The sequence below is a fragment of the Lotus japonicus genome, chromosome 2 (genome assembly GCF_012489685.1).
Source record: "Lotus japonicus ecotype B-129 chromosome 2, LjGifu_v1.2".
Taxonomy (NCBI): Eukaryota; Viridiplantae; Streptophyta; class Magnoliopsida; order Fabales; family Fabaceae; genus Lotus; species Lotus japonicus.
The window spans coordinates 82,482,921-82,543,868 of NC_080042.1; the positions used below are offsets into that span (position 1 = coordinate 82,482,921).

General features: G+C 34.9%; 6 protein-coding genes and 2 long non-coding RNA genes across 12 annotated transcripts in view; 3 read left to right on the forward strand and 5 right to left on the reverse strand.

The window, feature by feature from the left end:
• The window catches only part of LOC130740291 (uncharacterized), a 2,779-nt gene extending 1,863 nt beyond the window's left edge, over positions 1 to 916 (reverse strand). For 2 of the 4 annotated variants that reach the window (XR_009020092.1, XR_009020094.1), the window contains exons 1-3: positions 760 to 916; positions 488 to 621; positions 344 to 399 (exon numbers count right to left, since the gene is read on the reverse strand). This is a non-coding gene — a long non-coding RNA (uncharacterized LOC130740291). Of the gene's footprint in view, positions 1 to 343; positions 400 to 482; positions 622 to 759 lie in introns of all 4 variants that reach the window. The other 2 variants (XR_009020095.1, XR_009020093.1) reach the window with 2 other exon arrangements.
• Positions 917 to 4,793: 3,877 nt separating this feature from the next.
• LOC130740292 (long-chain-alcohol oxidase FAO4A-like) lies at positions 4,794 to 11,103 on the forward strand. Its single transcript, XM_057592838.1, has 3 exons — positions 4,794 to 5,272; positions 5,948 to 6,220; positions 9,143 to 11,103. Exons 1-3 carry the CDS (start codon positions 4,964 to 4,966, stop codon positions 10,970 to 10,972), a joined length of 2,412 nt encoding a protein of 803 aa, XP_057448821.1. The 5' UTR covers positions 4,794 to 4,963; the 3' UTR covers positions 10,973 to 11,103.
• A 2,089-nt stretch (positions 11,104 to 13,192) lies between these two features.
• LOC130740293 (protein MODIFYING WALL LIGNIN-1-like) lies at positions 13,193 to 15,556 on the forward strand. Its single transcript, XM_057592839.1, has 3 exons — positions 13,193 to 13,744; positions 13,854 to 14,056; positions 14,759 to 15,556. The coding sequence occupies exons 1-3, from the start codon at positions 13,631 to 13,633 to the stop codon at positions 14,988 to 14,990; spliced, it is 549 nt and encodes a 182-aa protein (XP_057448822.1). The 5' UTR covers positions 13,193 to 13,630; the 3' UTR covers positions 14,991 to 15,556.
• Positions 15,557 to 15,871: 315 nt separating this feature from the next.
• Positions 15,872 to 18,978, reverse strand: LOC130737126 (decapping 5-like protein). Its single transcript, XM_057588894.1, has 7 exons — positions 18,910 to 18,978; positions 18,773 to 18,847; positions 17,989 to 18,666; positions 17,774 to 17,884; positions 16,531 to 16,713; positions 16,346 to 16,456; positions 15,872 to 16,250 (listed from the first exon to the last, which is right to left on the reverse strand). The coding sequence occupies exons 1-7, from the start codon at positions 18,976 to 18,978 to the stop codon at positions 16,110 to 16,112; spliced, it is 1,368 nt and encodes a 455-aa protein (XP_057444877.1). The 3' UTR covers positions 15,872 to 16,109.
• A 446-nt stretch (positions 18,979 to 19,424) lies between these two features.
• LOC130737127 (decapping 5-like protein) lies at positions 19,425 to 20,679 on the reverse strand. Its single transcript, XM_057588895.1, has 2 exons — positions 20,250 to 20,679; positions 19,425 to 19,552 (listed from the first exon to the last, which is right to left on the reverse strand). The coding sequence occupies exons 1-2, from the start codon at positions 20,416 to 20,418 to the stop codon at positions 19,425 to 19,427; spliced, it is 297 nt and encodes a 98-aa protein (XP_057444878.1). The 5' UTR covers positions 20,419 to 20,679.
• An 8,927-nt stretch (positions 20,680 to 29,606) lies between these two features.
• Positions 29,607 to 32,361, reverse strand: LOC130740294 (abscisic acid 8'-hydroxylase CYP707A2-like). The gene is made up of 7 exons (XM_057592840.1): positions 32,091 to 32,361; positions 31,687 to 32,002; positions 31,061 to 31,447; positions 30,760 to 30,925; positions 30,521 to 30,627; positions 30,154 to 30,272; positions 29,607 to 30,058 (listed from the first exon to the last, which is right to left on the reverse strand). Exons 1-7 carry the CDS (start codon positions 32,285 to 32,287, stop codon positions 29,965 to 29,967), a joined length of 1,386 nt encoding a protein of 461 aa, XP_057448823.1. The 5' UTR covers positions 32,288 to 32,361; the 3' UTR covers positions 29,607 to 29,964.
• A 21,567-nt stretch (positions 32,362 to 53,928) lies between these two features.
• Positions 53,929 to 56,803, reverse strand: LOC130740296 (uncharacterized). 2 transcript variants are annotated; one of them, XR_009020096.1, is made up of 4 exons: positions 56,613 to 56,803; positions 56,332 to 56,399; positions 55,600 to 55,631; positions 53,929 to 54,374 (listed from the first exon to the last, which is right to left on the reverse strand). It is a non-coding gene; the product is annotated as an uncharacterized LOC130740296 (long non-coding RNA). The 2 variants fall into 2 exon arrangements; XR_009020097.1 differs by lacking the exon at positions 53,929 to 54,374 and adding an exon at positions 54,391 to 55,160.
• A 15-nt stretch (positions 56,804 to 56,818) lies between these two features.
• On the forward strand, positions 56,819 to 60,541 carry LOC130740295 (uncharacterized). Its single transcript, XM_057592841.1, has 4 exons — positions 56,819 to 57,226; positions 57,806 to 58,793; positions 58,876 to 59,632; positions 59,726 to 60,541. Exons 2-4 carry the CDS (start codon positions 57,809 to 57,811, stop codon positions 59,745 to 59,747), a joined length of 1,764 nt encoding a protein of 587 aa, XP_057448824.1. The 5' UTR covers positions 56,819 to 57,226; positions 57,806 to 57,808; the 3' UTR covers positions 59,748 to 60,541.
• The last annotated feature ends 407 nt before the right edge of the window (positions 60,542 to 60,948 follow it).

The window sequence follows — 60,948 nt, forward strand, 5'->3', positions numbered from 1 at the left end:
GCACAAGATGCAGAGCATATGGTTTTGGGGGTTCATATGGAGCGGAGGGGATTCAATGATCCAGCCATAACAAACAGCAACAAACACAACAAAAGTAAAATTGTGTAAATGAGTTTGGCTACTACAACCAGTGAAACTATAGCATAAACAGGTTGGGGAAAAACACCAAAACAATGGCAGTATTTATAGAGGGATTGGGATGAAAACCTTAATATAAAAAAATGAAAACCCATAACTCTACCAGTAGAACGTCATTCGCATAGGGATAGGTTAACTATTTGTACAATGGATTAAATCATGAATTTTAGTGGAGGCATGGGGGATTAAAGGGAGGAGTACGAACCTGTTCATCTGACGATGAACCCTCTCACATGATCTGTGCTTCTGCTTCTTGTACTTCTGAGCAAATTTTGAGAATTTGATTAAATTCACTTAAATTCAATTGAATGTCAGAATCAAACTTGCTTGACAACTATGCATACCAAACCTGTTGTACTCAGCTGACATTGAAACAATCAACTGACAAAGTAAAGTACATATATGAGTTCTGATACACATGATCTGCTGACAATAAATTGAACAATTTCCTGAATAATCTATTATCTTCTTTCTGATTTTCACCTAACACAGAAATGATTGAAGAAACATGGGTCATGGTGACGAAATTTGACACAAAATTGTGCTCAACAGTAAAACCTAACATTTCGTATTCCTGCTTTGCTTCCTTCTGCAACCTAACCACTGGAACAGAGGACGTACCTGAAAGAATGACGAACGAAGACCATGGGTACCCACTTCGCATTCATCCACGACAGAGACAGGGCCTGCAGGGAAACACTCCTCTCCTTCATCCCATACTTCTTCAAAGCCATAAGTGACATAAGCCAAACAGAGAAGTTCGAGTAGAATAGAGGAGAAAAAAAGTCTCACAGATGAAGGGCCAAGATTAAAGAGTGAAAATGGAGAGAGAGTCAAATAAACGGTCAGGATTGGAAGTTCTTTTAGGAATAGTGAATTCATGAGTCTCTTTTAAAGTGTAGTAGATTTCCCTCATTTTTTTTTATAATATCTTACGTTTTAATATTTTTTATTCATGTCTCTATTGGACTGTGATCAAATACTAATGAGTCTCTAAAAAAACAAATGAGTGTGAATGATTATCATTATTTTTTTCTAGCACTTTTTAAGATGACAAACACACTTGCTCCTATTATTTTTTTACTTACGGTTTCAAAAAACTTATAAGTTAGTTAGTATCCATTATACTTAAACTAGTTATAGTTATATATGTCTTCTAATTTTATAAAATTTTATTATGTATCTTCCATATATAGTGTTTGTGAATTTTTTCTTCTTATAAATCATACTGCATGTTTGATACACAGTAGAAGGAAGTCATGATAAGACAAAATTATAGTAAATAGAAATAATTAATTTCACTTAAATTTTGCTTTTGTTCACAATGATTTTTTGTTCAACGTATCAAAACACCGTTCAATCTCGGTCCCCCCCATATCAAAATGCTGGCTACGCCAGGAAAATCATAATCTTACACGAAGTCATGGATAAGTCTCATTAAGTCAAGATGGTAAGGACAAACAATGAATCAATGTTTTTAATTAAAGGAGCGAAAAATTAAAGTGGGCATTTTTTAAAGAAACAACCTACAATAATGATTTGTAGTGACCTAAACATATAATCAATGAATTATTAGACATGAGACACATAACAAATAACTCTTAAATCTCTTATTTAAATTTTTTTTTTCAGAGGAATTTTTAAGATTAAAAAAAATTCGAAATTATCTGTCATATTCATTCTCTTCTTCCCGATCCACACATCATCTGGATCCGGAGGACACGTTTGTTAATGAAGAGTTAATGGAAATGACGTTATAATTAAATTAAGACAGTTAAGTTTGGCTTCCAAAAGATATATATATATATATATATATATATATATATATATATAGAGGAGCAATCAACACCAAGCAACATTAATTGATCAGAACCAAGATCGTGATGTTAATAAGCTGGCCACAAGAACCATAACTATATACTGTTCTTCCAAAATATGAGGTATAGCTAGCTAGTGGATGCTCAGCTCTTGATCTTATGCAGCGGTGCACAATTAAGAATGGATTATTGGTGCGGTTGTGTGCTGTTGAGTGTTGACATGGCCATTGTATATGTAAAGACATTCTCAAGTCGGTATGAGATCAGATCAATATATAAAAAAAAATAAGTTAATAAAATGAGTAATCTTTATATAAAAGAATGATCAAGCTTGTATTTATAAATGTTGTTAAAGTCATACTCAAGACATTGAGTCTTAATGAAGTCTTTATGTAAGACTTTTGAAATAATAGTCGCTCGTAGGCGACCTTCTATTTTATAAATGTGATGACTTAAGCGTATGTTCAACTAACTGTTGAATGAGATGAGACTCACTTATGGTTGTTTCGGGCTCTAGACTGACTAACATTGTATTTACTTAGTTGTGGAATTTTTGGACTACCTCGGGCGACACTAGGCCTATAGTTGTAGTCTTTTGGGCCAACCGGAGCTAATCACCTAATTTTTATATATAACACCTATATTAGTACAATTATTTGACTTATAAAAAAATGTAAATTACCCAAGGGTTGTTTAAGTCACTCAAAATTAAATAAGTTGAGTAAAATCACATAATTAGTTTTAGATGATTCAATAGTAATTGAACATATGCATCATAAATTAAAATTTTCTAATTAAGATGCATGTCAAACTACTATTATCACTTCAACTAAACTAGCTAGGGTAATTTTATTTTAGTGATTTAAACATCCCCTATTCCCAATTCAGATGGTGGACATCAGAATCCACAATGACTTTTCTCACTAATTTCTTGAGAATCACTCGTTCTCTCTTTTCTGTAAACGGCTAAACAGGCCAGGGTGGTTGGGTTAGCTAGCAATAATGTTATTTACACACCTCTCATTTGAGGTGGAAGAGGTGGAATGAGGAGAGAGATAAGAAGAAAAGAAAAAGTAAGGGATAGAAAGTATAAGATGTGATAGATGATAAGATTAGAGAGATAGAAACAAAAAGAGGTAGAAATGAAGTGTTTAAAAAATGAGGTGTGTATATATCATTACCCGTTAGCTAGAACCGGGCGCAACGGAACCAATAATGATTCATGGTCCATATGTGCATGTCTACGTGCAACAAGACATCATCAGACAAATTGGATTCACGTGTGCTCGATCTCTCCTCTTCATTGTTGGGTTTTTACTTTTTAGGTTCAACCATAAAAATCAATTATTTTACAAATATTAAATTAAACTTTCAAGTAATTAAAACTGTTATATAAATGAAGTTCATAGTCAGATTAATTTGGAATGAACTCTACCACCTTTGGATTCACCCATACCACGACAAAAGAAAAAGATTCAATGATATTATTATTGAGAAATAGAGGCTGAATCAAAATCAAAAGACATGGCATGCACCGGAACTTTAATGTTGGCAGGTAGGATAGTTAATATGTACCGTTATTTGTTGCATTTATTTCAAAACTTTATTATTATTTTTCCTTCACTTTTCTTATTAAGATTTATGTTTATGCTTGGCTGTCATCGCCACTACGTGTTCCGCTCTCTCAACTCCTTAAGTATACCTCATTTTTCAATTAACTAGATTAGTGTATTTGTTCAACACTTCATCATCGTTTAAGTAATTTATTAGAAATTTAATTGAGTTTAATGGATATGCACTGACAGTGTAAAATAGTTTTACACAGTCATCCAATCAAAGCATGTCACATAGGAGAGATAATTACATTTGACTTTAACTTTAATTAAAAGAATAAGATATTTTCTGATTTGGCGGAATTCAATTGGATGTCTGTGTAAAACTATTTTACACTGTCAGTGCATATCCATTAAACTCAATTTAATTTTTAATTATTGTCAATGAAAATAATTTTTTGATCAAACTCTTACTACTTAGTGTGCTGACTGTGAGGTAAAAAATAATAACCCAACTAATTTTTGATACTTTGATAATTAGTCACTCACTTACTTCTATTTATAAAAATTCTAACGGTTTTTTTTTATAAGCAAAAATATAAAAATTCTAACGGTACATACTTTGATATTTTCTTTGATATTTTTATCGTTAAATAAAATCTCAGGTTACTTTCATGCAACGACTTATCTTCTTCTCAACCGCATGAATTTTGTTGATAGTAAAGTTGTATTAAAAATATTATAAAGTGTGTTAATATTCAATTTTACTCTTAATTTGGGGTAGTTTATTATAAGAAATTTTCATTATTTTTACTGATAATTAATTATAAAGGTGTTGCTTAATTGTATATCATTATTTTATTTTATATTCCCAAATATTTATATAAGTAAATATACCTTTAATTTTCTATAAAAACATTTGAAAATAAAAAAATGTAATTAAAATGAAAGTATATTCTAACTAATAAAAAACAATTCTCTGAAATCATATGATGGTATATTTCTTAAAGTGTTTTTATACATTGATACCAACTTTCTTCGTCATCTTATTTTCACCCATTTTAATTAATTTTCTTCATCTATAAATCTTCATTCTTCTGGAGGGCCGGCGCCTCTTCTTTTAATCTTTATTAATCGGGAATTTTCACAAACATAATTATGGAATCAACCATGAGATTTCTTAAAATGGTGTCTCTAGGAACTCTTTAAGTGTCTCTTTAATAGCCACCATATATGCACATTTTCTTATACAGCTAGACACTTACTCTTTCTCGACTTGTTTTCCAATTTCATGAATAAAATAAAATTATTCAACAGCCATTTATTTCATGCTTCCTATAAAAAGAAACACCTTGTGGTGGTTCTCTCTCAAACGGGCATCATCTAAACTCCATAGGGTTTGGCACCAAATTCACATATATCCTACCTTTGAAGTACAAGAACAAATTTAAAACCATGGAGGAAAACGGTGTCATGAGAAATGGGAGCTCTAGAAAGGGTAGCTTTAGGTTGGGATTGGGAAAGAAAGATCACACTGTGATTGAGCTTGGTAGCATTGACACACAAAGACTTCTTCTAAATGGTGGAGAGATGAAGGAGAAATACCAAACTCCCACAAACTCTCTCTCTTCCAGGCAGATGAAATCTCTCACTGCTCTTTGTGACACCATCTTACCTTCTCTTGACGACTTTGTTGATGTCTCTGATGATTCCGTCGCCAACTTTTACCGAATTTCAGCTTCCATGGCAGGAACACCTGAGCGTGTATGGCTTGCTTGCTTGCTAACTTCAATCTCCTTCATTTTTCCCTTCAAAATTTCTCATATTATAATTATATCCTAGCTAAAGCCCTCATTTGATTGCTTTTATCAAGTCTCTTCATCATATGTGTGTGTTTTTCTTCACTTATGCATGCAAATTTTTTAAAGAAAAATTCATAGAAAAAATTATTTTCTTGTCACAATTAAAATACACAATAAAGTATTGTAAGTATCAAAGTTTTTTTTATAAACCAAAATATTATTCCAATATTGTACTAAGTAGCAGAGTGACTTTGTTGCCATGATTACTAAGATTTCAGTGCTTTTCACTTCTATTTGTCCTTAAAATGCCTTTTAAAAAAACCATCTGAAATATATATTTCTTGGTTCAAAAATGGTGGTGGCTATATAATTTTGTCATGTTATCTAATGATAGCAACTTGAGAGGAGTATGTGCTGTATGGCAGACTACAATTTTATAAAATCTTAATATATTTGCTCATAATTAATGTAAAATAAATAATTGGCATGGTTAAAAGTTACTTTTGTGAGTTCCAAACAAAATTACTTTTGTGGAGGGAAATTCTTTCTGTTGCTTTTAATTACTAAGCCAATTAATAAGGCATAGATTATAATATATATAAATGTTTAGGATTCTTAATTTGTGATAAATGTACAGGTTGGAGGTGTGATATGTGAGAGATTGCATCACCCTATGACAGGGTTGCTGAAGCTGGTGTTATGGCTGCTGTCAACTTGGTATGGGACATTGATTTTTTGTGGCATTTTCTGCCTCTCATTCCAGTTCCCTTTCATCCATAGTTTCCCTGAACTCTCTCTCGAGAAACGCCAACGGATTATGCAGTTTTGGTCCCTCAATAACTATATTCGTGAGTTTAAAATGTTCTTCAAGACCGTCAAGCTTCTCACTCTCCTAGTCTTCTTCTCTCAGGTACTAAACTACTACTGTTTCAGATACAACTTTTGTTTTATCATAATCAATTCTAAATTAAATTCAGAAATTACGATAGAGATAAGTTAACATGAAGATAAATTAACTGTGGACATATTTTGTAGTCATCACCAACTTTTCTAATTATAACTCTAGTGCCTACTTTTTTCACCTTTCCATTTTTAGCCAACTTTCTCAAACGTGTAATTGTCACTTCTTGGTAAAATATGTTACTATTTCTCACGTTTAAAATTTTTACATGATGAGATACTACTAGTAAATGAGTAGTATATTTAATTTATTCTAGTACTTTATTGATAAGAAAAATTAAAATGTCACTAGCGTACAGTTGAAGATTTTTTTTCTGTTTGAGAAGTGCATGAAAGGTAATAACTATATAACATTAATTTTTCTAGTTGATTTGTGGCATTCATAAAAGCAAAAGACGTTGATACTGTTAATTTAGTTCTGGTGCAAGTTAAAAGTAGATTGGAATAGTCAAAAGTGATATAATCGATTGCATTGCATGTAGTTGAGAGGTTGGTGATGGTCGATGCTATCCATTTCCAAATTATGAGCGTTGTGTGTTACATCAAGGTCAAGTGTTCTCATACGTGCTCACATGCACCTTAATTTTGGACGTGACACTTTCCACCAAATCACTAGTTGTTACTTTCCACCAAATCACTAGTTGTTATAAACTTTACTACTTCATTTACCAAGTTTTTTCTGGGTGGTATGGTATACCTTCTTTAAAGGCAGTGTTTTGCTTGCTGTACCCTACTCCACAAGGAACCCAGATAAAAATTAATGGGTCAAAGCAATTTGTACGTTGAAATATATTTATTATAAAAAAAGTTACGATCTTTACTTTTTTTCTTTAAAAAAAATCTAAGTTCTACCAAATTAATATTTTGTTATAGAATTTAACAAAATACCTTATTTAATTATCGAATGATTGATTTAAGTGGTGCATGTCTCTTATGTTTGTAATAAAAAGACCCCCAACAAAAGAATTAGTCCCACCAAAATGTCGATCTTTCGGACTCAATTAATATACTGAACTAGCTAGCCAAGTATTTTCACAACTGAGGTATTGTTGAATGTATGCCCATCTCAATACCCAAAATAATTACAATATATAACAACATATGTCTTTTTAATAAATTAGATTAGTGAAATATTAATACAAGCATAATGTCACTATAAAACTAATTGGTGGGATAATGAGACTGATAAATGTTGTGTTTATGTTATTGTGTATGTGAAGCTGAGTGTAGGGTCATATGAAGAACTTACCAACTAGTGGTATCTTGAGCAGTCACCACAAAGTGGCCCATATGAGGAAAAGGAACGTATATCTATATTACGTGTTTGGGTCACACACATATTATTAATCATAATGGGCCCTTGTTGTTCCGCCATTTATTGTGTGTAAAAACCTTCTGTGGTACCAATTACCAAATTTAACTAAGATTTGTATCTTTGACCCAAAAAAAAAACTAAGATATGGATCCAAAGCTTTCTGCTCTGGAAACTATCCCAACTACTTTTACTCCAATTTTACCCTACATAGGTGCAGCCACCTTTCATAAACACTAACATCTGTGTTTCAATGAGTACATTCAATTTTTCAGTCCTTTGCTTCTTGTTTCATGAGTTAATTAAAGGACCGTGTCACTTTCTCAATCAATACAACGTTTATATATAACAGAACACAACTGAGCCATGGAAAGTTAGCTGGCTAGTGTCCATTATTTAAGTGCTTCTACCTAACTCCTTTTGATGTCCAAATCCATACAGTATTGAGTATACACACGTTTTAATTACAACAATAGATCACTACAGTACAGTTTCTTTAGTTAACTTACCAAAGTTTAGAGGGTAGCGTAAGTATCATAATCACTAATAGTGATTACTTATTTTGAAAAACTCAATTAATGTAAAGAAAAGATAGATGCAAAATATTCATGATCCATCCCCAATTCACTAGGTTCCTATGTGATTGGTGCAAGGGCTGTGGCTTCATAATTTTTTTGTCGCCAAAAAAAGGGTTTCAAATTTTTTAGCAAGATTGTCACCCTCTTGGTTTGGATCTTTTTTTGAAAGGCTTGGTTTGGATCTTACAGACTAGGAGCTTGGCCCAAACTTTATGCAACCAAATTGTTCAGTAGTCCAAACTTATAATCATACCCACAAAACACCTCCCCCCCCCCCCCCAAAAAAAAAGAGTGTATAAATTTTATTACATTGTCAACCAATTAAATTTTAAGAATGTGTTGCATCAACTAAGTAAATTAAATAAGAAAGTGATTTTTCCATATTATTAAAATCTGATTGGTTGATTGCGTAAAAATCTTTTGTATAGTCCACGCATAGAAATTATTAAGAAAAAACCACAGCAACTACCAGCTATTTACTAATAGGAGTAAGTAGGAGATATTCTTCAGTGACTTTGTCTTCCTTAACTTCCAACAATCTCATAAAGAATTATAGTTGGAGAGTTTAGGGTTGAACATAAATAGATGAACAATATCAAAAAAACATAGTCGAAAATAATAAATGGATGATCCGTGAACCAATTCATACCCTTAAATTAATAGTCCTACTTCCAACATATAATGATGATTTTTATTCATATTACTTTAAACTATATATTGTAAAGCATTCTTTAATTTTGATTCCTTACTTTTATTATTCTGTTACTTAATTACATTTTATGTTTAAATTTATATACTGTTGGTCAGAATCGAATTCAATGAAATGGTCTATGGGGTACAAGTGAAGTCTTACACCTTTAGTTGAATGGACATGAAATTAATAGTTGAATGAAATGGTCTATGTGAATCACTGTACTAAATCCACAACATTTTCTGGTTGCTTGGAACCTTGTACTCACCATGGAAAGACACTTAATTTCAGCTAGATGAATCAGAAGATAACTGTTCATGGAAGGCAATTGGATACTGTGGACCTGATCCAGAATTCAAGGCTCAGTTAAAGAACCATTTTTTACAAGGAGGTCAAGAGAACAATAAGGAAGAGGATGATGCAGAACAGGTCATAGGGCCTCTTTACAAAGGTCTAGTCCACCTGAACAACCCAAGAGATATCACTGCAGATGCTCTCAGACAATTCGGATTCCCGGTATCTGTCATTCGCCGGAAGCCGAAAGCCTCCCCTAACATATCTTCTCCCTCTTTAGTCATCCAATGTGATGCAGTGGTGGTTGGTTCCGGCTCAGGAGGTGGTCTGATAGCTGGAATTCTTGCAAAAGCTGGTTACAAAGTGCTGGTTTTGGAGAAAGGAGGCTACACTGCTCGGAACAATCTTTCGCTTCTTGAAGCACCGAGCATGGATCAAATGTACCTCTCTGGTGGTTTGGTTGCAACTGATGACATGAGGGTATTCATACTAGCAGGGTCCACTGTTGGTGGAGGCTCTGCAATCAACTGGTCTGCATGCATCAAAACCCCTCAGCATGTCTGCAAGGAGTGGTGTGATAAAAATGGTCTAGAATTGTTTGAAAGTGAGTTGTACAAAGAAGCCTTGGATGCTGTCTGTGATAAAATGGGAGTTCAGTCTGAGATTCAAGATGAAGGATTCAATAACGCGGTCCTGAGAAGAGGGTGTCAAGAAATGGGGTACCCTGTGAGTAACATTCCTAGGAACTCTGGACCAGATCACTACTGTGGATGGTGCAGTTTGGGGTGTAAGAATGGAGGAAAGAAGGGTACCACAGAAACATGGTTGGTGGACTTGGTGAAATCCGGCAATGGAGCGATTCTTCCCGGTTGCGAGGCAATTAAAGTCCTGCACAGGAAAAAGAAAGGAAGTGATAGAAAGGTTGCAAGTGGAGTGGCTTTTGAATATGAATACAAAGGAGCTAAAGACATTTGTGTGGTGGAGTCCAAGGTCACAATTGTAGCATGTGGGGCACTCAGGACACCAACATTGCTTAAACAAAGTGGCTTGAAGAATAGTAACATAGGGAAAAACTTGCATCTCCATCCAGTGACAATGGCCTGGGGCTACTTCCCAGACGCGCCTGAACCTGAGGTGTGGCCGGAGGCATATAAGAAGAGCTACGAAGGAGGGATAATGACAGCAATGTCTCCTGTTGTTGCGGAGTTTGAAGATTCTGGATACGGTGCGGTGATCCAGACACCTGCATTGCATCCTGGGATGTTCTCAATTGTCATGCCATGGGTTTCTGGAGCCGATATCAAAGAACGAATGCGGAAGTTTTCTAGAACAGCTCATGTATTTGCATTGGCAAGGGATCTGGGATCAGGGACAGTGCATTCGCGAAGCCACATCAGTTATCAGATGGAAAATGCAGATGAAGAGCATTTACAGAATGGAATTGACAAGGTGCTGAGAATTCTGGCAGCGGCTGGAGCTGAAGAGATTGGAACTCATCATAACAAGGGAAAGAGCTTGAATGTAAAGCAAGCAAGTGTTCATGAACTTGAGAAATTTATCAAAGAGGAAAGTGCAAGGTCACTGACAGACCTTAAAACACCATTGTGCTCGGCGCATCAGATGGGGAGCTGCCGGATGGGTTCTAATCCGAAGAATTCAGTGGTGAATCAGACTGGGGAGACATGGGAAGTGGAGGACCTTTACTTGGCAGATTCAAGTGTTTTCCCCACAGCTTTGGGTGTGAATCCAATGATCACTGTTCAAGCAATTGCTTACTGCACAGCACAATCTGTTCTTCAAGCTCTTAAAAGGAAAAGAAGTAGATGACCAACAAAAAAAAGTATTCTTTTGCTGCTTTTGTAGCTCCAATGGTACTGCAGTGCATTGAGCAGAACATCATGTTCAAATAAAAATTTATTCAAAAAAGAAGAAAAAAAGTGAAAATTAAATAATTTTAAGAGAGGTGTTCAATAATTCATAGAGTAGCAGTATTCTAGTTTTTTCCCCTAAGCCATAACAGTATTCTAGTTGACAATCTCCTTGAGTATCCTTTTCATGAATGGAAAGGTGATCTAGAATTCTAGATGATCTTAATGTCCTCACATAAACTGGATATATTTTGGACTCCCATATATAAGAAAATGTAACCATGAATGACAAGGTCAAAAAGGGATTTAGGTTATCTATGACAATAATAACTCTATCAATCATATCATTTATTTATAGCAGAGCCTAATGCTTTTTGTCTAAAGTGTTTACTAAAACATGGAACAACTTATCATCTATGTGCAGGGAAAGCAAACTCTTCTCAAGATTGTCTACTTTATAGCATGATTGGATAACTTCATTTTCCTTAAAATTGACACCGAGCGGCTACTCATAAAAGTTTATCCCCATAATTAATTTTGTCTTTAGAATCAATAGTAGAAGAGTCTTGAAACATGCACTTAACCTTCATGAAATTTACAAATTCTAAAAGTGATACTATAAGCCAGTGAATTAAGTGTATTTGGGTAATAGTTGAGCTAAAGTGAACGACTTTCATTTCAAATCATAATAGTTTCGTTCACTTTTTGACTGTCCAAAGATATGCTACATACATCATGAAAATGAAAATTTTGATTTTAAGGAATAATACATCTTGACTATGCGAGATTCGCTCATAATCTGCAGACACAGGCAGGACAGGAGGCTTGAATCTGTCATCATCAAGACAAGATACATGCTCATTTTTCTACAGTTCACAAGATCCAGTAAAGATGCCTCAGAGGCTCAGATTAACATTAGTTTTTCATTCATATCCAGCTAGACCGAAAACATGTCAATATGTCATCATTGTGCAACCCAGAATTGTTGCACAAGAAAACCATCAACAGTCAGAAAAAAGGGTTAAGAACATTTTCAAATACAAATCTATGATCTTCAACACCAATAACCTAGCAAATTATAATTAAAAATTTAAAAAGGTAGTTAGTCACCAACCAGTAGTAATGAGATTATGAGACTGTTGCTTTTACCTTAAAAACCACAATAAACAAACAAGGTCAGCTATCCTAACTGGGCAGCACTAACAGAAAAAAGCATCCCTATCAGTTTTTGGTGATTGGTAATTGGTGATAGTTGAGGGTCCACTATCATTGAAATATAATATAGCTCTCAAAATTTGAATGGCATTAACACAAGAGAACATTTTGAGAAGGTGCAGGAAGAAGGGAAGCACAGAGTGAATGACCCAGATGAACCAGGAAGAAAAAAAAGCCATAAATTAATATTCTTCAAGCACCCATTTGCGAGCATTGAACTTTGAAGTTCACAAAAGTGAAGAAAGCTACAATTTTTAAACATGGTGATTCCACCAGCACACTGAATTGGGAATTAGGTTTCAACTATTAAACAAATCTGAGTCAATGGAACTTACAACGTGAAGAAGATGCTTCTTCCCACCCAAGGAATCGAATCAGAGCCATTCAAAGAGTGAATCTTTGAGGAAACGTCAGAGAAAAACCCTCAAATCAGAAAAGGGAAATGCCTATTGCAATTTCAATTTCAATTACCAAAGGTAACACCTTTGACACACTTTTTTTTCTTTCTAATTTTCCAATTTGTGTCAATGTGGCCCTACACAACTCACTTCAACTTGCATTGTGGTTTAAACGTGGGAATATAGTAATGGAATAGACTTTTCCTTTCTTGTGAGAAGTGGCATAAGCAACCAACACACAAAGTTCAAAAGTTTTTAAGGACTGTTTACTTCCTTTCACCCAGAATGTTATGTGTTTGATTCTGGCTGCTTAAAATCAATATTGATGAACGATTTATAAATACCTATGTAAGTGACATATGGTTTAAAAGACATGCTCTGATATGTGATGATGATTGGAGCCGAATTAATTTCAATTTTTATTCATATGAAAAAAAAGAAGTGGCATAAGCATAAATAGAACCTTCACCGCTTGAACCGAAAGAATAGAAGAAGCCTATCTGTAAAGGTAGGCATGTAATTATATACACTTATTAATACAGACAAAAGAGAGAAAATGAGAAGCCTCCTTCACAGTTCACACCATTATCATTGTTAAAAATTGACCATTCTAGACAGATAACTGTTTTCTTTATGTTAAATTATATATTATTTTATGTTGTGTTTTGGTACCAATTTGGAGATATTCTCATTCTAGGGGGGGTGTCTATCTCTATCTGCAGCAAGCGGTTGACCAGTTCCATACCAAATGGAGAAGTTTTAGCTGTTTTTTAATTTTTTTCCAACACAAGGTTCAATTAGGAATGGTATCTCCTTCAGAACAATGATTGACATATATGGAAGGAGGTGCCAACTACCACAAAGGAAGGAATTCAAAGTAGAGGGAGATGGACAACACCTTCAAGTAACCAAGTCATCTTTCTGTTTCTTGAGTAGCTTCCAAGGCTTGTTGTTCCCTATTCTCTCTTCTCGAGTCTCTTGACAGAAACAAGTACCACCCCACCATGGAAAGTCCTGCTAGATACAAATTTTCAGTGATCTTATCCATCATAATCTCTCTTTTGCTTGGCTTAGTTTCCTTCATCTTGTGTATAGTCTCTGAGTTTAAGAGGAACAAGGTAGATTTCATAATGAGTAACCCTTGAATTTATTAAATCTTTCAAGATGGGAGTATTTGCCTTTTTCTGAAACCTGCCAGTGCTGATGCTTAATTTGTTTGTTTTGCAGAAGGAAGATCTTAGATGGAATGGGAAACTATGCTATTTGCCATCAAGCCAAGCATTTGGATTGGGAATTGCAGCTCTGGTTAGCTTCTTTGTGGCCCAGGTCATTGTCAATTCCATATTATTCAAGAATTCTTGCTCAGGAGGGAAAAGAAATGCACAGCACAAGATACCTACTGTTGCTAGGCTTCTGCTTTTGATCTCTTGGTAGGTTAACCTTTTGCTTATCTGTTGTTAGTTGTCGTTACTTCATATTCAACAGTTTCAGAACTAGGAAATAAAACAGATGGATTTCTTAATTATTTGCTGGTACATTATCATAAGTTATTTGTTAGAATTGACATATTTGTTCAAAATAACAAGTGCAACCAAGTTCTAGAAAGTGGACATTCCACCATCCAATCTAGTTGTCTAGCCCAACTTTCTTTCTTCTGGTTTGTATTGATTTTGACAAGGAATTAAAGACTATGAGTATCTTTGGTAATCTGTCATATGTCAAAATTAATTTTGGAGAGGAGCTTCTGTTAGTAGCTTTTTACCATAATTGGTTATAAGGAAAGAGAAGTTATCCAAACGGTGTCAACCCGCTTCATGCTACCACTTGCGGTAAGAGGTCTAATCACTATTACCGGACGGTAGTGGATACTCTTGGCTCACCCAAAATATGTGACACTGTCTGCCAAGTGGCTTGCCACTATTGGCACAGGTTGGCTGGTTGAATAATTTTTAGGAGGGATTTAAGTTTAACATGGATTGGCTGATCTGTCTAAAATTATAGAAATAGTCTGTCCTTCAAGTTCAAACACCTACAAACATTTATCCCTTTAAGTAAAATATTAAAACTTGAGATCAAAGTTTTGCCTTATAAATATACTAAATTCTAAAATTGGTGTTGTTCATGCTTGGCAGGGTTGGCTTTGGAGTTGCTGTGATTTTATTAATTACAGCCACAAGCATGAACAGAAGGCAGCCCTATGGGCTGGGGTGGTTGAATGGTGAGTGCTATCTAGTCAAAGAGGGGACTTACGCTGGCTCAGCCATATTGATCCTAGTTACAATAAGTTCAGTAATTGGTTCAGCTTTGTTGACAATAAAGACCAACCAAGCAGACCAGGGTCGCAAAATACACACTATGGGGTGAAAGAAAGTGAAACAATAGAGAAGTAGAGATTAACACATAGAAATTATACAGTTACATGCAAACAGAGACAGTCTTTTGATACAAACCATGAAGAAGGTACAAAATGGATTGAAGACCTTCAACTACACCTACAAAGAAGCCTTACAAGTTGCAGAGGGAAAGATCTAAGGCCTTCAACCTCAGAACAACAAGAGGCTTCCAAAGGAATAATAATTTTTTAAGAGTTTGTTAAGTAAAAGAAGGTGCAATTTGCAAAGGAATAACTTTATTTTTCAACTCACACGAAACAACAACAGTGACTTTATATGAGGTAGCAACTGCCTCATATAGGAACCTGTTTTGGTTCCCACCTGTTTAGATTAATAATTTTTTTGTATATTTCTTTATCAACTGTCCAGTTGCATTCATTGTTTTATTTAATTTTAAACACCAAGAGTCGCAGGCCACGCAAGGAATGATAATTTTGCCAAAAAATAAGACAGTCTAGGAACTAGGCCAGATCATATGTCTTTTGAAATGATGCCTGGGCCCTAGTCAGCATAATAAAAATCAATTCTCAATCTCAACTAGACTGCTAGTGTTTCGTTTGTATTTTTTCTTCTTCTGCTTTTCGTTTTCATTATTAAACTACAACCTTATTCTTATTTATTTCCTGTTGTCTCAATGTCAACTTCATCCCCAAAGTATTACAGAAGAGTCATCACCATGGGATGTATCAGCAAAGACAATATCAGCAATTAAAAGCCATCATCAGCATCAATCCATGAAGTATGAATCTGTACGCCTCACTAGATAAAAATTAGAACCAGAAAAATATAATAATCTTTTTGAAGAAAACTACCATTCATTATAGGAGTAAGGAGTTCCTATGGCTACTGATTTCTATATAGACTTACAGATTACTTGAAAGTAGATTTCAAACACCAGCCATGAACTAAAAAAACAAATGAAACTGGTGGTAATTCGTTAAGTATGGCATTCTACCATCCAGATATGAAAGTTCTAGGAACAAGTTAACATTATTGACATTTAGCATAAAGGCAAAAGACTATACAGAAAAGATAGGCAAAATTTGCGGAGAGCTTCGAGAATGGAGGACATCAGAAAATATGGGTACCATTAGAAAGGAAAATTCGGACCACGCCCTCTCCCAGCATAGCCATGACCCCTTCCCCAATTATATGAGCCACGGAAATTCTCACCCCTACCAGCACCATAGCCACCATAAGCAATAGGCCTCTGTTGAAAATTGCCAAAAGTCTGAAAAAGAAACAGATAAAGAACACATCAATCTACATTATAGTTTCTGGATAACTTCATATTCAGCAAAGTCAATTCTTCATGTGTTTGCAAACCTCAGTATCCAATTTCATTCTCTCGGATAAACGATGTTGCCCATTCCTAGATCCCCGAGTCATAGAGTTACAAGAAATTGTATCAAAAAAGTCATCTTTCTTGTATGCAGACTGCAAGGAAAAGTAAGAATAGAAGTTCATTTCAAGTTCAAACGAAACTTGCTTTACACTACCAAAAACCCTACCTTGGGGTTTGGTATCATCCCATGATCACATTCTCTATTACAGACGTTGAGAGGAGGTTCATTACCCTCCACTCCCTCTATTTTTGTGGCTGCCTTTCCTAGAGAACCCCATACTTCATCCTTTTTGAACTTTTCATTCATGGCCTCAAAATCGAACTCTTCAGTGAACTGTGGAGCTGAGTACTGAGGTAGCAAAAATCAACAATGCTGGGGTTAGAATATACAGAAAAAATTCTTTCAATATCTTAATCATATCTTAGATAACTCAAATATCTTCATCCTTTTTTTGTATTCTTTCATTATTTAGTTAGGATGATGATTCTAGTATTAATCTAAATAAAGATTAGTGTTTTGTCTTCTGCAATTACATCCATTATATCATCATATGAATACAATTTGTCAATTTTAGCATTCTTTTTCCTCTTTCTATACTTAAACAACAAAATCTTGTAATCCCAATGTGGTCTCCCATCTTCCATGACCTGTTCCATCACTACATGTCATGCCACTGAGTTCCATAAACTTTGGACTTCTATTGTACCAATGCTATTATTTCCATGATTCTTTTCTTCTCATCAATCAAACATGAATTTCGGCCACCTTTTGTCTCTCAAGTTCATTACTGATAAATTGCTCCCAGTTCTCCAACCTGTCGTATAGTGTTTGGTCGAGTGGTGGTCATAAAAGCAATACATTTATTGATAGCTACACTTCATAGCTTCTTGCTAGAAACTTGTTGCTTCAAGATGCAATTTTGGAAACAAGAAATATCCTTCTATACATTATTAGAAAAAACATGCCTCACAAATCAATCCCACTCCTGCTTAAATAGTAAAATTTAACTTGTCAAAACTTCTGAAAATGGTATCCTTGAGTAAATTATTAGTTTTATGACCAGTGAACAACGATAAAGTTTCATAAAATTTTACAAGCACATCCCAGTAGGCAAACCATGTCTGTTAATTAGGTATATTTGAGTCAGAAATGAAATTTTAAAACGCAGGATTGCAGGTTTAATGATAAGAATAACCTTATCTCTTAAAGACGCAATCCACTTCCTGTAAGTTCTTCATTTCAATCCTAACAACTTTATATACAAAGATTTGCAAGAAATCATGAATTCAAAACCAGACAAGCAATAAGTAGCCCTAAAATAATATAATGGATTCCCTTATCCTGCTTCACCCTACCCCACCTGCACCACGAATAAATAAAACTAAAAGGGACAAGTTAGTATACTAACCTTATGAACTGAAGTTGGTAGCGAAAGTAATGGTGCTTGAGATGCTGGAGAAGGAATCAGTACAGAGGAACCAGAGGATGCCGGAGAAGGTATCGGTACAGAGGATGCATATCATTCCGATTACGGTTCAAATTCTGTGTTAAAGAATATAAATGTTCCCTAGGATGTGCAAATTGATCTGGAGTTATCAAAAATGAAGGTGTTGGCAAGGGAACTGAAGTAGAATCTACAAATGGAAAAGCAGGATGGTGGACAGAATGTTGAGGATAAATTGGCCTTGGGTCAGGAAAAACTTGTCCATGTATTTGATCTTCAATAGAATTTATGTCTCGGAGAGGTGAGGAATGCGAAGGCATTTTTGGTCCATCAAAATTCCCGGACGTAGAATTCGGGATAGGTGTCTTAGTAGAAAAAAGGGATGGAATATCAAGAGAATCAGAAATTTGTGAAGAGGTCGAAGCAGGAGAACGAGTCGGATTTAAAAGGGAAGAAGGCATTGTGGAAGATATAGGTAGACCATATTCTGACAAAGTTGTCCATCCCACTTTTGTAGGTGCCTGAGTTTCTGAAGTTTGTGTGCGACTCTGCGTAGGTAAGGGTGATATCACTAATGGAGGTTGAAGATAACTAGATTGTAGCAGAGAATGGGAGCTATGGTTTGATGTCTCACTGTGTCCTGGCCTATACATTTCTGTAGAAAAAGATGGATGACTAGCAACTTGAGAAGCAGTAAATTGGTTAGAAGGGCCCAGCTGAGTCACAGATTGATGAGAAGGCAACCCAACAGGAAGGGCTTTACTAGACATAGCAGGACTATCTTGCCTTTGAATTGATTCTGTCATTCTCCCACCAACTGAGGCAACTGGAGAACTTAGCATCCCAAAATGTTGTGACTGGGAAGGAAAAAGGTCAAATGGTTTAAAACAAAAAGCAAATTGATTGATAAGTCGAAGCATTCAAAATATGATTTTTTTGGGAGTTGTCCTTAAATAAAGGCACCTGAATAATAGCTGGATCGTTAAATATCTGCTCTTCTGCTTTGGTAGATGTGGAGGGAGACTTGATCTGCAAGTTCTGAAATGGTAAAATCCATAAGGACATGCACAGCATAGATAAAACACATTTAGCACACATACAGCACAAGTTTTCATGACCAAGACAGCATGGGGCTTCACACATTTACATATCCACCCTACAAATTTCATTTTTTAGAGGTGACATAAGTCGGAAACTTCAGATTACTGTTTCATGAAGCATAGTCTATTTGGCTTTGCTCAGTTATTGTAGACATTCAGATTAGGTTTGATTATTCTTCAGTTCTCGAAACTCCGCTCCATATAAAACTTAGGCTTCAACCACTGTGGTAGAAACTATAACCTAGCAAAACTTGAAAGAGATACTCCACTTTGTATAGAACTTAAGCTTAGAAAAACCTGAAAGTGAGATTTGACCCATCAATAGATCAAACCTTCAGTCACTCATAAATTATAATGGATATTTTAGAACCCCAAAACCAAGATGGTTTTCAGCAGCACAACAACATCAACCAAGCCTAATTGCACTAGATGGAGTGAGATACTTCACACTCACAGTAATAGATCAGAAATATTCCACTATATGCTAATTTCTATAAAAAGCAATAGATTGCAAATCAGCTAAACAATAACACTATGATTACCTTAATATCATTTCCTCTGAAAAGAATGTATTCATAAACTTTATCACTTGGAGGAACTTGTGGACCATCTTTTCTTCTCCCCTCAGTTCCATAGGATCTAACTGCAATTTCATATACATAAGGATTTTTAAATTAAAGAAACATTTGCTTGAAAAAATTACAGCTTTCAGGAGAATGATAAGGTTAGAATTGCCACATGATAAATCCACCTTAATGTTACAAACCAATTAGCTCACTAACTAATATCAGTTTTAATTCCATGCATAAATAAGACTTAAGTATATATTCTTCATCCCAAACAAGGATACTCATACCCATAGTATAGATAATGCCTGCTAAATCAAGCATACAATCAGATATCACTAGTTTATAACTACACGGGCCTGCCAACTATCATCTATTTTGGTTGCAAAATCCTGCTATATGCACAAATGACTAATTGCTCATGTGACCATGAGATGTGCATCTGTTATCATGATTTGTAATATTTGTAAAATTGATATAGAATTAACATGATTGTGATGCTGCATTTCTGTCCTAGAACAACAATAGTTACTCTCACTATTTCCATCCAGTTAATTCGTCAATCGCCATCCACCATCATCATTAGGGTACATAGCTAGTGCTAATAAGTAATAACCAAACCAAATCCTATTCAAATTCCAAATTCCAAACAGTATCAGTCTCTGGATTCGTTTCATCCGAAATAACATTATTTGTTTCACTCTAATCAAATGACATTGTGATCAGAAAACGAAGCAGTAAATCATGAGAAATATAGAAAACGCGGTAGAATACCGTTGTTCAAGGCGATGGTGGAATTGTGAATGTTGAGAGAAGAGAGAACGCCCTCGTAGCGAACATCGCACTTGGAAATCAAGCTAATGAAGGAACCAATGTAGGAGGATTCAATGGAATTCGACGACATCGGAGTTGAAGGATCTCTCGTTCCAGATTCACTCGCCATGTTGATCAGATGTTACGTTCTAACATTAGGGTTTGCTTTTCTCGCTCGCTTAAATGCTCATTTTTGTGATTGTGTTGCGTTTCCTACTTGCACGCCAAGGCATCGCATGGCCTCTTCATATGTCCCATTTCTCCTTGTGTCACCATAATGTTGTTGTTGATGTGCTCGATTCGAACAAAATTATCTCTTATGAAGGATACTTGTACTAGATAAAAAAAAATTGTAACCCTAGCTTAAGATGATGTGTTTTTTGATGAAGAAAGAAAAAAAGATGATGTCATAGTCTATTATAGATATGATATCGCACTACTTGTTCCACCTTCATTGGGGACGTTACTTGCCTTAATGGTTTACATCACCCAAATTTTATTTTTGTTATAAACTTATAGTTGTGTTCAGTAGCCATTGAGCTTTGATTCGTTCACACCTCTCATCTCATTTCCAACTTCACTTTTTCTCTATTTCTTTCTTCTTTTTCAATCATATCACATCTTTTACTTTCTATTATTTCTTTTTATCTCTCTTCTCTCCACCTGTTACACCAATGTAAAGAGGTGTGAAAATAACTTAATTCATAGGCATTAGTCCTACAAAATCCACCCTTCAAATCTGGTGATATGATAAGGTACATTAAAAACTCATATCAACCAGATATATATATATATATATATATATATATATATATATATATATATATATAGCAAAGTAGTCATGATAAAGGTTTTCACAATCCTCACCTTACTGGTAAACTTTTGTGACAGAACTAGCCAAATTAGTCATTCCACCACTTATCTTGAACAGGTGCTTGCTACTCCAACTTTCTGTTGTATACATTTTATTCTAAAACCTTTTCTATATCACCAACTCATTCTGCATAGCTACTCACGTTTTCTTTCTTGATGTTTGCTTGACTTAAAGTCAAACTACTTGGTTCTCCTAAATCTATTGGGGAAAAGGTTTGTCAGGTATTGAAATACATTGTGATTTAAAATTATAAAACTGCTTTATAATTGTTTTGCTTAATGCAATTGGGATCAATGCAAATAACATTGGTCTTGAAGTTATTTACATGCTAAATTAAGAAATTGATAGAATTAATTTGGTGAGAGTAGCAAATTTAACTATTGAAGTCATTTCAACCTCATACTTGTGTACAGTCACTGCTAACAAAGAACATTTAGTGTGTGTTTGGTTCAGCTTCTGAAACGTGGATCTGGGTCTCAAAAATGGATCTGAGTCCAAAACGTGGATCTTCCATGCTTTGAAGATGTTTGGGTACCTCAATCTGAAAATTGATTCAAGATCAAAACGTGGATCCAGCTGATGCAAGCAAGAGTAGCTTCTCCATCAAATACAATCGATTCTCCATTATCACGTGAAGGTGGGCATGGAAGAATTTCAGTTTTTCCTATTTGCCCCTTGGAAATTTTGAAAAACACAGGAAAAAAAACCCGAAGAGAAAGTGGTAGTCACCGTTCAACCCAGCAGAGAAGAGATGAGGTGGCACTAAAATTGTGGACTCTAATTATATTATATTTTCATTATTCACATGATAAACTTGAATTAATTTTTTTTCAACAAAACGACATTTCACTTGTAAAAAAAAGACTAATAGCTGGTGATAACAAACTTAAAATTATATTACTTATTTATGTGAATTTTTTTCTGAAAGTATTTCCTGAACTTTTTAATAAGTTCAAATATCTCTTTCATTTTTTTTAACGCAAATATCTCTTTCATTAAAATCACATATATATTAATTGTCTTTAAACTTTAATTATTCGATTAAAATTAATTTTACATTTTTGAATTTCTTCTACCAAAAGTTCATATATTATCATTAATTTTACATTTTTGAATTTCCTATACCTAAATAAAAATTGGTACTAAGCATGTGTATATTTATTATGTGTACCCATTTTGGTCATTACGCATTCAAAAACAATTCTAATCAAAATTACCCAAACGAAATTCTATTACAAAATCACATCTCTAGTAAATGTATCCAAACATAAATCACGTCATTCAAACTCACGTTTATCAGACTCAATTCTACCAGATTCAATTCTCCCAGATTCAATTCTACAAACGCTGATCCAAACACACTCTTAAACCTGTTTCTTGGCTAGAGAACCTGTATCTAGAATTGGTCACAGGGTAGGAACTTCTACGATACAATAACTAGTTTAGAAACGTTATGGTGAACCTTAATCATGAATGACTTTTCATCCTAAACATGTAAGCAGATACAGTGTCACTTTGATTTTAGTTCTCTATCTTTTTTTTTTTTGGTCAATAGTTCTCTATCTCAATGACATTGATATGATTGAAATTTCAAAACACTTGGTCAGAGCCACTGAGCCAAGACTTTTTAACTCAAATGTGTGCTTTCAGTACGTGTAGGATATATGGACTTCAAAGAATGAGACTTTTTCAAGCCCAATTAACTTCAGCATCTTTAAGGGTTTCGTCTACCGTGGGTCAGTTTGAAACGGTACTTCACTTTGTCTTTCCACCATTGGATTTAATGTTTTTTATTTGAACGGTCCAGATCAGTTAATAATAATAATGATTCATTAATTAAATATATATATATAACTTTACTAAAATACCCTTGTCTCTTCCAATGCTTAGCCGCCGCCACCTCCCTCTCCCTCCCATGGCAGCGCCGCCACCACCACTCAACACAACCAGATCTGGTTCGCATCTCCACCCAAAGCCCCCACCACCACTCAACACAACCAGATCTGAGAACCCATTTTCCTATCTCCACCACCACCACCACCACCTTTATGGAAAATTGCAACCACCACAAAAATCTTTTCGTGAAATCAGCCACTGCTCCCCTAACCCTCCTTCCTTCTTTAACAAAATTTTCAAGAAATCAACACCAAGATTTGCTCCATGTCTTACAAATCAACAAATAACGTAGAGAATTAATGAATCTGTAACTCACAAAGGGGTGTGAGAATGAAAAATAGGAGCTTGATAATGATAAACACCACCGTAAAGGAGGAGAGGAATGAAGCTTGATCTGAAAGAGCTTGATAAACCCAACCAGATCCATGGCGTGGTAAGAAGCTTGATGATCTGAGCCTTCAGATTTGTTCATATCTGCAAAGAAAAACTCAATTTTTCCAACTTCTCCTTTATCTTTGGTCTCCTACAGCTCGGATGAAGACTTCTAACTACTTAGATCTGAACATCGTGACTCTTTTTTCCCACTACATTGCTCCTCCCTTGGCACCGAGCTTTATCGTTCGTCGTTTGAGTGTCAACGGCCAATTCCGGCCTCCGCAGGATGCACTGTCCTCACCATCTCCCCTTCTCCCTCTCCCTTTTTTCACCCTCTCTTCTTCCCTTTCTTTTCTTTTGAACTGTTTGCCCGGTGTGGAGACAGGAGGAGGATGCCCGGAGTTGAAAGGAAGCGGTGCTCCCATGGCAGCGCCGCCACAACCTCCCTCTCCCTCCCATGGCAGCGCCGCCACCACAATAACCACCATCAAAAGCAGAAAACCCAGTGTGAGTTGGTGATGATGGAAGGAGAAAGATGGAAAAATCTGAGCAAAGAAGGTTATTTTTGTCTTATCACTAATATAGTAAAACTGAAGCACCGTGTGTCAGTTTCAAACTGACACACGGTAGGCGCAGCCTCTTTAATGTTGTATCTTCTACTTTCAACCTTTGAAATTGTTCTACAATTGATAATGAAGGCAGAATGAATTCTGACAAAAAAAACTCTGCGAATGGCTTCTGAATTTCAAAATTGATTTTAATAATCCACAAGTTGATTTGCTTTTAGATAGTTTATTACTCCCTCCGTCCCTAATTATAAGCTAAACTTTTAAAAATCACACTTATTAAGAAAATCATAATTGATGCATTGGTTTTTGACAAAATGGTACAACCTTCCATCTTTACCCCTATTTAAGACAAAACTTTCTAATCATTATACTTAATGGTGCTCCACTATCAATTTATTGCCATCCCACTGAAATTAGAGAACGAGAACTTGAAGCTATCAATATGGATGCTTTAGAAAAAAAGAAGAAGATCAATGGGTGAAACGTATCCAATTTTTTAGAACAATTAAATTCTGGATTTGGATTTGAATTAAAACAGTGAAAGTTTTAATTCCCCCTAAATTTTCATCTCCCACCAAATGCTTCAACGTTGAGTGATGTTCAAATTTTTAAGAGAATGAAATTCTGAATTTTGAAATAAAACAATCAAATTTTCAATTCCCCCCAAATTTTCACCTCCCACCAAATGTTGTGAGACACAAACAATATAAAAAGAACATGGATTTACATTAGAAGCATTTTAGTCCTGCTAACAATGGAGAGAGAAATAGATGTGAGAAAAAGAAATTTGCAATTTGATTTGAACAAATCATGGTGCTCAGATAATGAAGATTCTGTTCATGCTCAGATGTGAATTTATTAAGCAGGTCCATTCTCCATAAGTTTAGTACAGAAGACTAAGAGTTCAAAAGGCAAAGTGTAACATTAAAAGAGTTAGTTGGGTAGTAGGAGGAAAGAGAATATAAAAGTGGGTTTTAATTTCAAAATGTTGGAATTGTAAAACCAATAAATTCAAGGGTAAATATGGAAAGAAATTTAGCTTTTGCAAGTTTAGCTTATATTTAGTGACAAAAAAAAAGTTCCAACTTTAGCTTATAATTAGGGACGGAGGGAGTATGTTTGACTTTTCCTCTTCACTTCCCTCTTGAGCCTGTTGCTATTTTGTTCTTTCAAACTACCACAATCTTTTGGTATTGATCTTGGTTTATGTCCTTGATTTTCAGTTATTGGCAATGAAATATTTCATTTATCTTCAGCCTAAAAAAAATGTCCAATTCGGTGTTACTCAATTAAGCCATTTTCTTCACCAAAATACTAAAATTGGCTCTGTTTTTCAATTTCACCATCCATTTAACCAACCTCACTTATGATAAGACTTTTGTTATTATTTGTAAAAGAAATTGCTACTTAATAATCTGCATAAACTCTAGAACTAAAGATGCAAATTAGTGAACTTCAATTACAAAAGAATCTTCAACCTTTATTATGAATATTTGAAAATTGAACCTACAGTCTTTGACATTTAAATAGTTGAAAAAATGGACTTAAGGCCAATCTTGAAAATTGATCTTCGTTCTTCTCACCTAAATTATAAAGAGCATGGTCTCAAATAGTTAGATATGTACATGCTGCTATGTCCACCCCAGATATGGCAGAACTAAAAAGTGGAGAAACTAGTAAATTGAATATAGCTGTCATGGATTTGAAGTGTACCTCAGGCATATCTATCAACTTATTAGAATCAATTCATTACCAACTACATTAAGGACACGTGTGACACTTGTGTTGCTGCTATGAGATATGCAGAACTGTGTGAGTCAGCAATTTTGGCTAAGATTTAAAACTTATGGCAAAGTCATAATGTACAAAGCTCCTTTTAGTTATTGAAAAGATGTTTTGTATATGTAAAAGGACAAAATGATTTTCACCACTTCATGAAGTTATAAGTAATGGCTTCTTCTTTTTGCCTTTTATCATTAATTGTGGGCTGCTGGTGGCTGTAAGCCATTAGCTTCATGTTAAACAATCTTTTAGTTTAATAAAATGATAATGGCATAATGCTATATATGCTGCTGTGAGAATGGTAATGGTTCTATCTACACTTAAATTATTTAGGGTCTTTCTCAAAGACTGAGTATCATATTTTTAAGAAAAAGTTATACTGGTCTTATGATAAATAGTTGAATGAGATTAAAGAGATGATCAACCCAAAAAACAAGAAGTGAAGTAGTAATTAACTAACTTTATATTACACTTAAGTAAAAATATGAGTTCTTATACTTGAATTCCTAAACCTGCAAGACAAGATCCACATATGTAGATTGTGGCGGTAAAATACCACTACAACTTATAAAGTATTAAAAAAATTATGTTTCTAGTGGTTCATAATTGTCAAAAAAAGTTATCACAAATTGTGTATATTTTTCAGACAATAATTTTGTGCGGTTTAAAATCTCGCAATCACGTTTTTCAAAAGAGTTTAATGGATATGCACTGACAGTGTAAAATAGTTTTACACAGTCATCCAATCAAAGCATACCACATAGGAGAGATAATTACATTGGACTTTAATTTTAATTAAAAGAATAAGATATTTTCTGATTTGGCGGAATTCAATTGGATGTCTGTGTAAAACTATTTTACACTGTCAGTGCATATCCATTAAACTCTTTTCAAAATACATTGCAAATTTTGGTAGATTTTAATCTACATATGTTTGTATGTCGTCGGTCTAGTAATTTATTTTTTGTTCCATTGAAAAGTAAACATTATTGCCGGTCGATGATGTCCAAGAATCATTATTGAAAAAATAGACATTAATTGGAGAAAAAAGGTGATGTAATTAATCAAGAGATTAATTTCTATGCACCGACGGTGTAAAAAGTTTTACACCATCATTCAATCACAACCTTCCATTTCCTATTTTTAGATATTCTTAAATTCAAAATTAATTGTAAGCTAACAAAATGGAGGGATGTGATTGAATGATGATGTAAAACTTATTTACACCGTCGGTGCATAGAAATTAATCTCATTAATCAACTATCATTTTGTCAAGTGCTTATCATCATTAATTGGAAATAATAAATGGTCGTTTGATAATCTCTATACTTTGCTTAGTGCTTATTCTTCTATTTTGAAATATTATGTATAGTATACATCGAGTAATCATTTTCAGTGATGAATGCTTAGCTTCAACAAGTTTGACAATAAAAAATAATTAAATGAAGTTTGACAATATAAGTAGAGAAGATGATAATTTTGACTGACTGTTTAATTAGACTAATTTTATAATTTGACAGGATTCAATAAAAATATGACACACGTTTTATTTTTGAGCGATAAAATTTGTTGATAGTTTTAATTTATGTCCTTTTGACCAGATAATTCATAAATGTTTGAGTTATTTTAAAGAATTGATTTAAGCCTTAAAGAAAAATTTTGTTAGAATTTAAGATAATAAATTTTGCGTTAAACATATTTACTAAATTCAATTCTATCTAGAACTAGTTTTGCTATGGCTGATTCATCAAGCACACATTAGACATTCAAAACCTTTTTTTGTGCACACAATATACAAAAAAAAAACCTGATTGTAGATTTTCAATCTATCACTTTACATCTAAGGGTTCATTTACCGTACACAAAGTTTTTTCTTGTGGAAGGTTGCACAAACCTAGTTTGACTTCCTATACTAGGTTACAACAGGTCACCATAAATTTGAAATAAATAATAATCATTTTACACAATTGGCCCCTCTTTCTTATAGTTTAGCCCAATTCTATTTGTGACTTTTACTATGACACCAAAATAATTATAGGGGTTTCAAAGTTGACCCACGGTATCTCCTGCAACCACTTTGGCAGCGCTTGTTATGCACATATGTCTTCTAAATTGTGGTTGGAGTTGGAGTGTTGGACGGTGGTGGGCTGGTTGTGAAGGAAGAAGATGAAGTGAGGAAGAAGATGGGTCATGATGCAATTTAGAAGACTTCAGAGCCAACTTTAAATTATCTAAAATATTGATTGGGTCATAATAAAGTTTATGATAAATCTGGGCCAATAGTGTAAACAGATAAAATTTTAAATTAAAAAATGGTAACCTGCTAGAAAACCTGTGATAGGAGGTCAAACTAGGTTTGTGCAACCTTACACAAGAAAAAACTTGTGTACAGTAAATGAATCCTACATCTAAAGGGGGTGCAAGTTCCAGGCCCACAAAACCTACCAATTTTTGCTCAATTTCAACTCAAAATGTCCATGAAACTATATCAACCGACTTTTGTCATGGAAGTTATGGATAGATACTAACAAAATTCTGAATTGAAATTGAGTTCTTATAAGTGAACATGTGATTTAGCATCGATATACAATCAATACACTGTTGTGGCTAATATAAACCGCCGCAAACTTGTGTGTTGATTGTATGTCAATGTACTGTATATTAACTATCATTTTCGTTCTCAATTAGCATTCCTACTTAGTTTCACTTACAGCTTGCTATTTCTCCAACTAACCAGTGCACTAGTGCAGTGTGAGAGTTAGATAACTACCACTTGCTCATAAACAACCTTGGAACAAAAGAAGATTAATTCTGTGGATATACATGGATGGTGGAACCGACTTGAAAGTATCAGAACTAGAAACAAAGTAATAGAACTATATATAGCAAAATCCAAAATACACTAATGTATATGACTGGTTAAAAATAGACAGTGAAGTCATGAGTTTAAAACACAACTTTATAATATCATCTCATAGCTCGACACTTGTAATTTCCTTGCTGCATGTGTTCATAATTGCTGCACTCACTGCATGTGTACCAAACCCAAGTTTTTGGTTTTCTTTTCAATTGCTCAAGTTAACCAGAGAAAAAATGGAAATGTAGTTTTAATTTAATAAACTTTGAATGTTCAAACATGCAAGGAGCAACCATATATTGGTCATGAGTGGGCAAGAGATCCAATCTCATAACAAGTGTTTGCTTTGGAAAGTCAAACTTGGCCTCCAAATATTAAAAACATGAAAGGTAGTTTCTGAATCTGTTAGAGTTCAATTAACTTCAACTACTAATTAACAAACACGTACTAAAGAAAAATGAAGGAGCAAAAAGAAATTGATTGAAGAAAAACTGATAGAGGAGAATAGCAGCTAGCCATACGTGGAGGCTTGAAACGACATGTGTTGAGATGTTAGGGCACCTGAGTTTGATTGAAATGGATTCCATTCATAAAATGTATCGGTCAAAATCTAAATAATTGAATGCATGTTTGGAAGATGGGAAGCACGAAATTTCTGAATTGCTATTACAATTCTGCACTTGTGTGATTATTGGAATAATCGGTTCATAATATGAATATTCTGGTTTAGATTTCGATTATATTATCTTCTTGTTTAATAAAATGTTAAATTTCAACAAATGGTAGGTGAATTTATGCATAGTCCTTTATTATGAACTTAAGTTGTCCATGACATATTCCTCTCTTTTTTTTTTTTCCATTATTCTTATTCACAAATTTCAATAATATTCTATCTCTAAAGAGAAACACTTAATAAATTTCATCTACTAGATCATGTAAAATTTTAATACCTTGTACCAAAAAAATGAATTTTTTTAACAAGATATCCATTACCATCAAATTCATCAATACAATCCTATGAGGATTTTCCTCATATTTGAAAAAGCAAAAAAAAAAGTGAAGGAATGATAAGAACTCTAACTATCTGCTCTGGCTATGAATCTCCTATATACACTTGACATTCCTGTTAGTATTCAATCATGAAGACTACCCTTTGGGAGTCTCCAAGCCAAAAAGAAACCAACACTTAATTTCCCTTGTTTGGTTTTACATTTTGCAATTTGGTCTCTGCCTTTATCATTTCTTTTGAGAAAATGGGAACCAATTTTGACAGCTTTGAAGTCATTGTTTGTTTCCACGTTTAGCCTTTTGTTGGGGTGATATTTACTTCTTGGAATATAATGTGATGGGCAAGCCATTTTGGGGAAGAGCAAAAGGCCCATATTGAATCCCACTCTTTGCCCCAGCCACAGACCACCTACACCAAAATAATAGCAACACCACTTAGAACAAGAAACATTATAAACCTTCTAATTTGGAACATGTCTAAATAATCAAGTTTTAGTTACCAACCTGTACTTTGTGGTCAAATGATGTAAGAGGACCAAAATCTCCAACTTGGCCAATTCATTCCCTGGACAAGCATGGATCCCACTGCCAAATGGCATGAATGTATTGGGTTTTGGAGCAACCTGCCAAATGATTAACAGAATCTGTTAAGGTTGGGTATCACACATGAATAGAAACAAAACTAAGGTAAGATTTGAATTCTGTGTAGTCTCCGAAGAATTCACATTCAAGCATTCAAAAGTTACTTATTACAACTTAAAATGTCAATCGTATGATGAATATTAGACGGCAGCAAATGTTTGATTGCGTGAATGTGAGATTTTTCTAATTGCAGTGAATCCAAATCCAATGATGCATACACAATAATTACCTCAAATCTAGAGGGGTCAAATTTTGCTGGATCTTTGAAGTTCTCTGGACTGTGGTGAATGTTTCTAAAGAGGGGCAGCACTTTCCACCCTTTTGGTATTAGATACCCTGAAGAAAACAATTCCCAAAACAGAATCTATGAGTCTAAGTATGAAAAGGAAAGGAGATCTTGATTCTTGGGTGCAAAAAAAATATTGAAAAGTGAAAGTATCATCTCAAATTTGGATATTGAGTATTGACCTTGATATTCAACATCCTCTACTGCTTCTCTGAAAGTGAAGGACAAAATTGAGGCAACTCTTAGAGTCTCCTGAATAACCCTTGAAGTTATTGGCATGTTTTTAGCATCTTCCCAATTCAAACCCTTATCTTCTTCCTTGCTCTTCAATATGTTTTCTTGCTCTTCCTGTAGAGTCCAAAGCAAAAAAACATGTTAAGTCTAAGGAACCAAAACCAAACTACTTTTTCCATGCCATCAAGATAGAAAATTCTGGTTGATAAAAGCAATGATTGCAACAAAGAGTAGGACCCAGGTGCTTACAGTCACAGCTTGTAGGACACTGGGGTTTTCACCAAGGTACTTGACAATCCACGTAAGCACACTGGCTGTGGTGTCCCTAGCTGCGAAAATGACTCCGATTACATTATCTGCTATCTGTTCATCTGTGAGCCCTGCTTTCTCACCCATGAATGAACCTAACAAGTCCTTGTACTCTTGCTTACTCTGCCTCCTGCTTGAGATGATTTGGGCTACGATCTGTGCCAGTTCTTTCCTTGCCTTCATAGCTTTGTGGAAAAGTGTCCCGGGAAGGTTAATAGGCATTGAATTATACCCTTGTTCAAGTGTGTAGTAGCACTGTTTCAAACGCTCTCTGTATAGAATCTCATCTTTTCCAAAAATTGAAAGCAAAGCAACAGTGAAGGTGAACTGCAAAACAGACAAATTAAGAGTAAAATTAGAATAAAACCCATTTGTCAAATACTAATTATATTTTACTTCAACCGTTTGATTCATTATTGAGTGGTTTTTATTATTGGTATTGAATTGTTCCAAAGAAAGTAAACAGAGTACACTCTGTTTTGCTCTGTTTTAGACTCTGTTTTGCTCTGTTTTACTCTGTTTTGTGCTCTGTTTTTATGATAGCTGAGTTGAATTGCAGGGCTCACCGTCTTCATTTCAAGGAAAGTGGTGATTGAACGGCCTTCCCATGATTCGAGACAATCTTTTGCAATGGACTCGATGTTCGGGATGATGCTTCTGACGGCTTCAGGCATGAAGGCGCGAAGGACAAGCCTCCTCAGGTTAGCATGGTACTCTCCTTGGTGAAAGAAGATAGCTTGCTTTCCCAACATTCTCTCTTTGCTTGCTGGGAATGTTGGCTTGAAGAGTTGAGCTTTGTTGAGGACAAACTTTGCAGCTTCAGGGCTTGAAATCATCACGCAGGGACAACCCAAAATGTGGGACTTGAACATAGAGCCATACCTATATAAGAAAAGTTGAGTGTAAGTGAATTTGTTCATCAACTAGTTGAAGTAGGATAAGAGTGGAAAGTTATAGAATTTCCATGAACCTTTTGATTTTTGAGGCAAAGAAGACATTTGGGTCTTGAGAATACATTTGGAAGGTTTCTCCTATGTAAGGGTAGCCCATGGAACCAGGAGGGAGTGGTAAGTTATGTTTTTTAGAGATAAAGGGCTTGATGAGTAACCTGAACAGAACAATGAGGAGAAAGGAAACAAACAAGGTAAAATTGATGCTAAGTTCCATCTTTATGAGTTAGTGTTTGTTTGTTGTTGTTGTAGGTGAAGGAGGAGAAAGTATGTGATGAAGTAAGTTGAAAACACTTGAGGTATTTATAGAGTGTGTGAGAGTTGAAGCTTATGATGATGTAGGAAGTAGAGGGGAAGGAGGGAAATTGAAAAGAGGTTTTCTTTTCAATTACAGCTCAATTTCAACACACGGATTCTCCCTCCAGCTCATACATGTTTTTGGTCTAGTTTGAGAGAGAGGGAGAGAGAGAGCACGTGTCAATGAGTGATTACAAATACATACAAGATTTAGAGTTGGGTTGACCGTATAAGATATAGGAGAAAATGCTGATTAATGTATTGATCAGGGAGAGACACCAAACTCCAAAGTGACTCTTAAGCATGATAAAAGCCAAAAGGGAACTTGGTTTGAAGAGAAGTAGTACCTTTTTCTGTTACTTGCTTCTATTTTCCGTACCACGTTGATTACTTGATTCTGTTTTTTTCTTTTCTTTTGCAAGTTTTAATGCAATTATGTAGGAGTGTGCTAGCTCTTGATTCATTCTCCTGTTTTAAATATTTCCCCCCACTCAACTTTCTGCCTAACCAATTCAACCTCTCCTAACTGCAAGAAAGTAGAAGCAGCAACTCGTTTCAGGACACACATACAACAAGATCTGTTTCTGTTTGATTCATCTCAGATTTGGGTCAAAATGGACTGCTGGTGATAAATTCAGTCCACAACTATCTTCCATTGAGATAATTTTATTCGAGTTGGGTAGAACCAGTACTACATTTAAAGCAGTTGCATTCTTAGATACTAAAACTTGTGATATGTCCTTGAACTTAAACATTATCACTTTAAAGAGATATACTGAAAAATGTAACTTGGAAGAAGAATGTAAAAATTGATGTGTGAATTATTTGGAGATTTCAACAATATATTGAGTAGGTTTGATGGTGTAAGTTGAGCCTTTATACATTAATGAGGCTGCCACCCACCTTAAACATAGAGTAGTCTTCAACTCTAATGGTCCCCAAATCATAAATTTCTCTTTTAGAAGAACTTTTTTATCTCAAGCATCAACTACAAATTATAAGTCAGAAATTTTCTATGTGAGGGTGAGAGGGGTAGATTTTCAATCATTGTACTATTAAGAGTTAATATTAAAATGTGAAACTTTTTTATAAAAAAAATAACATTTTAAATGGTTATATAATTATTAAATTAATTTTAATACTAAACATCATCCATGGCTGTAAATTCAAGCTGGGATTCTAGGATTCTGCAGGAAATTCGTGATTTGCTCAACAAAGGGTGGAGAGTGGAACTTGTTTGGATTCCTCGCGAGATCAACGGCCTGGCAGATTGGATTGTAAAGCGGAGCTATCAAGATCGTGTGCTTGAGTTCACTGTCATGGATTATCCTCCTCAAGAGCTGGAAGTTTTGCTGCTTCAAAACTCTCTAAGAGTCCTTTAGTTTTTCTGTTTCTTTTGTCATTTTCCGATGTATAAAAAAATAAAGTCAAGATTATACCAATGTACTATGCTGATAATCTTACACCATCAATAACTTTAGATAATATATGTTATTTTTCAGTCCAATTATTATATTATAAATATTCATCAGTCATCACCTTGATTATTTCTACCAAAATTTGTAAAACTTTAAAAACGGCAAATGTAAAATCAAATAATTCTTATTTTCATATATATGATAAATTGTCTTTACAAAGTTAATATTGATGCATTTTTTCTTCTTAAATTTATTTATTTTTCTTTTTTCTATACATCGGAAAATATTTATCTTTTTCCTTATCACAACGCTTGTCATATTTCATATTTTTGTAGTATCATTAATTTTTCACTCTAGAGTCTAGATGGACGTAGAAAAGGTATGAGTGTTTATGAAACATTAGCATATAACCGGATGCATTATCAGGTAATAATGTGTCGGTTTTTGCTCATTCAATTCCTCGTTGACTCAGTTGTTGTCCATTTAAGGCATCCTTTTAGGCATAGTCAATGACTCAATGGTAGTGCAAGAAACAATGCCTTCTTGCATTAGAAAAGTCCTACTAGACCGGGAATTGATGAGTAATAAATTAAGAACCCATAGAAAAAATTTGATCATATTCAAACAAATTTTGGCAAGTAGCTAGAAAAAAAAGACTGGAGCTTGCACTATTTGACACGGGATAAACGGTAACAATGCGTGAAAAAGGAGAAAATGTGTATAATAAAGAATTAGCAGAGTGGTTTTTCAATAGCAATAATGTTTTATTCACCAATCATTTCCACCTCCACCTTGGGAGGAAGTGAAGGAATGAGAGAGAAATTAGTGATATGATATGTGATGTGACAGGAAATGCAGAAAGAGATAGGAAGAAAAATAGGTGGAAATGAGATGAAAGAAAAAGTGAGGTGTGTATATATCATCACTCTTTTCAATAGAGTTTGGTAATGCATGATAGAGAGGACGATGGTGATTATAGTGATGAGCACGATTGTGCAATGCACATTCACAATATGTGGTTACATGATTATTTAAAAATGTTGATTTTGTTTTAAAGTCACTTGATTTGATCTATTGATCATGTCCATTCATTTTGGAACATGTACCGTAAGAGATTCTATTATACTTGACTCAAGTGTCTCAACTAGCCCGTGGGGATATTGAATCTGCATTTCATGTAATACAAAATGTGACAAAAGAGGAAAGAATAAGATGCGGCCCATACACAATGAATATATCTGCATTTCAATGTGCAGGGTACGTACAAATTTTCCTTTTTCAGAAAAAACATTGATTTATTTTCAAGTTTCAACTGATCGAGGTTTCTATACAATAATGTGAGAAATATATTGATTTTTATATATCCATTTGTTACAAGATTTCATGGGTATGACGAAGTTAATATTTAAAATTCGAACTAATCATTGAAACGGTGCAACTAGTTCACAATTCGATAAAAAAAATTGAAGGAACACAATTCGATAATTTAATTGTGGTGGAATTTTGTTTGAACTTAGAATCATTAATTTTTTTATTAATATTATATAATATGCTAAATAATTTATACTAACATCATGTTAATTAGAAATTAATTTAAATTATATTTAAAATGAAAGTTATCATATTATATATTAAGAAAAAAAGACTTCAATATTATTTTATATAGTCCCCAATTTTTAAAGAGAAATTAAATTGTCTTTCTTTAAAAAAATCATTTGCAATAGATTTCTAGAAAAATTTAATCAGGTCAAATTGTCTACATGTCATCAATTTTATCGGTCAACAATCTGCATGGTGAGCCTAATCACCTTAAAAGTAACCATATCTATTTTTTGCATCAATTTTAATCTTTCTAAATTATTTTAATAGCATACAGACCGTCTTCTTCCACTTACTCCATTTTTTATAAGCCTTCCCCTTACTCCATAACTAGCATACATAGGCAAATCTTGAATATGATTGTTTAAGGAAATTAAACATGTATTATTTTATAGTAAAAATATGTTCCGCTGAAATTAGTTAATTTTTTTCAATATATCCTAACAACCGGCAATCATGAAATTAATCTTCCGAAATGATTAAAAATCACATTAAAAACAAGTCTCCCCAATGAATATTATTTGCGCCATATTATTTCTATACTCACAAATCAAGTAAATGTTGGTTTCATGGACATGCTTCACTAAATATGAGACCACATTATTGAGTTATATATTCATTACTCATTCAAACAATTTAAGACAGACTTTGAGTTTGTTTTGTTTTGTTTCTGGGTATTGATTGGTATGGCAAAATAGTCAACCCCTCCACGTAGCATCCTTCTTTCCCCACTTGTCCGGCACTACTTAATGTCAACCCAATCCCTTGCTGACTTTGCTCAGATGATTTCTCTAAGGTGGAAAAAAATTCCAACCAAAATTTTAAAATTCCATCTCTCGAGTAAGAGATAGATTGTTTAATTTTTTTAATTCTCTAACTAGCGTGGGATTATTGTCTCCTTAATTAGATTCTATCTTTCACTATTTTCCAAATTTTTTCAAAAAAAAGAAACTATTTGAAAATAATGCGTAGCACTTAGAGCATCTCCAATGCAAGGTTCTTAGTTCTTATTTTGGAGTTAAGAACTAAGAACTAAGAACTTTACCATTGGAGGTGCTGACATGGACTCCTTAGTTCTTAAAAATAAGAACTCAGTTCTTATATAAGATGTTTTGCTTTTTGAGTTCTTAGCTTAAAATATTAATTATTTCTCTCTCATCTAAATTACTTTATTAATTTATGAGTTTTGTTTTATTACTTTATGGAAAAAAAAGTATAAATAATGTGGTTGGTGGGACCAAATGAATAGTAGTAAGAACTAAGAACTCATGGTTGGAGCAAAATTACTTGAGAGTTGCTTAAACACATGTGGCAATACGGGCCCACATGAATAGTGCTAAGAACTAAGAAATAAGAATTAGCATTGGAGATGCTCTTACTTTGTCAAGCATGTTAATTTGGAAAATTTGTCAAGTATATTTTTATCTTCAACTAATTAATGGATGAAATTTCAATTTTGTCAACCTATACAAATACAAGTAAATAAAATAGGGATGCAAAAGTGATTTTTTTTTTATCAAAATACAGGAGTACAATTTTTTTTTTTTGAAATAACAGGAGTACAAATTAAAGTGCAATAAATGATTTATTTTAGGAAAATGCTAAAGGGCAGGGCAAGTTTTTCGTGAAATGTGCACGAGATAGTTTCTGGCGGTTTCAAACCGCCAGAAACTTGTAACGCTTGTCGTTTTTTCTGGCACCCAATATTAGTGACAGTTTTAAACCGCCAAAATTGTTACAATTTGTGTTTTTTTCTGGAACTGAAAATTAGTGGCGGTTTGAAACCGCCACTAAATGATGCTCGTGCACTCTCGTGCACAATTCTATCCTGCTCAATAGCACTGCTCTTTATTTTATAAACAAAATACACTTCAGTATATATCCATATGAATTCAATGCAATGTTTTATGGTTAGAGAATCCATTATTAATAAATAAATGAAGATCGAATTGCATAGAAGAGAAAGTATTAAAAAGATGAGTTTAATGAATATGTAATCACAAGCGTAAAGAAATTTTTCACTAACATTCAACCACTATGTGTCATATAAAATTAACTGTTATATTAATTTTTTAAATTCATTTCTAATGTGATAGAGTGTAAAAAAATATTTACACTGATAATGTACGAACATTAAATTCATTATTCTTTTTTCAAAAGAAAAAAAGATTTATGTTGATGCGAAATATTTCAGAAACAATCTTTCTCAAATGATATTTTAATTTAGGGGTTATCTAAATGACTCATGTGGGTTACTAACTCACAACTCAATAGCTTATCAAAAAAAAAAACTCACAACTCAATAGACCAATAAGATTTTTTTATAAATAAAATATAGAAATTTCAATTCACTTATCTTCAATGTGATTGGACGATGAGTTATTTAACCCAAGCTTTCTCATGAATTATTTAGACGACTCCTTTAATTCATTAATAATGTGGTAAAACAATGAATCGTACGTGATTAAATATCTTTATATATTTTTTTTGTTAAAAAATATCTTTATATGATTAAAAACTAAAAATATCTTTATGTGATTGGACACAAAAAAATATTAAACAGCTTGAGACTGATCCAAATGTGAAACTCTATTTTCCACGCTTAGTTGGAGTATTGGTGAGGATTTTTAAGATCCGTGTACACTTGTAGCTAGCTACCTATTTTCTGAGAAAATGATTCAATTAACTTACCAATTTGCACTATATGTATTTGGACAACTTATGTGCATTGCATAATTAACTTATCGCATTGGAAATGAAAACTTCTAGAAGTATATAAGATAATAAGATATGTACACATTTAATCAAAGATATAACATCTTACGTTGTCATGTACGGTATAAAGTTCAGGATTGGTTTATGTAGATATTTCTTATTTTATCAGATGGAATTGGGAAGGAAAAAAATAAAGAAACAAAAAGTACAAAATAGAACAAAGAAACTAAAATTAAAATTCAATTGTATATTTGTATTGCTTATTTTGAAGCGGTTAAAAAGTTCTGAGCAAAGAATGTGTATCCAGCCAAACCAAACCTAACACCGTTAATTACCTTAATTAATTAATCAAAATATTCATTTCTTCTTATAGTTTACTGTAGAACATGATAATAAAGATGCTTAATTAATTATTTTAATTTGAGCAAATTCACTCAAACATATATGCTATGGCATTTGGCCTCTTCTCCATGGTGGTGGGTGCATGCGCACAAAGGTTATACTTTACAATTACATGACACGTAAGTTTGGAATTTGAAAAGAAATCGTCATAACTTAACACTAGATGACAATATATGCATTACTTATATATACCATCCTAGCTTCTTTTTTTGTTTATTTTTAATCATTTTTATAAAACTAAAATAAAATCATATATATGATCTACACAGCCTGTATGCGGACACATGTACAGTGCATAACAAATAAAAATATTTTACTATTTTTTCTCTCAAAAAGTTTATTATTGTCGACCCTCCTGTTATATTGCATATATGTGTACGTACGTGGTCCAATAGATACAACTTGCAGGTTTTGTAATGGGAGTGATGATTTAAAGAACCAAGAAAAAGGTTCATAGAATTTTCACATTCTTAAGCTTTATCCTCTCTGTTCCTAATGCATGTAACAAAACAAAAATGATATAAGTACAGTACAGTTTTCTCAATCATTAATGTAACATTCTATGTTTCTGCATCAATTTTCATTATAAGTCGGTATGCTTGTTGATGCAGATGTGTTATCGGGAAAAATCCACGTACATGTCTGTGAATAACTTCTGTTACCAAAATATTATGAAATCATATAACCACTCTCAAATTTATTTCTCTAGCTCTCATATATATACAGAATGTAAAATACAATGTAAATCAATTAATTAATATTAAAAACAGAGTGTTAAAAAGAGAATAATTTTAAGTTGGATTGTTTGGACAAGTGTACCTTAGCATGCATGGGCACCCACACCCTATTTGTCTGATGACATAAACATATTGTATGTTAAATGCGTTGTACAGTGAAAAACAAGTGTCAGTGACTAGGCAAAGCATAAGCAGCTGGATAAATTCTGAAAGGGAAAAAGAAAAAGTTTTTTTTACTCATTTTGCAGTTCTTTAATACAAGTACCAACAAATTACTTCACACTCATTAAGAAAATTAGTTAATTTAGTTAGTTACATTAAAATTATTCTTAAATACTCTTGAATTTCCAAATTTATCCTTAACTACATGAAAAGGTAAGTCTTGAAGAGTCATTAATATAAATAATAGGAGAACTTACCCTCAATTTGGCAGAGAAGAGAGAGATAGTGAAGAGAGAGTAGAGAAGAGAGAAAATGAGTAGAGATAAAGTTGTAAGAAATATAATAGAATTCTAAGCTATTTGGTAGGATAAAAAAGAGAAGAGAGATGGAAGAGAAAGAATGAATGAAGGAAAAAGAATTTTTTTTTTTAATTTTAAATATTAGATTGAGAAAATCAATCACTTTTGTGACGGTTTATTTTCCTTTCCTCAAAATTAAAGAGATAACAACAACAAAATACAGTGGCACGTGATTCGGTTTTACTGTTCATTTTCTCTTTAAATTGGGAATATTGAATAAAGCCATGAGACCCACAATTAATCTCTCTTTTCCTTCTTATCTCCAACAACCAAACACACATGTTTCATCCTCCCTCCCCTAACTCTCTCATTCTCATCTCTCTACTCAAACTCCCTCTATTAATTAAACAAAGCATTACCTATTCATAAATAAATAATTAAGAGTAATATTGTGAAAAAATAAGTATATGGTTTAAAATTCAACTTGATTCTTATAAAAATGACTCAGATATACCCCTTATTTAATGATTAATATCATTTCTCAATATGTATTAGGGTTGGGCAAAAAAACCGGCTCGGACCGAAACCGGCTTAACCGAGCCCAAACTGCGGCTAACGGGTGGACCGAAGCGGGTAAACGGGCCATCGAGTGAGACAATCGGGTTCAATAGGCTTGAACCGGTCGAATTCGGTCCAAGAAACCCTGGTCCAACGGTGACCGAACCCGACGAGTCCATATATAGTTTTTTTTAAAGGACCATAAGCCTAGCCCACATAGATACCTGAAACTCATCCTGAGGAAACCCTAATGCTCTCTCTCTCAGAATCAACGACGGCGGCCACACAACAAGGGTTCTCTGAATCTCTACTCTCTCATCTCTCAGTTTCTCCCATCCACTCTATCGTGTCTCACTTCCTCACCTCTCTACTCCCTTCGGCGTTGTCGATCAAGATCCAAAAACCTCTCACTGTTGCTCAATGTCGATGTATTTCTCAGATTTGTTAGAGGAGAAAGTAGATGATAAACCTTGAGGAGAAATCGATGATATTGTCATCATCAGATGATCACAAATCCGTCCTCTTATCCTGCTTTGCTTGGGATATGATTTTCAATCTCTATGTTTTATTTGTTTGATGATTATTAATTGCCTCTGACCTCTGTATGTGTTTTTGTATGAGGAAGGCCACCTCCGACCTTCGTCCTCACACATATATAATCAAATAACACTCTGATTCTCACTTCAAATAGGTTCATTGCTCCGACCCAGAATACTATTAATCCATCACTCATTAGTGATCGTTTGGTATATGAAAATATTTATACTTTGCCACGAATTTATTTCCCATTTCCATAAAGGATAAATTTTAGAACTCCTCTTCTCTGCTTCATCTGAATGTTTTTTCAAATTTTTTTTGTTCTGAAACCCGTGTAACCCACCCTGCTAACCCGAGAGCCGTTCAACCCGAATCTGAATTACCCGTTTCTTAATTAAATTCGGTCGGAAATGGATTGACAAAATTGAGGATTCAAACCCGCCCACACCCGAGGATTCGGCCCATGCCAAATCTGACCGCTGTCTAACCTTAATTATATATGTTTCTTTACTTTCTAAACATTTATTTTGAAATAGATTGAGTTAACAAATTATGATGTGCAATGTTTTTAAATGCGATGTTTATACTTGAATTATACTTAGAGTAAAAAAAAGTCAAAAATTAAGATTATCATAAAAATTTTAAATAATTGACAATTTACAAATCAAATAAAGATGAAACCATTACTATCTAAAATTCAAGAAAAAAAAACAGCAACAACAACAACAAAACAACAGGAGACACTGTGCGAGGCCACGTCTACATTGTGATAATCATTTGTATATATCTGCAATAAATAAATAATTAAATACGGAAAGTTATAAAATGAAACAACATTGTTGGCCATCGAAATGCTGCCAAGTGCATGAATATGGAGCAGTAGTACCAGTACCCCAGTACTGTACAGATCCAAAAGGACGAGTTATATTCTGCAAGTGGGTAGTAGAGAATCATTAGGACAGATTGATTCTAACTATTAGGTGATTATTGGTTTAAACATTAATTTAATTGACACAACTCAAGTTTGTTCATATAAACATTAATTAATTTAACAGAAGTGTCAACCAATATTGTTCATGCATGTTTACATTTGTGTGTATATATAGGACAATTAACAGTTGTAACTCGTAATCATTCACGTTCTTGTTTATAAGGTTAGGTGATTGTTTGTTCAAACATTAATTTAATGAAAATCAATATGAGAGAAAAATACATTAATTTAAAAGAAGAGAGTTAAAAAGGGATAAAACTTGGAGACAGTTTCACACGCATATTGTGTTGTTATCCAATTAAAACATGGCACTCATACTAGAAAATACTAATAGTTCATAAAATTATTACAAATAATAAAATATTAAAATCGTGGGTAGAAGTGGTGAGTCTGTGAGGAGGGTGATGACATTTGTGGAGGAGGGCGATGCAGCAGCGATGAATTGTTCAATGTTGGAAGACGACTGAAAGAGGTGTGGAGGGGTGGTTCATTGTAGGACAATGATGGTCCGCAATTGTTTTCAAGGTGGTGGTTGTGCTCGCGCGGGGTTAGAACAATGAGGTGTGGCGGTAACAAGAGGAGAGAGATTTTTATATTAAGAGAGAAACTGTGGTCGTGAGGTTGGAAAAGTCCTTTTTAATTTGACATTATTTTCAGTTAAGCCAACATTATGTTCTTGTTTACAAATAGTGTCGGCCAAGCCGATGCTAACCTTTAGCTAGGTCAATGATCTTGCCTTCTCACTTAGCGTCGACAATGGCCTAGACTACCTTTTTTTAGTATATCGGAAAAATAAATTGTTCCCTCTAGGAATTAATCCATGTACCTCTCACCCCAACTCATATGTCATATAACTCTTACCACTTGAACTATCATTCAGCCTATACTACTTTTTAAATATTGAAATCCTTATTTTTTGTTTCACGTCAACTTAGCCAACGGTAGAAGTTGTAAATTAGGGTCAGTGTCGGGTACGATGCTAAATTTTGAAAGTGAGTGTTATACACTTACAATCTTGATTTTACACTATCAAATAAAGGCTGCCAAGTTTTATTCTATTTGATTTGACACCCATTGTCATCCCCAAGTACTTGAAAGACATCTCCCAACTCTACAATTCAAACCGGCAGCCATTAGGTCAATCTAATAATCCACTACATTGACTCCCCTAATTTAACTACCGAATAAATTTACTTTTAGTCCTTACACTGGTTCAAAACATTTCAGAATGCTTTTAGTAGCCCAAATATTATGCTCATTAGCCTCACAAAATATTATTGTGTCTTCCATAAATTAAAGGTGTGAAATTTCTAATTTACTCGATCCTCCCACATACCCTTTCAATAGACTTAATTTCTTCTTCTTTTCAATCAAACAATGTAATCCCTCCTGTTAGAAGTCTCACATTGACCATAAATAAAGTATAGATAATTGGTATAAGGGTAGTGTAAATCTCAACTATTGAGCTAGCTTTTATGGTTGAGTATATACCGGCATCCCTAATTCTAATACCTCTGGCTGCAATTAATTAAACATAGAAAAAAGATGTACTTCATTATCAGGGTGAAGACCACATCTCCAATCTCATCGTTTAACCACCACATCTCATCTCAGGGTTAAAAAAAGTAATAATTGATTAGTTAGGAAAATGATATTAATTAAAGCTTATCATATACACCCGTACTTTTTTTTACCAACTTTTTCTTTTATTCTAAAGCAAAACCGTTAAGACATTAGACATCTGTAAAAATTAATCCCACCTTGAACAAGATCAAACACCACAACGGAGCAGACAAATTAATAGCTGCCATCATGTCATGCCTGAATGACAATGATCTAACAAAGATTGATCGTATCTAATGCAACTAAGTCGCATATAACATTTAAAAATAAAAATAAAAAATCTGCAAACACAAATATCTATTTTCTAATTATCCACTTACAAAACTTAATCCATTATAATCAAGATGGAAGATATATATATCATGCACTCATAAACAATTAAAAAAATAAATTGCATGCAACTTTAGAAGTCATCAACACTCAGAATTCATCAAGTGCATGTGTTTCCAATCACATTAATGTAAGTGGACGTTCATACGCTTAAAAATGAAAAAGTAAAAAATAAAAAAATAAAACTTATTATAAATTTAGTTAAAATTTCGTTCCTTCATTGTGCACTCTGTTAATTTATATTCGAACACACACTAATATCTGGCTGGCCGGTTCAGGTCAACTTGTTTTGCAGCAGTCATATAAGAGTAATGCCAATTGCCATAATTATATATAATGATCAGGCATGGAATTTGCATTTGTTTGTAAGTTGTAACCGTGTTTGTTTGGGTTGATTAACAAATTGGACTCCGTGGGAGACAGAAGGTTCAAATTTATATTATAATGTTTGGCCCTCCTTTCCTTTTCTGGAGTACTAAATTGGTTCCAGCTATCATTTTTGTATCTTTCGATTGTAAAGTTAAAACAGAAAAGGAGAGGGTGACATGCCACTTCCCACTAGCTATAGTTTATACTACTGCACTTATGTTAAGTAGTGTGACACATGATGAAAATGGGTATTCACATTAAATATAATGATGAAGAAGATGATGTAATGAACCCCAATCCCCTAAATGCTTTGTGGTTTTTTTAGCTTAAAAGGTGCTTTCGCTATTGCAAGATTCTCTTCCCCTTCTTAACAAACACTTGTTAGGCGCAGAAAAGATCCATCATAATTAATTAACATTATCATGGGGTCCATGTTGTTTTCGAGGTAATTAAATTAAATAGACATTGGGTGTGTTGGGTAAATAACTTATAAATAAACATTTGTGAGCTAATTTGAAAAACTTAGTGAAATAAGTTGAAAATATATTATCAATAAACATAAGTTTTTGAACATAAGATATTATATAAAGTTTATTCAAGATCAATAATGCAAAATCCAGTTTATTGGGCTGCAATCTAAATTACATCTACATCTAAATCCCAGAAAGGTGGAGGAAATTGTTGCTACATTATTGGGGTGTGCTGTTGAATCCCTTCTTTGTAATTACTTTGTTTGGTGTAAGATAGTAAGCAAGAAGAGAGAAAGTGACAAGAAAGAGAATTAGTAGAGAGAAAGATGTGAGAAAAGAATAAATTTTATACATTGTTTAACATGAAAAAAATATAAGAAAAAGAGAAAAGAAAGAATTACATTACTTCTCTCCCCTTCATTTGGTTGAATATAGAATAAAAAGAAAGAAATTTAACTTTTTTTATTTAGGAGTATTTATAATATATCATAAAAATTAATATTTAATGTTAATAACATTAAATATAAATATAATGAATAACATTTTTGAAAAAATAAATATAATGAACTAATTTCAAATATATTTATATAAGTTTATAAATATATTAACATATTTTATTTTGAAATACAATTTTCACATTTTCTATTATTTTAATATTTTAAAATGACTTTTTTTTTGTACATCGGAAAATTAAAATGACTTATTTGACTTTATAGTTAATTTACAATTTATAAATAAAATAAAAGGAATAAAAAAAAAGGTGCGCAAATTTGAGAGACTGGATTAAAACAACATGACAGTTATTTTTCAGACTGTCTCTTTTACACGAATTTATACTAAACAATGGAAGAGGACTCTCTCTATCTCATAACTCTCTCTACGATATTTCTTTTTTTACTGTTCCTCATGTAACAAACATAGTGTTAGGGATATCATTGGGAGGAAACCTGATGAGACTTTCTTTTTGGCACACATATAAGGTAGTTGGGAACCTCATGGATGTGATTACGTGAAGTTAAATGTAGACGACTCTTTGAGGGGTCCTAGCAGAGAGTGGAATAGAGATGTGCTTAAAATGGTAATAAGGAAATTGTTAATTATTTTTTTATGGGGTTATCTAAATGATCCATGATAAAGTTTGGGTCAAATAACCCATCATCCAATCACATTGGAGATAAGTGAGTTGGAATTTCTATATTTTATTTATTAATTTATTTCCAACTCATTTATCTCTAATGTGATTTGATGATGGGTTATTTAACCCAAACTTTATCATGAGTCATTTAGACAACTTTTTTTAAGCAAGAGTTTTGGCAATTATGCATGCCTTTCTATTTTGTAAGCAATTTCAGGTAAACAATGTAATTATTAAGAGTGACTCCATACTTGTTGTAGGTTAGATTAACAACAAAAACGCTAATTAATCTCATGGCTTTTTTTTTGTTACATGAGGAAAATTAAACAGACAACTAAACTACGCACACATGTCTAAATAAAGCGAAGCATAAGCATTCAGTGGTGGTTGCCCACACACAGTGCGATGATCACTCTTGCGCCGCTTTCCTTGCCAGAAAATCAGCAGTGTTATTGCGTTCACGTGGTATGTGAATGAGGGAGACTGTCCAATCTCTCTGTAACAGACCCCTCACCAATTAATCTCATGGCTACCAGTTATAAGAATACATCAGTTAAAATAAAAAAATATAAAGAATCATCAAGTATGTCTATAATTCTTTTTTGATTACCTTCCTCGCGTATGTATAAGACCGAATCCAATTGATTTTGAATTTTCAAAAGGATTATTAATCCTTAACTTTTCGAGGAATCCTTCATCAGTGGTTGTGAATGACCGATTTTTCTCAATCTTTATGACTTGCTCTTATGGAACCCGGGTCGAAAAAATTGAGAAATAGAACCAAAACATGTGCTCGAGAGATAGTTGTCCATATACTGATAAAGGATGTATGAATTCTCGAAAAGAGAGGAGCCATGGTGGTCCCCCCAGATCCCACGAGTGAATAGAAAGTTGGATCTACATTGGATCTCACCTGAATCGCCCATCTATCCTCCTGAGGCGAAGTTTGGTTTCAAACTCCGGTTCAGTATATCTCTTAACAGATTTTATAATTTACAACGAATAAGTAAAGTATTAATTCAACCCCACTAGATATCATAGTCACTACACAAAAAAACAAAATTATTGAGTCATAGACCGGATGCAATTCAAAAAATAGTTTTTTTTTTTACTGAAATCTTGATTAACTAGCGCTTACCCAATCTCAGAGCCGTGTAATGCTTTAGGTTAATTAGGCAATTGCCTAAGGCCCCAAAGTTGCTTAAGGCCCCAAAAAGGTTTTACCTTATAGTATATTCTATTAAGACTTAAAAGATGTAATAAAACAGCAACAAATCATTTCATCTTAACTGTGATATGGACAATAAAATGTGGGATCTCGAAAGTGAAATGCTGGAAATGCAACTTTAACAGTTATTAGTAGTAGTATTTTAAATTATCAAATTTACATTTTTCAAAAAACTAATTAAAAAAGTATCCGTTATTTTTACATTTTCAAAATTGAAAAATTAATTGTGTTTACTCGTAATTGTTAGTTATTTTTACTTGTATATTTGTAGTTTCACTCATTGTTTTTTCTCTAAAAAAAATTCATTGTTTCTACCTTGAATTGAATTATCAAATAAGATACGTGATATTAAAGTGTTGCAAAATCTCTCAGTATTTCATTCCTTACGTTTCAAGTTCTATTAAAACTTTAGATTTTGGTTAAATCAATAATATTGTTACAAGATAGATTGAATAATTGAGTATCTTATTTATTGAAGCGAAATGTTAGAAATATTTCATTATAAAACTTTAATAAATTATTGGCTTAAATGCATTTGTTGCCCCTGATGTATCGTCAATGTGCAAAAGATAACCCGACTCTTTTTTTGTCGATGTTTGTACCCTCAATGTTTTGAGAAAGTATAGGGAATGCCCCTCCGTCAGATCGACGTTAAAAAACTAACGGAGGGGCTGACGTGGATTTTCTTTTTTTATTTTTCTTTTATTTCCTCAAATGCCACGTCATTAAATGAAAATAAAAACCTTGAAAATTGGTTGGAGAGGTTCGAACCCAGGACCTTGTAATGGCAAAACACACACATTACCAATTGAGCTACATGGACAATTGATATATTTGACAACATAATTTTATTTATTTCATATATCTTCTTCATCTTCTCAACCTCATGTAACAAAATTCATAAGTATTCTGGTGAGAACCATTTTAATGGGTCTTTCTAGAGAGAAGGGATCCAACTTCTCTCTAGGCCATGAAGGGAGGAGAATCAACGACCGGAGGGAGAAGCTGGAGTCTAGTAGAGGAAATAAACGGTGGCGCTTTGACCATGCGGCGGAACCGTCGTGGAGAAAACAGCACCATGCTTCTACTCCGAGTAATGGTCGATATAGACAGGTCTCCCAACATTCCCACCAAAAACAGGGTCATGGCAGTCAAAGGGGTAGTGAGCATACTATGCGTTTTTCCCCCACTACCTTGTTCATAGATGGTCTGACAGAGAAGACATCATACGAACAAGTGAAAAATGCGTTCAAAAAATGGGGGAAACTATCTGGTGTTTTTGTGCAGAGAACCAAGAAAAGACACCGAAGGACAAAGTTTGGCTTTGTGCATTTTGTGTCTAAAGAAGCAGCGGCAAGGGCAACTAGAAATCTGAATGGTGGATCTCTAAATGGTGCCACTATTTCTGTGGCTGTGGCTAAGTACCCGACAAATGCACAAGGGGATACTCATCCTACTGCCAATAGGTGGACAAATCATGTAAGAAAAAGGGTATGGAGGAGAAAAACAGAGCCAATCTCCCAAGAAAAAGAGAGTTCCGACTATTCTTGTTGTTACAATACTAAACAAGAGGACCTGGATAGAGTACAGAGGATGGCAGTAGCATCTCTCAGGGGTGTTCGCAATATAGAAGAAATACAAAATTTCTTAATTGCAAAAGGCTACTCTAGAATAAAAGTCAAGGCACTTGGGGCTAAGGAAGTGGTACTGGAATTCGAGAATAGAGATGAAATGTTGTCTTTCTTGCTCAAGGGTGTGGAATGCCTTGCCGACAAGTGCGAGTGTATATCAGAAGCTTCAATGTTGGCAAAACCAACTAGGCATTTCATATGGGTAACACTGAGAAATGTTCCTATCGCTGCTTGGAATACCAGATTCTTTTCCTCAATTGCAGGTTTATTCGGAATCTTTGTGTGTCTGGATAAAGAAACAGAGTCCCATTCCAGGTATGACAGAGCTAGGATGCTGATAGTCTCATCGTTACCGTCGTTTCAGAGTCGCTCGATAAACATCAAAATTGATGAAGAGGTGGTGGCAGTGGCTTTGGAGATGGATATAAAGCACGAATTTTGTGAACCCCCTTTCGCTGCAGAGGAAGTTTCCGGGTTTTCATCTTCAGAAGGTAACATCGCTAACATGGCGGAGGCGGCGACCTCTGATGATTCTAGGGTTCAAGGGACCGAGGACATTGACCTACCTTCTGCTACATCTCCTGCGGCTCCGTACCTTGACGAGTCAGAGGTAGTGGGTCCAATCAGCGTCTGGCTCGATGACGAGGAACAGAGGAAGAAGATGAAGAAGATATATGAAATAAATAAAATTCTGTTGTCAAATATATCAATTGTCCATGTAGCTCAATTGGTAATGTGTGTGTTTTGCCACTACAAGGTCCTGGGTTCGAACCTCTCCAACGAATTTCAAGGTTTTTATTTTCATTTAATGACGTGGCATCTAAGGAAATAAAAGAAAAATAAAAAAAGAAAATCCACGTCAGCCCCTCCGTTAGTTTTTTAACGTCGATCTGACGGAGGGGCATTCCCTATACTTTCTCAAAACATTGAGGGTACAAACGTCGACAAAAAAAGAGTCGGGTTATCTTTTGCACATTGACGATACATCAGGGGCAACAAATGCATTTAAGCCTAAATTATTTCAAAGCTCCGAAAACCTAGAAAATTAATATAAAAATTAATAATTTATATAATACATTAAATCTCTTCAAGATTCTTATTAAAAAAATAACTTTGACATTTTCGCCTAAGGCCCCAAGTTGTCTATACACGGCCCTGCCCAATCTGTAATTGATTAATATTTGTGAATTTGCATGTGTGTTTTAGGTTTTGTATTCATACTATAAGAAGGGGCTTATAAAAAAAATACTATAAAAAATACTATAAGAAGGGTACATAAGAATCGTTGAGTTTGGTCATTATATCTCATAAATGTCATTGTCCAATTGTTTCTGTCTTTTTGTGCCTGAAATTAACTATACTGAGCTGTAAGCAATAGTCCAATACCAAATCTGTTATCATTCCTATGGGCCAAACAAAACCAAAACTACTCATGAGATAGCTGATGAGATATCCTGTAGAAAGGAAAACCACTTAGAACAAAAACTAGGCGTCAATGCCAGTTTATTGCAATTTGCATGTCTTGTGATGTCGGATAACAGATAAGTTCCAATCCTCCTTTTAGATCTTATGAAGGAAAGGAGGACTAGTTTTGGCATCTTTAGATCCTCAATTTCCTCCGTTTACTAAATGGACTCAATTAAAAAACATATAATTAATATCAGCATTCAATAATAGAAAAAATAAAGTAGTCAATGTTGCCTCCTCTATCTTGTCATTATTTATATAGTAGTATACTTTATATGACAAATTTGTTTCCCTGACCCTACACTGATGTAATTCCACTGATTGGCAACTTACTTTGTTCATGTTGTGAACCACTTCCATCAAAATAGAATTTGATCCCGTGATCTCAACGGTACAGTTCTTGTGATATGGTAATTAAACATCTATGTGTGTGCCAGCTATAACCTTGCATGTATGATTTTTAAATGGCATGTCATAAGATGATTTCTCACTATATATGATTATTTTAATCTACTCTAGACTCTAATCCAAATCAAAACCCTCCTTCTTGCAGGTGTTAATTTTATCCATGATAGAGAGATTGCACAGCTAGCCAATGCCTTTATTTGTAAGGTTTCCTCTCAAACTCATCAATATTATGGTTTTAAATTATATCTGCATTTGAAATTCTGCTATGGAAAGTGATCAGATATTCATCAGTCCAACATAATTTTAAAATCAGGACCTTCAATTTTATTGAACACAATTCAAAGTTATACTTAAAATTTTAAAAAGTCTTGGGGTCAGATTTTAATAATACCATATTTTGACTAATAAACATTAGAGAAATACTATATAGACTTTTTTGTTGAGATTATGAAGTATCCTCACATGCTTAGTTACATGAAATTTGAAATTAGAGAAATATTATATCTATGGACTACTGAAAACATGTGTAGACATACTCTGTCACTTTGATTAAATATTCAATGATCATCATGGAATCTAGATAAATTCTAATTAAGCTTGACTTGACAGTTGGTTATGAAAATGTATGCAATCAGAGATGCGTGCTTTAAGCTAAGATTGAATTAACTTTTGGAAGTTTTGACAATTCATATGAAGTTATAAATTTAAATAGAGAGATGGAGTAAAGACATGCTGAGGTTGATTGTAATGACGAGCAAATTCCACATTGTCCATTATAGTTAATTAAGAGAGAGGTCAAGGAAGCATGAAGGATGTCAAAGCAATATATTCCCAAGTACTTTACTTGAATATGCATCACTGGAAATGCATTTCAAGCTCAAGTGTCAAACGATCAACTATCTCAAAAGCTTAAGTTGTTGGGTAAGACCACATAAATGGTTTTTATATTATATTCTAACACGTTCCCTCACGCAAGAGCTCTCTATAGGCTTGAAGCGTGAACCATGCACATACTCATCTATCATGTGCTAAAAATCAACTTTTTTCATCAAAAGAATAGGGAGCGGCAATGATCAAACTCTAGACCACTTAATCATAGATGCTTTGATACCATATTAAACAATTAATTATTCAAAAAACTTAAAGCTTTTGAGAAAATTGGTTCTTGACACTTTGGAGGGTGTGATTGTATTGTGTTCATGGGATTGTTGAAAGTGAGGACTATATGGTTGTAGTGTCTCTGATTATCAATTTTAACCACGGCTATGTTTTTCTTTTCTGATTTTAGAGTTTTACCCGTTGAATGTACACCTGCTCTTAGTTTCTCTATGGTTTCCATCAAGAGAGTGGGGCTAGCTTCCATTAATTTGGGTACACGTTCAGGTACATGATTTGTACACAAGTGTACTATAAATTCATTAATCTGCACTGTGCAAACACTGATTGCTAGACATACTAGTACTAAACTGGAGGAAGCATCCATGCTATAATTATAGGACATGTCAATTATTTTCAATTAAAAAAGAGCACATAGTCAAAGCGACAGAAAGCCAGTTGCATTTAATGCTTTGAGACTTGAGTACAGAGTTGTGAGTACTAACAGGTAGTACTCCTACTTGGGAAGCTCTGGATCAGTAAATTTTTATTGCTTTAATTTGCTTAATCGTGTGTGTGCATCCATAATTTGTATTTCAGCATCTATTATAATATACTGATGACCAGGCCATGCTCAATTGCATGCATGTTTAGTGTTTGATAAGAATTGTAAATCACTAGTATAAAATCAACTTGCAGATTAGTTAAAGGCCATGGTTTTAGAATAAAACCACTTGCACAGCAAACAAACAGAGCACATTAACCAGCACAAACCTATCATAGTACTTCAGTGTTGCTTGGAAGTCACATCTATGCTACCAATTGAGGTGACACTTGTTAGAAGGGATATGTGAGGTTCACTGAGGTTGGGTTCTCTGACCTGACCCATGATTTAGAAGTCATAAATATTTATAATGCCTAAAGTCTACAAGCTTGGTGTGGAAGTCATCAGTATCAATAAAAATTAAACATCTTGCTGATAAATAATTACATTCACATCTAATAGCTATCCATAAAGATATTTTATAATTAAGATTTTTTTAATTAATTTGGAATAACCACCACTTTTTTTTTGAAGGAAACTAAATATAAGTGAGACTCATAACAGAGTGGAGTGGAAGTTCTTGGAATTTGGAAAGGACTTTGGTGTCTTTTGTGATGTGTGCTTGGAACTGAGAGAAATAACACTTGAACTCTTGAAGAATTGTTTGACACATTGTTCAAAATATGAATTACATTATTTTCTATTACTAGCATTTGTATTTTCCTTTTTAGGGTTTGTTTTAGGTTTGTATTCCAACCTACATGGAATAGGAAATTGAGCTTGTTGTCTTGGTGCATTTAGATTAGTAGTATTCATTGTGTAATATTTTGGCCCAAGTCGGGCCTAGCCCACTTGCATTATGCACAACCTATCATGTTCCTCCCTATATAATGAGCTTTGATGTGTATTTTCCCACATTTTTAGTCATAATTAAAACTTCATTTGTGAGGTAGTGTTCCCCCCAAAGTTTCTCTCTAGAGAATTCTCATGAAGATTATCAAGAACCCTAGGACTCTCGTGACTCTTCTTCTCTTTGTGGCTTATCAATCCTCTCCCTTGAGGCTTGTGGCACCTTGCTTCCATCATCTACCCTCACCTGTTCCACAATTCCACCTTCTCTTGCTTGATTGTGAAGATTCAAGATGCTAGATCCAACTTGTTCTTGAAGAATCCATGGAGCATGGAGTATGAAGAGTATTCCACATCATTTTGGCTTGATTGGGGATGGGAGAATTTGGTTTTGAAATTAGTAGATGGAGTCTCATAAATTCAAAATTAATGGATCTAGAGGACCTAGGTTAAAATCCAGAGGACATACACAAAAGGAGTATCGATTATATTGTCTCCCCATAAGCGCTTAACTAAGATGTGTTTCCAAACGGGGCATATGTCTAACTCTACCCCAAAAGCTAGTTTAGAAGTAAGGTTACTCTACTCTTTATAAAAACACTTATTTGATGATATCTCTAATCAATGTGAGTCTTCTCACCATTATCCGTCGATATTACAAGGTTTTCGTCACAAAGTTGGGAATGGAGTTTGTTTGAGGTAAAATTTTCACAATTATGTTTGGTAGTATTTAATATTCATAGAAACATTTTTTTATTTTTAGTTTAAAAAATTAAAAAAATATATAGTAAAATGAGGTAGAAATAGGAAGCTATTATTAAAATGATTTTTCATACTCATGAGGATGAAATACTCTCTCACCCTCATGCTCTCATTATAGAAATAAAAAAGTAAATAAAAGAAGGTAAAAATTACATCCAGACATCAATGATAACTGTAAATATTTTTTTTAAACTTATACTAAATTAAAAAAATGCTGTATATATTCCTATCTTATATGTTCGAGAATATTTTTTAATAGTTGAAAAGAAGAAGGGATAAAAAAAAGCCATTAAGGAGTTTGTGAAGAAAATCGATTATCAGAGTAATCTGTTTTTTTGTTTTGTCAAACATCAGACCACCTTTCTAATATTGAACTGTCTGAGCCCAACAAGTTTTGGGCTAATTTGATTGAGTCCAAATTCATGATTAGAATGTGAAACCCAAAAAAAAGTGGATTTTGAAATAAGAGCTATGTTGAGCTCTGCATATTTTTCAAGAAAAAACCCATCTCTCTCTCTTAACAGCAACAAATATTTTGTTCCAAGGTAAACTTGTCAAACATCTCCAAATCTTTCACACACAAAGTAAACACAAAAAAGTGGCTCTAACCTCATCTCATGTTTGTACCCTGAAGTGCCCTCTGGCCATGCCCAACTACTAGGAAGCTAAGAAACATTCCTGTAATAATTAGGTTGTTCACATTCAGATTACAGAGTGAATGCCAATAAAAGAAAAAAATAACAACGGTACTTCTTGTCTTTTACCACAATGGGACTTCCCTTATTTAGGTCCGTGAGCTATTTCATTGTTTTGTGTGGCTTGGGTATAATAACTGATTGTATTGGGTCCAGATAGCCCCCGAGTTGATGGGTTTGATAATTTTTCAATTATGAATTGCAACCGGTTTTGATAACAAAAAATTGAACTGCAATGATACTTGACAAAAAATATGGGAAGAATTGAGAACATAGTGAATACTATTTTAGGGTTTTGGAATAGCATCTTTTTCTGTTGACATGGAGGGCAAGACCCCAAAACAAAACTAAACAACACCACCAGACCCTGAGGACACCGCCTCCCTAGCTTTCCACATGAAACCTCTACTACATTCCCCAAACAGTGCTGCCAACAAATGGAGCCCAAAAGAAAAGTCATGAGACGCACGGGCTAAATCCGCCGTTACATTGAATTCTCTGGGAACAAACTTAAAGCTAATACCCCCATAAAGATAGAGCTACTCTGACAGAACAGGATCATCACTGTTGGGATGAGATGGAGCACACTCTGACAAGAACAAGATAGACTGAAAATTGTGACCTCTGAACCGTGAAAATCATGTGTCAACACTATCTCAACCGTCATGTGAATGCCCCATAGCTCAACAAGGGAATTCACAGTACCAAGGTTGTGGCAAAACTCAGTAGCCCAATCCCCTGAATTGTCCCTCAGAACACCTCCACAACCCTATAAAATATTACAACAAAAGAATAAATGCTATTGATATTTCAGTGGTTCACTCAACATACATTGTGTTGAAGGATAATGTGGTCCTGTCAGTTAAAGTGCTACAAGATTACATGCGACACACGCATGCGTATCCACCTAACTGGTTACGGACATCCAAATCAAATAAGAATTTAATAGGATTGTTTATATCAATAGCACACCCAATTGTCATGTCATATGGTTTGCATGACATTATAAATCAAAGAAAGTATCTCTTGCAATGTGCAAATTAAATAGTGTAAGTTCATTGGAGTATTTCCAAGTTCCATTTATTGAAACTTTCAGGTATATTATAATCTAAACTCACACTGACCTGGAACTAAAACCATAGTCAACCAACACAGAGAAGAATACAAATAGAGATTTAGAATTAGATGGTCGGAGGTGTTAAACTTACAAGAGTTGGCCTTGCCCTGCTTGATATGCTTCCTTAATAGTAAAGAGGAAGTAAAAAGTCATTAGAGTTGGAATCAATCAAGAAAAACTAAAAGCAATTCATCAAATAAATTCAAACAAAGATAATATGATATCTAGATTCCCATGCAAGTCAAGAATCGAGATCAAATAAGTCAAACCAAGAACTCATATCCTTAACTTTTCTCCCCTTCTATGCAAGACAACTGGATATGATTATATGAAACATGCATTTACCACAAGTTGAAATTTAAATAAGATCAAAGCCACTTGAATTGTGAAGACTTAATAATAATTGCCATGAGTTATCACTCATTTCATTGTATAGTGTATACCATTTTCTGAAATTACAGATGCTAACGAGGCATCAAGTTCTTCATACAAGTTGTGCAACCATTAACCATAGCCAACTGTGTGAAAGCCATGCTGGTTTGCAGGCCACTGAAAAAATGCAAGTATAACCAAGGTATGTTCTTATTTGCAACTGAAGACAAAAGGGTAGGTATAAAAGTATTTGTAACTATCCTTAAGTCAGGCCTAGCAAGACTTGTTTTAAACTTTTAATCCATGGCTTAACATGATATAAAAAGCAAATGGAAATACCCTATAAAAATTATTGATATTATAGTTAGAAAATTCATTCAATATCCCAGGTGAAGGTTTGTAGCAAATTTCTTGTTAAATTTACATTAAGGTGCTCAGATTTGAGACTAACCTCGAAACTGAATTCACAAGCTTTCTTGACAACAAAACCAGTTACAAGCATTGCACTTCAACAATGGCCTGCGAAACGAACACGTTATAGAATGAACTGCAGGAAGAGAGAAACAAATGAATGCTAAGATTGAGGAAAGGAGAAAGGGGGGAAAACCCAAAATGTGAAATTCTGAAAATTCAACTAAATCCTAAATGTGATGCTTAATAGCTCCAAAAGGGTCCAGTGTACGCAGAGAAAAACCCTAAATTGGCACCTTAAAGTTGGGGCAATGAATTTACCTGGGCCTTAAATGGTTGGCACAGGAGCTGGAGGGGTGGCAACGAGGCAGAACCTCCGTCGTTTGAGATGATAACAGGCGGAGAGATGGACGGTGGTCAAATGAGGAGGAAGAGAAAGAGTGGTGGTTTCCTCCACCGACCACCGTGGATGCATTGAAATGAGTGTGAGAGAAGACACTCGAGGAGGAGGGAAAAGCCAAAACGCTTTGGCGGGGTACATATATATTTGGGGAAACAAGAAGGACCGATTTGCAAATATGGATTAATTTGATTCCAGTCAAAATTATTAGGAAAACTTACTACTAAACTGCGGGAATTAGATTTCCCACCCCCTGGTTTAGAATTGCCACCCCATTTAAAAGTGGGGAAAAACCAATATTGCCCCTCCGTGTTTTAGTCCGAATGTTATAAATTCGGACTCCTCCGAATGTTCAATTGTCGGACTCAGTTAATAATAGAACAAAACTATCAGTTCAGATTCACATTTGTAACGGGACAGAACATCAACTATCGGAGGTCTCAAGAGAAGCGACCCAGAGGCACCCAAATCGACCCACACATCACGACCAAAAGCGACCAAGAATCATCTGTGTTTCAAAACCGACCACACTGAGGTAATTTGTTGGAATCCACGACCAAGAATCATTTGTATTTTGAATCATTTGTATTTTGATGAGTTGGTGTTGTGATTTCAAATTTAGGGTTTCAAATTTAGGTATTTCAGATTAGGTTAGGTTTCGAATCCCTTTTTATGAGTTGATTTTGTGAAATTTCATTTGTATTGTGATTTCTGGAGTTTTTGAGGTTCTGAGGTGCGAATTTGGGGATATTTGCACTCCGAATCTTGAAGATTCGGAATGGTTCAGGACTTCAAGATTCGGAATGGTTCAGGACTTCAAGATTCGGACTTGAGAGATTCAGTACTGTCTCTATGACAGTAACTCCTATTGCTTCTGTTATTGTTTTTCATGATAAGATGAATGGGGTGAAGATAATTTCCATGCTTTTGGCTATCTTAGGGTAGTGGTTAAGGACATAACCAACTTGAGATTTCACATTTGAATTTCATAACATTATTTGAATTGTATTGAAATTTCATAACATTAGTTTACTGTGTATACTTGTGGATTGCTTCAACTAGTTAGTTACTCATTACATAGCTATTAATCTGTTTTCCTTATTTTTTCTGATAGATTATGGCGAGGACAAAGCAAACTAAGAGGGTATCGTCTAAAGAGTTGACCGATCGTCGTGCCTATCTCCACGCTTCTCATAGGCGAGGTGATCATGATACAGATGTGTCGACTTCTCGGAAGGGGGCTCCGAAGGCGACCACTGAGGTTCCTGCCCCTGCCACTGAGGTTCCTGCCCCTGCTACTGAGGTTCCTGCTACTCAGGTTCCTGCTACTGAGGTTCCTGCTCTCTCGACGCCTGAGGTTACTGCTACTGAGGTTTCTCCTCAGTCGACGCCTGAGGTTACTGCCCACGATACTGTTGAGCCTTCCACCTCTTCACTTGATATTGATGCAGTTGAGGAGCCGGAGTCGGAGTCGGGGTCTGAGTCGGGGTCTGAGTCTGAGATTGAGGGTGAGGATGTAGAGGTAGAGGATCCGAATATGCCGCCGCTCCAGAGAGATCCACCGTTTCCTGGTGGGCCGGTTGAGTTGTCACTTCTGCAGCATTACCCGGATCACATAGCGCCGTGGACGTGGCATACCCTACTAGGCACCACTGACCCTCGTTATTTTGAGCGAGGTGATTTGAGGCTTGCCACTGCTGGTACGAAGCTCGGGCTGATGACGTGTGAGGGGGACAATTACAGGGAGGTCCTCTTGATTGTGGAGAGGAGCGGACTGTATCCATTGGTCAAGTGCAGCTATGTAGAGACGGATCCAGGGCTTATATCGGCCCTTGTGGAGAGGTGGCACGAGGAGACTAGTAGTTTCCACATGCCATTCGGGGAGATGACTGTCACCCTTGACGACGTCTCCGCTCTTCTTCACATCCCGGTTGGTGGGAGATTGTACACTCCAGGAGTGGTCTCGAGATATGATGTGGCAGAGACCTGCGCTTTGCTGTTAGGGGGGGATGCAGATTTGTGCATGGCTGAGTTTGATGTGAAGAAGGGTCCGACTATGAGGTTCAGCTTCTTGCGAGACCTTTACCCGACAGCTGTTGCAGGTTTGTTTCATTCATTATCTGAACTTTTTCCAACTATTATTTATATTTACTTAATCATAATTGGTATTACATTGTAATGTAGAGGGGCGGTACGAGCATGCAGCCAGGATGTACCTGATGCATCTTGTTGGCGCGACATTGTTCGCCGACAAGAGTGGGGGGCACTCATTCTCCGCCCGTTGGATCGGCATGCTACAGGATCTTGAGCGGGTGTCGGAGTTCGCGTGGGGCGCCATGGCCCTTGCCACGTTGTACGACCAGCTTGGACAGTCTTCTCGCAGCGGGGTCAAACAGATGGGCGGTTACACTTCCCTGTTGATGGCCTGGGTCTTTGAGCACTTTCCAGACAGGCTCGTTCGCCGGTATGCGAACCCAGCTTACACAGAGGACCAGCCCAGAGCTCGTAGGTGGACAGAGTCACGGTCGGGGCATGCTAGGCTTGACGAGAGGCGAGTACTACTTGATGAGTTGACGGCCGAAGACGTCACTTGGACTCCATATGAGGCCCACAGGGAATGGCGACATCGGGATGAGAGGGCTTTGTTCTCAGGCTACATTCGGTGTCCTATCCCCCTGCTGTGCGACCTCATCTTCCGGAGCGGGTCATGCGACAGTTTGGGTATATACAGACGATCCCGCGCCACCCTAGTGAGATGGATAGATCTCCCGCAGCTGAGGCTGTTGATGCGGCATTCGCAGCTTATGTGCAGTACTTGTTCCTTGAGGGCGACCCTGCTACAGAGGAGGGACAGGCTGTGGGCGGTTACATGGATTGGTACGCTAGAGTGTCTCATTGTTTCATCATACCGGATGAGAGGAGGGTTGATCTCAGTGCCGTGGTAAATTTTAAATTTTATTTCTATTTTCTTTATGCACTTGTGGTTTTCTGTATGTGATTTACTAACAGCGTTTTTTTTATTATTTACTTTCAGGCTGCTTTGCGTAGGGCTTTAGAAGTCCTTGAGTTGTCACTTGAGGTGGATGATGCTTTGCTGCCAGGCACACAGGCCCGCGCTTTAACGGAGAGAGCACTTCGCATCCTCCAGGACTTGGCTGGGACACAGGGCATTGCTTACGCTGCTGGGAGAGGAGGTCTGGGAGCAGGTGGCCGAGCAGGTGGCCGGGAGGGCGGCAGGGCAGGAGCCAGGGGAGGCCGTAGGGGTAGGGGAGGTCGTCGGGGTAGAGGACAGTAGGGGACATTAGTTGTATGAGCATTTTGTTGACATTACTATTAGATATTAGGGGACTATGTATTTTGCACTACTATTTCGGATTAGTATGAGGTTTATGTTCACTTTAACGTATATTTTTTTTTATTTTTCACTTTTACCCTAAACCCTAATAATTTGTGAGCTTTATGTTCACTTTAACATTTTTTTTTCTTTTTCACTTTTATAATCAACCCTAATAATTTTTAAAATCTATTACTTTTATAATCAACCCTAATAATCAACCCTTGTAATGGAAGCCAAAACCTGGCACTCAACAACCCAAACCCTTGTAATGAAGTTTAATCCTTAAGATATAATCCGAAACTTCAACCTTCGGATCAGTATGAAACTTCATCCTTCGGATTAGTATGAAACTTCAACTTCCGGACACCTCTGACAGATTCTACCACCTTTTTCAGCACCATTACTCCATAGCTTCACCTACCTCACCACCATTATGGCCTGCATAAACTCCTCAACCACCAAACCACCCCCCATTACACTTCACTTCTGATCACCCTCACTCCCTCACTTCCTCTTTTCTTACTACCCCTCAATCCCCCACCACCATCATTGCACCACCAACAACAACCTTCATCAACCAGCACCAACAACCTTCATTGTCAGCACCCAATTTTGTCCTACCTTTAATAAAATTTATTTAATATAAAAAATAGCACTCGAAATTATATTTATAGTAGTTAATTAAAATTTTCAGAATTGTAATATTAATTAATTAATTAAAAACGAAAATAAGTAATAAATACAAAAAATAAATTAGATTATTCTAGATGTGCTTTTCTTCCTCTCCAAGAATGGTGAGGAATGATTCCCAAGAATATTCTAGAATTGTGAGCAAGAAACCCTAGACACGCAGCTATAAATAGAGGGGAAAGTTTGGTGGTGAAATCATGTTCGGAGTGAGGGAGAAATTGAGGGATCAC

Bases quoted from the DNA above. Each gene is read 5' to 3' on its own strand.
- LOC130740292 (XM_057592838.1), top strand. From the start codon at position 4,964: ATGGAGGAAAACGGTGTCATGAGAAATGGGAGCTCTAGAAAGGGTAGC. The intron at 5,273-5,947 runs GTATGGCTTGCT...ATAAATGTACAG, and splicing joins TGGCAGGAACACCTGAGCGT to GTTGGAGGTGTGATATGTGA. The intron at 6,221-9,142 runs GTACTAAACTAC...ACTTAATTTCAG, and splicing joins TCCTAGTCTTCTTCTCTCAG to CTAGATGAATCAGAAGATAA.
- LOC130740293 (XM_057592839.1), top strand. From the start codon at position 13,631: ATGGAAAGTCCTGCTAGATACAAATTTTCAGTGATCTTATCCATCATA. The intron at 13,745-13,853 runs GTAGATTTCATA...TTTGTTTTGCAG, and splicing joins CTGAGTTTAAGAGGAACAAG to AAGGAAGATCTTAGATGGAA. The intron at 14,057-14,758 runs GTAGGTTAACCT...CATGCTTGGCAG, and splicing joins CTTCTGCTTTTGATCTCTTG to GGTTGGCTTTGGAGTTGCTG.
- LOC130737126 (XM_057588894.1), bottom strand. From the start codon at position 18,978: ATGAAATTTGTAGGGTGGATATGTAAATGTGTGAAGCCCCATGCTGTC. The intron at 18,848-18,909 runs GTATGTGTGCTA...TTACCATTTCAG, and splicing joins TGGTCATGAAAACTTGTGCT to AACTTGCAGATCAAGTCTCC. The intron at 16,251-16,345 runs GTTTGCAAACAC...TTTCTTTTTCAG, and splicing joins GAATGAAATTGGATACTGAG to ACTTTTGGCAATTTTCAACA.
- LOC130737127 (XM_057588895.1), bottom strand. From the start codon at position 20,418: ATGGCGAGTGAATCTGGAACGAGAGATCCTTCAACTCCGATGTCGTCG. The intron at 19,553-20,249 runs GTATTCTACCGC...ATGAAATTGCAG, and splicing joins CACCATCGCCTTGAACAACG to TTAGATCCTATGGAACTGAG.
- LOC130740294 (XM_057592840.1), bottom strand. From the start codon at position 32,287: ATGGAACTTAGCATCAATTTTACCTTGTTTGTTTCCTTTCTCCTCATT. The intron at 32,003-32,090 runs GTTCATGGAAAT...TTTCTTATATAG, and splicing joins TTTGCCTCAAAAATCAAAAG to GTATGGCTCTATGTTCAAGT. The intron at 31,448-31,686 runs GTGAGCCCTGCA...TCTGTTTTGCAG, and splicing joins CTTTCCTTGAAATGAAGACG to TTCACCTTCACTGTTGCTTT.
- LOC130740295 (XM_057592841.1), top strand. From the start codon at position 57,809: ATGGCGAGGACAAAGCAAACTAAGAGGGTATCGTCTAAAGAGTTGACC. The intron at 58,794-58,875 runs GTTTGTTTCATT...ATTGTAATGTAG, and splicing joins TTACCCGACAGCTGTTGCAG to AGGGGCGGTACGAGCATGCA. The intron at 59,633-59,725 runs GTAAATTTTAAA...ATTTACTTTCAG, and splicing joins GGGTTGATCTCAGTGCCGTG to GCTGCTTTGCGTAGGGCTTT.